Below are 70,288 nucleotides of genomic sequence, written 5' to 3' on the forward strand. Positions count from 1 at the left end.
TTCAATTTGTCATATACAACTTCAACTTGTCACCATCATATATATTTTTACAATAACTTTTACTCGTATTTTTTAACTATCAAGTGCAACATTACTGTAAAGTGAAATGAAGTGACACATTTAGATTGATATAATATATCTCCACAGGGATATAATATATCTCCAACATTTAGATTGATAACAGATAATTGTTTCGATATATAAATAAATGATATTAAGACGTCATGAGAATCAGAATCCAAAAATATTTGCACTCGATATGTCAAAATGAGTGGTTCTCATGTATTCTCATAAAAATTTATTAACATCTTTGATTTTATCGAGTATCATAAAATATAAGATAATAAATATACAATGATGCGCTGAACAACAATTATATGGTGTGTATATATGAATGATCATATGGGTATATAATATATTAGGGTTATATGTCAGTATATGTCCAACGGAGGAAAACACTGAATATAAAAAATTTCAATTTTATGCTAGACGAAAATGTAGCACTCTTGCATATACACGAAAATTTGAAGTTCAATTGTTAAACATCTTTTTCAGTTGAATGTATGCTACTAACATAATTGAACTCGTAAAATTTAATTATATATACATGTGTAATGTGAGTAATAAATAAGGGTGATGCATGAGAGGAATCAACAGCTACATCTTTTCATTGCAACTTGACAATCTTTTTTATCACCAACTGGCTAGCTGTTGCAGCTGTTTGTTGATAATTACCAATACTACGAGTCTTTAATTGGCAACTTGCGATGCAACTTGCTTGGTCTCTTGCATATACATATACATAGACAGATAGATACGAACATACCACTATATTTATATGCTCTTGCTGCTCTGTAATATGCATAGTGTACATATTTAATATAGCAACGTACACATCCATTGTACGTATAAAGTTCTATTATAAAAGAAGTTAAGTGGGCAAAAAATGCAAGTTGAAGCAGAGCCTCCTGCTGCTTTCTTGTTTTTCTTCTTCTGATAAGATTGGCCAACTACACGCGACCATTCTGAAATTATTTCTGACTGAGTTATCTTGGGTGTTTGGCAAAGGAACTTCTAGGTTTTTTTGAGATAGAAGTCCATAATATTTTGCTAATTTTGAGAAGCATTTATATTGAAGCTTAAAATCTAAAAAAAAACCAGGAAATCTAGTTTATTTTGGAGTTTTAGCTTCTTCTAACACTTATAATCAATTTATATCCAAACACTTTTAATAACTTATAAGTCCAAACCAACTTTTCACTTTTAATCTGTTTCTTTATTTTAAGTAATAAATCACTTATTTTAAAACCAGTCAAACAGCCCCATCTTTTACTGCCAGGTTTTATGATTGATTATAAAAATATTTCAGATTGATTGGGACGAATATAATCCGTTTTGCTTGTTAAAAACAATTAATTTTCTTTCAGTAACTTTTTATTCGGATAAAATTTTCATTCAGTGTATTCATCAACAAAGTTAATGACTCAATATTTTTTATTGAGATTTATCAAAGAAAACCCTTAGTCAAGATGCATGAAAATTGAAAAGTGTATGCTTGCCAGCTTGTTAGATTAGCATTAATTATGCAGATTAGTTTTCGTCCTAATCTGATCATCAACTGCATAACTTGGAAAGAACTGCAAATCACACTGAAAACAACTGGCAAATTAAAATTTTTGAAGAGATGACGCCACACTTTCTTAACTTGCTTTTTTAAAATTCAGCCTGACTTCTGGTTTGAAGGTCTCAGACTCACAGGTCCTGCATGCACTTATTAACCAGCCCGAATAAGCTTTTCTGCAAGGTTCTGTCAGTAGTAAAAATCTGACATAAAACTCAAACAACTTGATCTTGTACAGTTGTACATACAATAATTTAAAATAGTTACTGACATATTTAAGAGCATGTCCCATAAATAAATCTAGCTGTGACAATCTTTTGTGTCGACGGGGGCTGATTTTGAGTAAGTTAAAATCATTTAAAATTGAAAATATAAAATTGCACGCAAAAAGACATGTCAATTAAGGTGAGATCTAATTAACACTATTTACGTGAATATGGAACTCATTCCAATCAAAATTTAACGCATGTCATTAGTACCGAATTTTGCGCATGACTGCATTTTTCTTTAAATATGTCATTTTTTTAATTATTAATTTAACTAACTTTTAAGCTTCCCACACTTTGGGATATACTATTTTCCCATTTCTTATTAGGGATAACAGAATTATCTCAATCGACGAATATCCGACTGAAACGAGCCGAATGATTTTTAGCGAACTCGATTTTTATGGGTTGTTTACGGGCTTGATTTTTATTTTTAAAAACTGATTGAATTTATTACAGATTTAACTTTTAGTCCAATTAACCGAACCAAAACCGATTTGAATCTAATCAAACTAAAACTCGACCGAATTCGATATTATAAATTTATATACTATGATAATTATACATATAATATTTATATTAACCGACTTTATCCAAAGATGACAAGTCACATATAACAAATCAATGAAATGCATATATTTTCAATTAGTATTACAAAGTTTTTATTTTATATTAGACTAAATCAAAATTCTATATTTCAAAAGATTTTTTTAATTAAATTCTATAATTTACATGTAATTTGTAAATAAAACAAAAAAAATGATAGTTTGAAATTATTAATCTTTTTCAAAATACAAACTATTAATCTTTTTATTGTAAAATAAGAAGTAATCTAATGTTAAATAACATTTCTAAAAAGAAAAGGCATCATCAAAATTTTGTTTAGTCAAATAAATAACACAAAATACATACAATTTTATATTGATTACTTTATTTTCCTGTGCATAAAAATAAAATCAACATTTTCTTTTTAATAAGATAAGTTAGTAAAACATTTTTGAAAAATTGAATTAATAATACTTACCTAATACTTTAAAAAAATTATATCAAACACTAGCACTACTAACGTTGTTTTTTGTATTTTTTTATATAATTTTTGATTTTCGGTTCAAATTAGTGTGTAGACGGTTTGGTTGGGCGGGTTGACGAAATTTATCGACCCAACCCAATTGAATCAAATTTTCAAAATTTCAACCCAACCCGAACCATATATATTTGTAACCCAAACCAATTTGTAGTTATTCAGTTTGGATCCGTTTGGTTGGGTTATTAAATTTTTGAATTGGATCGGACCAAATATGGTCGGATTGGATCTGGTTGGTCAGTTTTACCGACCCATGTACACCCCTAGTTAAAACCGGCCAGAACAAAGTTCTATGATTCAAGTTTGGTTACTAAACTTCAGGTTTCAATTCGGTTCGAATCGGATTTGATTTTAAAAAGCATTATTCAGTTCGGGTTTCATTTTTATTAAAACCGAATGATACTAACTAATTTTCTTTTGACATTTTAGCTTAATTTATATTTTGTTCTAAATATAACACTTTTGTTCCAACATACACCATATTGAATATCATTTTTTCACGATAGAAGTTAGAACAGCATGAAGACCGGCCATGCCACCGCTCCCCCTTAGATTTGTTTTAATAATTTAAACTTATATATATTTTATAAATAAGTATACGTTCTAATATTTTTCAAGATAAATCAGAGTCTAACCCGGATGTCGGGACAACAGATGATAAACTCATAATTTGGGTCATCCGATCATGCTCACTCATTTTAGATCTCAACTAATTGAGAAAACGCGCTTCGCAACGGTTTTTTAAAAATGTCTTTAAAATATATTAACAATTAAAAGAGAATATTTATAAAATAAAATTAAATTGTATCTTGTAAACGTTTCAATTTTTGCTAATATTAAGATTAAAAATTGAAAAATTGGATTATAACTCATGATTAAAAAATATTGAAATATATTTCTCCATAATTTTAAATCTTGTAGATTTTTTTCGATTTCATAATAAAAGGTAATTTATATTTTTTATATTTATAATTCAAAAATTCCATAAAATTAGAAAACAGAACGGAGCTATAAGAGAGTCGCCAACTAAACAGTCATCGTTTCTCCTTATGTAAGTATTTTGATTTTGTAACGAAACTCGTTTTTATTGATTAAATTAGAGTATTTTTAACCATGAAAAACGCTTAGCTAAAAAGTGAATTGACATGTCAAAAATTAAAAATATGAATAATCTTATGAAAATGTCACACTCGAATCATACTCGACTCTTGTATATAATTCTAGCCATGTTTTTATGAATGACTATATATATCGAACCAGTAGCAAATGTATTCAGCAGGGGGGACGTGTGTTAGGACACCCGTCGGGGATACCCAGTATTTTCCAGTTGAGGTGGGTCTTCATCAAGGTTCGGTATTAAGCCCTTTGCTTTTTATAATTGTTTTGGATGGGATCTTGGTTATGCTTTTTGCTGATGATATTGTGTTAATCGCCGAGTCTCGAAGTGAGGTTAATGAGAAATTAGAACAATGGCGTATAGCGTTGGAAGGTTATGGATTGCGTCTGAGCCGTTCTAAAACTGAGTATCTCTGGGCCAATTTTAGTGAGGAGATTCATGAGGCGGATGTTGCTGTATGTATTGCGGAGGCCCGTGTACCACAAACTAATACCTTTAAATACTTGGGTTCTATCATTCAGAGTAATGGCGATATTTCTGCGGATGTTACACATCGTATTTCGACAGGATGGCTTCGTTGGCGGGCTTCAACAGGTGTGTTGTGTGATAAGAGTGTACCTTTGAAGTTGAAGGGTAAATTCTATCGTGTAGCAATCAGACCGTCATTATTATATGGTTCTGAGTGTTGGCCATTGAGAAAGGCTCAGGAACGTAGGATAGAGACAGCAGAAATGCGTATGTTGCGTTGGATTTGTGGTAACACCATGATAGATCATATACCGAATGATACTTTTCGACGTCTTTTAGGTGTTGAGTCTATCTCTAAGAAAATAAGGGAGGGACGTTTACGTTGGTATGGACATGTTCGGCGTAAATGTAACTCCGCACTGGTTCGGAGAGTAGAACACATATCGGTTCGGGGCAAGAGAAAGAGGGGTCGGCCTCGTCGGACATGGGCTGATCAATTAAGTTTGGACATGGGAGCCTTAAATCTCACGGGTGATATGACATTAGATAAGAATGATTGGAGACGGCGTATTAGAGTGGTTGAGACTAGGTCTCGTGGCTCACGGAGGTTATGAGGGTTATGGTGTTATGTTTTAAGGGAAGGGTTCAGCTCAGTCATTACCAGATGCATTCGTGCAAATCAAAACCGTTTGGGTAAGTCCTATGTGAAGAAGGCCATGTGCTAAGGTATTATATTATTATTATAGCACACACGGTTTTATTTGTTGTGCACTAAGCCGGGGGTCTTCACGGAAACAGCCTCTCTACTTTAAGGGTAGGGGCATGGTTGCGTACATCTTACCCTCCTCAGAACCTGCTCTAAGCGGGATATACTGAGTATGTTTGGTTTGGTTTGGTTTGGTTTATAATTTATAACTAAACCGAAGATATTTTTGCCAGATTTTCAGTCAACCTAATTGTTATGGCCAAATATCAACTCGGCGGATGATTGCGTAGACCTCGCCTCAATTCACGGAAGGAGCCAATCTCTGAGATTGTCCTCGCCCATTATATAGTCCTCGCCATCTATGAAGCCCAGGAAGTGAGGACCCAGTAGCATATGGACCCAGGTCTAAGGGACGGTCCTCGCCCAGTTAGTGTCCTCGCCTAGTATGGACCCTCGTCCTAGGCATGTATCAGGCTACGCGGCCCATTGACTAGCGGCTCAAGTCTTCAAGAGGGTCCTCGCCCATTGTCGATGGACCTCGCCCAATGCTTACCTTCCTCGCCCAATACTGAAAAGGGCCGAATACGCCTGGCTCTCAGGCCTAGTTATTATTATTTTATCCAGGGCCCAGGCCCACCATCAGCCTCGCCCTATGGGAGGACGGAGGGCTGGCCCAAACAGCTGAGTCTGAGGAGGTCCACGTGGGCTAGTGCTGGTCAGCCCACCTAGTTCCATGCTCCTCGGAGGAGGCTGGGCTCCAGAAGCCCATATCCGTCTGATCTGAGGCGGTGGCCCATAGCTGGAACCAGGGAATGAGAAACCTATTCTGATTAGGTTACTTGTTCCCCAAGAACTACGTATGGCTTGATCCCTATAAATAGGGTACGTAGGCACATCGTTTGGGATAAGTCACAACCCTTGCAAGAACGAATACTCCTTCGCTCTTGTGAGAAAACCCTGATTCCCTGAACGATCTCAGCCAAACCTAAAATCACCACCCATACTCCGTCGTCCGCCGTCATCGTCCACCACAAGTTCCAGCAACCCTCCCCGAATCTTGTTATCACCAGATTCCTCCGTTAACAATTGGCGCTAGAAGGAGGGGCTTTTTGACATCTATTGGAGGAAGGATGTCTCAGGATATGAAGAACGACGCTACGGATCAGAACCAGAAGGCTCCGGTGGACCCAACTGTCATCGAGATTACTGATGCGCCACCACCACCACCGTCCGACAATCAGCAATCCCTACTCAACACTCCTTTGACGACCATTCAAGCACCCATCATGATGTCCAATACCCAGATCTTCGACACCTTCGCCGCCTTCACCAATACCATGAAAGCTGTCTCCACTCGCCTGGACTCCATGGAAGACGTGGTACGGTCGCTGTCAAAAGACACCGGGAAGCCACAAGAGCAGAATCGTCGTCACCACACTGGAGGAGATAAGAGCAAGGGAAGGTCCTCCCATGGGACACATCGTCAGGGAAAAGAACCCGTAACAGAACCACCAGAATCACACAAGAAGGCTGATGATAGGTTTCGCACTATAACACCCCGGAGCTTGCACTACGATACTCCCGGGACGCAACGTCCCCTTGAAGACCAAAGACAAGCAAAAATCGTGATCTCCCAATACATCGACAAATCCTTAATTGAAGAGCAACGACGGGAGGCCAATAGAAAGCACGAAGAAGAACTTGCCCGGGATATCCGCAGTATCAGACAACAACATCGACTCGCAACCGTCAAAAGTGAGTTCAAGGGCCATCCCCCACCACCAGTCAGAGGCAATAAGAAAGTTCTTGAACCATCTTCGGAAGGGAAACGTTCTTCTGGGAACGAGAAAGCTAACGAGGAGAAACAACTGGTAGTATATGAAGGGAAGAGGAAGCCAGCCTATCCGGAAAAGACATATGCAGGAGGTTACTATAGAGAGAATCGCCCTTCGTCACTTCCCAAGCGTCAAGACTACCAACAGAACCCCTCTCAGAACCATCGCTTGAGCTATCACCGAAATTCATCTCAGGACTACCACGGGAACTACCGACGTACCTCGCCTCACTACTATCGCCGCCCGAGAACACCTCCGATGTACCGTAGCTCAGCATCACAGTCTGACGGGCGCGTAACACCCTCCAGCAGCCGAGGCCCAACTCCACAAGGAAACCTTCCTCCTCCACAAGGAAACTTTCCTCAAGGAAACCTTCCTCCTCCACAAGGAAACCTTCCACCTCCTCCGCATGGAAACTTTCCTCAAGGAAACCTCCCACCTCTTCCACAAGGAAACCTTCCACCTCCTCCGCATGGAAACTTTCCTCAAGGAAACCTCCCACCTCCTCCGCAAGGAAACCTTCCTCCTCCACAAGGAAACCTTCCTCCTCCACAAGGAAACCTTCCTCCACAAGATAACCCGGTAATGATTCAGGGATTAGATGGCGTGTCTGTGGATGCTCTGAAAGGATTGCTGGTACAGTTTGGTGTACAAGGACAGATGGTTCCAGAGGAGGCCGCCTCCCCTTTCTCAACCGCGGTTCGACAATCTCCCCTACCGGCAACCTTCCGAGGCACGGGAGATCTAAGGTATAATGGAACAACGGATCCGGCGGAGTACATTGGGCGCTTTACGACGGAGATGGAGTTACACCAGGTATCTGATCTGACCAAGTGTCGACTTTTAGCTTCAACTTTGAGGGGAAATGCCCACCAATGGTTTCAGAAGATCGGACCAGGTAGCATTGGGTCATGGGAGCAGATGCGTAGAATGTTCCTCACTCAGTTTCAATCATCAATCCACTATGCCCCACCTGTTACCACTTTAGCCAATATCAGACAGAAGGAAGGAGAGACTCTTCAAGCCTATTTCCGGAGGTTCAACGCTGAAGTCCCACAGGTGAGAGGAGCAACCGACGAGACCGTTAAGAATTTCTTGATAGCAGGAGTAAGAGTAGGCACGGACTTTTGGAAGGCGCTTCAGAGGAAAGAGCCACCTACACTAGCAGCCCTGTATCTCTTGGCAGAACCATATAAGAGGGAGGAAGAGGCTCTTGCAAGTATTACTAGACATGACGCCAGTTCATCAAGGACATCTAGGCAAAGGAAGAGAGATAGGACACCAAGTCCCAGGAAGGAGAAAAAGAATACGGTCAACGCCCTTGATATCAGACCTGTCTCGGAAGAACGGAACAGCCCGCCACGCCAACCTAGCCCTATAAGAAGAAGGTCAGATATCGATCATTACACTCCCTTGGTTGCATCTATTGAACATATATTCGAGGTAAACAAGAAATCAGGGATCTTTAAAAAACCAAATCCACTGACCTCTACTCAAGTCAGAGATAAGAAGAAGTTTTGTGCCTACCACGAATCACATGGTCATGATACCCACGAGTGTCGCCAACTTAAGGAAGAGATTGAACAGTTGATCAGGAATGGTAAGCTGACGGATTGGGTTGTCAGAGAGGTGAGAAAGCATAAGGATACTCCCATCATCACTTTAATACCCGAAGCCGAGTCTGAAGCACCTGCATCTACTGAACCCCCAAGAACAGCCAGAGAAGGTAGCATTCATACGATTTTTGGAGGTCCACATGTGGGAGGAGACAGCAGGAGTGCCATGGATAGGTATGCCAGAGAAGCAAAACAACCCCCTCTCACTAATGTCTTTCGTCTTTCGGAGAGACCACCTAAGTTGTTCAAGGGAGAGGATACTCAGATCATATTCTCAGAGGAAGATGCTCGATGGGTCCATCACCCCCACGCCGATGCTCTGGTCGTAAATGTAAGGATTGGATCGAGGAACGTTCACAGGGTGTTTGTGGACAATGGCAGCTCTGTAAACTTATTGTACTACTCCACTTTCCAGAAGATGGGTTTACTAGACAAGGACATGACTCGAAAGACAACCTACCTATACGGTTTCACGGGGGATGCAATCAGAGTTAAAGGGACTATAAGGCTACCGGTAACGCTCGGAGAGGACCCGGTCTCCGCCACCCAAGTGGCTGAATTTATGATCGTAGAAGCCCCAGCCTACTATAATGCTCTAATCGGGAGACCTATTTTGAAGGACATGAGAGTTGTAACCTCCATATATCATCTGTCTATGAAGTTCCCAACTCCCAGGGGGGTAGGTTGTATCAAAGGTTGTCAATATGACTCTAGGGATTGTTATAACCGTACCATAAAGACAGCCTCGAAGTTCAAAGCTGACATTGATCCTGACGAAGAGATGCTCGACTTCAAGGAAGAGAATGCGGAGGAGACAAAAAGATCCTTTAGACCACTCAGGTTCACCAAAGGCTCCACCAACATGATTTATACGGTACAGTTCCCCGAAGAAGAGAACCCACAGCAAATTGGATGGGAAGAAGAAAAGCAGAAGAGGTTAGAATGGAAAGAGACGATAACCGCATTCCCCAACCAAACCATATTGCAAATCGAAGGACCTCCGCCTATGCCGTCCGACACATCCGTCGAAGGGATAGTCGAAGAAGCCAGCGAAGATGAAACAGAAGAGCAGAAGCTGATGCGGGCGAGAAAGGGAAAGATGGTTATTGACGATCCAGCATTACACCCATCAGGTTACCCGAGGCTCCCCCCGTTTGAAGGAGAAAGTTCAAAGTCTGCTGACACTGTTCATCCGAAGGATAATGATGACGATCTAAGAGATGTCGATCTTGACCCCAGACTACCAGAAACACTGCAGAAGGTAGGACCAGCCGAGGACACAGTTGGGATCCTGGTTGATGAGAATGATGCAACGAAAGTCTTATTCATTGGTACTCGTCTTGACAATCTGATGAGAAAGAAGATGGTGGATTTTTTGAAAAGCAATCTTGATGTATTCGCCTGGAGCCATGCTGATATGACAGGAATTGATCCGAACATTATGTGTCACCACTTGAACATTGATCCAAGGAAGAAAGGTATCAGACAAAAACGCAGACCCATCAGCGGTGAACGAGCAGAAGCACTAAAAGCGGAGGTCGATAGACTTCAGAAGGTTGGTTTGGTTAAAGAAGCTTATTACCTGGAATGGCTGGCGAACCCAGTGCTGGTGAAGAAGGCCAATGGAAAATGGAGGGTATGTATCGATTTCACAGATCTGAATAAGGCATGTCCAAAAGACAGTTTTCCCCTTCCAAGGATAGATCAACTAGTTGACGCTACTGCTGGCCACGCCCTGTTAAGCTTTATGGATGCCTACTCCGGCTACAATCAGATCCCAATGTATGAGCCAGACCAGGAACACACCTCTTTCATCACGGACCGTAGTCTCTACTGCTACATTGGAATGCCTTTTGGACTTTTGAACGCTGGTGCTACTTATCAAAGACTAGTGAATATGATGTTTAAGGACTTGATAGGGAAGACGATGGAGGTCTACGTTGATGATATGCTTGTGAAGTCTAAGAAGGCCCCAGACCACATCAAACACCTTTCTGAGATGTTTTCGATACTCAGGAAGTTTAACATGAAACTCAACCCACAGAAGTGCGTCTTTGGCGTGGAGTCGGGAAAGTTTTTGGGATTTATGGTAAATCACAGAGGTATAGAGGCTAACCCAGCAAAGATACAAGCCTTGCTTGACATGAGATCGCCCAGCACTGTGAAGGAGGTCCAAAGTCTTACAGGAAGGATAGCCGCCCTCAACAGGTTCGTCTCTAAGTCAACTGATAGATGCCAAGAATTCTTCAAAGTCATCAAAGGAGTTGGGAAAGATTTCAGGTGGACGGCCGAATGCGAAGCAGCTTTCCAGAGTTTGAAGAACCATCTTGCCACACCTCCCATGCTTGCCAAACCTCTCGAAGGTGAAACACTTATCCTTTATTTGGCTGTCTCTGATTATGCTATTAGTGCTGTTCTTGTTAGAGAAGAGGGGAACTTGCAGCTGCCTGTGTATTATGTGAGCAAAAGGTTGCTCGATGCTGAGACTAGATACACGAATATGGAAAGGCTGGTTTTCGCCTTACTCCTGGCAGCGAGGAAACTTAGACCATACTTCCAGGCTCATAAAATCGAGGTACGAACCTCCTACCCGTTGCGCCAAGTTCTGTACAAACCTGAGGCTTCAGGAAGGATGTTGAAGTGGGCAGTTGAGTTAGGACAATTCGATATCGAGTACAAGCCCAGAAGTTCCATCAAAGGCCAGGCGTTGGCCGACTTCATATTAGAGTTTCCGAACGACCCTGTGTTGGTGGATGAGGTATCATGTAGCGAGGTAGAAGTTAAGACCGGAGAAGAAGAAGAGGCTTCCTATCCATGGTGGGTGATGAACGTTGATGGGGCAGTTAATCAGGATGGTGCCGGTGCAGGCATCTTACTTACCAGCCCCGAGGGAAGGAGGTTTAAAAGCGCCATACATCTTGGCTTCCCTGCCACCAATAACGACGCTGAATATGAAGCCTTAATTGCTGGGTTGAGATTAGCAAAAGAGTTGGGCGTGCAGAGAATCGCAATCCACAGTGACTCGATGCTGGTAGTCTACCAGGTCAATGGGGGGTACCAGGTAAAGGCATACAGAACAGAACTTTACATGAACCTAGTCCGAAGGCTGATTGAAAATTTCAAGACGGTTAGACTCGAACAAATCCCAAGAGAAAGTAACGCCGAAGCTGACTCCCTGGCCAAGGCCGCATCCCAGAAAGATCCTGGAGTTTTAGGAATGATCTCTCTTGAGCTACTTGATCACCCTAGCGTGCCCGAAGCTGAGATACACCAGATCGAAGCGGAAGAGGCTGTCGACACATGGATGACCCCAATCTGGTCTTACATCAAGAATGGTACCCTTCCAGAAGACAAGATGGAGGCAAGAAAACTACGCTATAAGGCAGCCAGGTACGTTGATTATGAGGGGTCACTCTACAAGCGAGGCTTTAACCAACCTCTACTGAAGTGCATCGGAGGCGATGAATGTAACTACATCCTGAGAGAGGTACACGAGGGAATATGCGGTAACCACTCGGGGGGTAGCTCGTTGGCCCAAAAGATACTTCGGCAAGGGTACTACTGGCCTACACTAAAAGAGGATGCACTGAAATTTGCTAAGACTTGCGATAAGTGTCAGAGGTTCGCCAACTACGTCAACAGTCCTGCAGCTCCGCTTACATCATTGACGAGTCCATGGCCCTTTGCTGTGTGGGGAATAGACCTGATTGGCGAGCTACCTAAAGGCAAAGGAGGTGTCAAATATGCAGTGGTAGCGGTTGATTATTTCACGAAGTGGACAGAAGCAGAGCCATTAGCAACTATCACGGCGAAGAAGTTGGTTGAGTTTGTGTATAGAGCTATAGTGTGCCGTTTCGGCATTCCGTATAAATTGATCTCCGACAACGGGAAACAGTTCGACTGCAAAGAGATGAGGGAGTTATGTGACAACCTAGGAATTAAGAAAGGTTTCTCGGCTGTCAGCCACCCACAGTCGAATGGCCAGACGGAAGCAGTTAACAAGATCATAAAGCATACTCTGAAGGCGAAGCTTGAAGACAAGAAGGGCAATTGGCCTGAAGAGCTGCCCAATGTGCTTTGGTCCTACAACACGACTCCTAGAACAACAACCGAGGAATCACCTTTCAACCTTACTTATGGATGTGAAGCTATGATACCTGTGGAGCTAGGAGCCGGATCATTCAGAAGAGATAATTTCAACCCAGAAGTGAACGAGGTCAACCATCGTCTACACCTGGATATGCTCGAAGAAACCAGATCAGGAGCTCAGCTAAGGATTGCATCATACCAGCAAAGAGTGGCGAGGCATTATAACACCAAAGTCAAGGCTAGGCCATTCCAGGTAGGCGATCTAGTTCTGCGAAGAGTCATGCCAAATACCAAGGTGGCAAGCCATGGAGTCTTCGGAGCTAATTGGGAAGGACCGTACAAGGTAAGAGTGGTGCTGTTTTCTGGAACATATTACTTGGCAGACCTAGAAGGGAGAGACATCCCCCGAGCATGGAATGCCGAGCACCTCAAAAAGTATTATCAGTAGACCAGAAGACCCCTCGTCATCCGACTCGTGTACTCTTTTTCCTTACTAGGGTTTTTCCCACGGGTTTTACCTAGGAAGGTTTTAACGAGGCATGATGAAGGATCGACGCGCAAGAGGGGAAGTTGCTGTTTATGTTTCTTTTCTTTTTAAGTTCCTGTTTAGAGTATTCAAGCATGAGCCTTGGAACTAATAAAATTACTCCCAAGCCTCGGGGGGTAGGGGTTGTACGTGCCCTTCGGCAAAAGCATCATGTAAGCGTACTACTATCAATAAATTTTCAATTTTTTCATATTTGTGTATCTTTGTATTGCTTGGAACATGAAGACCAGGGACGATCTCCCTGCTGCTTTGGAACCTGTCTGCATGTGTAATCGAGACATATGTATGACACCCTCGGGATGAACGGAGAACCGTCTCCACGAGACGGTTCGAAGGAATTCCTATGCCCTGATGGCCCGTACTTCCGGTAAACCATCAGGAAGACCCCCAGGGGTGCAGCTTTGGAGAACCCTCCGGGGTTGGAGTTTTAGTTAAAATTGTTTTATTATTACTTTTTTCTGTTTTCCCCAAGTATGGTGGAGGGCGATGACCCACATACTTGGATGCCTGGGATCTAAGTGGATGACTTCCCTACTGTCCCAGAGGGTGAAGTTCCCCAAGTATGGTGGAGGGCGACGACCCACATACTTGGATGCCTGGGATCTAAGTGGATGATTTCCCTACTGTCCCAGAGGTTGAAGTTCCCCAAGTATGGTGGAGGGCGACGACCCACATACTTGGATGCCTGGGATCTAAGTGGATGATTTCCCTACTGTCCCAGAGGTTGAAGTTCCCCAAGTATGGTGGAGGGCGACGACCCACATACTTGGATGCCTGGGATCTAAGTGGATGATTTCCCTACTGTCCCAGAGGTTGAAGTTCCCCAAGTATGGTGGAGGGCGACGACCCACATACTTGGATGCCTGGGATCTAAGTGGATGATTTCCCTACTGTCCCAGAGGTTGAAGTTCCCCAAGTATGGTGGAGGGCGACGACCCACATACTTGGATGCCTGGGATCTAAGTGGATGATTTCCCTACTGTCCCAGAGGTTGAAGTTCCCCAAGTATGGTGGAGGGCGACGACCCACATACTTGGATGCCTGGGATCTAAGTGGATGATTTCCCTACTGTCCCAGAGGTTGAAGTTCCCCAAGTATGGTGGAGGGCGACGACCCACATACTTGGATGCCTGGGATCTAAGTGGATGACTTCCCTACTGTCCCAGAGGGTGAAGTTCCCCAAGTATGGTGGAGGGCGACGACCCACATACTTGGATGCCTGGGATCTAAGTGGATGATTTCCCTACTGTCCCAGAGGTTGAAGTTCCCCAAGTATGGTGGAGGGCGACGACCCACATACTTGGATGCCTGGGATCTAAGTGGATGATTTCCCTACTGTCCCAGAGGTTGAAGTTCCCCAAGTATGGTGGAGGGCGACGACCCACATACTTGGATGCCTGGGATCTAAGTGGATGATTTCCCTACTGTCCCAGAGGTTGAAGTTCCCCAAGTATGGTGGAGGGCGACGACCCACATACTTGGATGCCTGGGATCTAAGTGGATGATTTCCCTACTGTCCCAGAGGTTGAAGTTCCCCAAGTATGGTGGAGGGCGACGACCCACATACTTGGATGCCTGGGATCTAAGTGGATGATTTCCCTACTGTCCCAGAGGTTGAAGTTCCCCAAGTATGGTGGAGGGCGACGACCCACATACTTGGATGCCTGGGATCTAAGTGGATGACTTCCCTACTGTCCCAGAGGGTGAAGTTCCCCAAGTATCGTGGAGGGCGACGACCCACATACTTGGATGCCTGGGATCTAAGTGGATGACTTCCCTACTGTCCCAGAGGTTGCTAGATTTCGCCCAGGAGGGATAGTGGGCGACGATATGCTCGAAATAGCGAAGATTCTTAAGTTAGTATGTATTCAGTTAAATGTAGTTGCAAGCGACGACTGTTCAAAATATCATGGCGAGGTATGATCATCAATTGCTATGAAGATAAAAGTCGAAGGCAAAAGAGATAAAGATTACATAAAATATTTTCATTAATATAAACCCACGATGGGGCGAAGAGTACATAAGAATGACTTAGTAGTCATTGTCTGTCTTGTCCCTAAGGTAAGAATTCTCCACCTTAAGGTCCCGGACGACCTCCCTGAGCTCGTCAATCTTATCCTCAAGGCGATCATTCCGCCTCTCCAGTATCCTGATCCTCGCCTGAAGCTCGGTGATCAGGACCTGCAGCTCGCCTAGTGTCGGGCGAGGAGGAGGTGGAGGAGCGACGTTCGGGTCTGGCATCAATGGTGGAGCCTCGCTCTCCACAGCACGGTCGAACTCAGCAAAAAGATCTTCGGCAGACATAGTCGACGATCGTGAGAAGAAGAGATGGTGATGAAGAAGTGAGAAAAGTAAACGGAGATGAAACTCTATTTATAGAAAACAGGCGACTCTTTGAATTCTAACCTCGTTTTCAGTGAAGAGTCGCGACTCTTCACCGAACCACGACGGTTGGACAACCTTGGGAAGATTAAAAGTCTGGAGGAAGGAACCTCGCCTCTTATTAAAGGCGAGGACGAAAGCATCTGAATCGAGAATCCTTATCCTGGTTTAATTTGTGGAAGAATGCCAGGTGAGTACGCTTAAATACGACAGAGAATGCCCTTAGAGAGCTGAAGGTCCTCACCTGAGGTTAGATCCTCGCCCTGTGCAGCTGTCTAAACTAAGACGAGTGGTCAAGGGAGAGGGGAGTCCTCGCCCTCTAATAAGGGGGTGAAAGCATATAACAAGGAAGCCGGATAAAGATGAGAAATCTCAAGATCTCGCCCAAAGTGGAGTTCTCGCCTGATGTATCTATTTCATTAGAAAGCTTGACTTCTAAACATGAAAGGCGGGTTAAAGATAAGAGGTTGAGGTCCTCGCCCGATCCTACACCCTCGCCCTTTGCAGCTGTCTGAAAAGATAGGCGGTCAAGGGTAGGATGGACCCTCAAGGTGTAAACAGATTTACAATGATGGCAATAAGAAACAGAAGTATACGAAGAAACAATTACATCACATGCGGAGGATTAAGAACCTCGCCCGGGGTTAGAACCTCGCCCAAAATATCTATCTACCATAGACTGTTATGTAGTAGATGATAGAGAGTCCCCGCCTATTGCGGGTCCTCACTAAATTTGTCTGCTTTAGACATAGTATGGTAACAAAAGGACGAGAATGTTCCTCGCCCAATACTAGAGCGTCGCCCTATGTGGCAAGATGTACGTGAACAGATATGAGACATGAAAAGATATGCGAAGAAAAATAGAGCATGTTAAATTAAGAAAAGTACAAATCAAGAGCTCGGAACAGTGATAAGTTAGATTCAAATACAACTGCGAAGCCAATTACGGAGGGCTCGCACTCCAAATGTACTTGGGACAGATCAAAATAAATAAAAAGTTTATTCTTTCTGCTGGTCAGTAGTAGTTGCCTCGCCATCACCTTTTTCCCCGCCCTCAGCCGGCTGGACCTCGCCTCCTTTCTTAGAAAGGGCCTCCTTCTCGGACAGAATCTTTGCCTCAAGTTCCTTCCTCGCCTTTTCTATGTCTGCAGCGTTGGACTCCTTGAAACCCGCCATATAGGCCGGGGTTGAAGGAGCAAAGAACTTAGACCAGTCATAATTAGGATCGGCGGCGAGGAAGTTGACAAGGTAACCAAGGAAGCCAAGACTGTAGGCGTCGCTCAATTCCTTGGACTTTGAGGCCCTCTCCTTCTCAAGCTCTGCTTGAAGACCGGTGATAGTAGAATTGGCGAGGTTGGCAGCAGCAGTCGAGGACTCGGTAATATCGTTGAGCGCCTTCTGGCATTGCTTGAATTGGGAATCCCTCGTCTTCATATCGTCCTTGTACTTTTGCTGAAGGTCTTTCAGCCTGTCAGAGGAGGAGGTAGCTTCCCTCTTCAGGTCAGCGTTTGCTCTCGTCAACTCGCTAATGTGGGAATTCTTAGCAGAGAGGACGTTCAACCCCTGAAAGAAGGCCTCGCCCAAGCCCAACTTAAAGCCATGCTCAGCTTCCTTGGCCTTTTTGGATGACCAAACCTTGACGTCCTCGGCGTCAAAGTGGTCTTCTGCCAAGACCCCAAAGGCCACAGATACGGAGCTGGGAGTAGAATCCTCGCCCGTTTTTGGCTTCTTCTTCGAAGCAGCAACTTCCTCTTCATTTCCCCGCTTGCCTCTGTTCCTCGCCCTTTGGTCTTTCTCCAGAGGAGGGGTTTGCTTTTGGCGAGGAGTGGTAGTGGCGTTAACAGAGATAGTGGTGCGAGCCTGGGGAACAGGAACTCGCCCGCTTTGAGCAAAAGGGTTGCTGCCAAAAGGAAGTTCAGCCATTTTTCCTGAAAAGAAACCGAGTGCACTATTAGGCGACGAATATGTAGTTGGCGAGAAACATGCTAAAGAAGATAACGTAGTAAAAATAAACAAATAAATGGCGACGATTGAATAAAAGGGGCGACGCCTTTACCTTTACCCGTCAGCGACTCTAAGGACCTTCTAAGGCATTCTAAAGCTTTTTTCGACTTATTCCTCTTATCGAATTTTATGAAAGGGACTTGGCCGAAGCCTTTGTTGTAAAAACCGTATTTGCGAAGCGATTCAGGCGTGACAATCTTGTCAAGATCCTTTTGGGCGACGCTGAGGTTATCAACGGCCTGGGCACGGGTCAGAAGCTCGCCCTCTAGGTCGGTCTGCAGGGGCTTGTCTGGAAAAATGATATCTGTGAGAAGATGTAATAGGCGAGAAAAGTGTAAGAGAGCGAGAAAGAAGACGCTTACAAGGATTAAGATTAAAGGAGACCCTATGGCGAGGAACGTCATAAAGGTAAAAATAGTCTGGCTTCCAGAACTTCATGTTGCTGGGATTCCCGACTGAAAAACCCTTCTTGTGGTGACAAGGGTGGAGGGTAAGATAGAAAAAGCCATAGTCCTCGCCCGTCTTCCTCAGAGAAAGGAAGTGGTCCATCTCGAGCATAGAAGGCTCTGGGTATCCAAGGCCGCGATACATCATATAAATCCCAATGGCGAGCCTCCAACTGTTGGGACCAATCTGGATGGGGGCGACGTCATAGTGTTTCACCAATTTTTCTAACCAAGGGTGCATGGGCCATCCGAACCCAAGTTCGACTAACTTGTTAGTAAGTACCATGCGAGGACATGGAAGACCGTCAAAATTAAAGCGATGCATCCTCATAAAACGGCGAGGCCTATACCATTTACCCTGGAGATTATAGTATTCGATCATCCACATAATCTCGTCCGAGGAGATTTGAGAGGAAAGGCCTGCACAGGTAACAGTGTTGTTGATATGGCGATGCTTGTTCCTCTCCTTCTCTGGGATACCTTCTTCAAAGTCGAAGTCAAGATCATGGTTGAAGGTCTGAGGAATGTAAGGATTGTTTGGGGGAGAAGGATATTCCATTGCATAACGAATGGGCGAGGCAGATATTGTGGTCTCATCGTCCTCGCCCTCAGATGATGATCCCCGGTTGTCAGATCCTTGTTCTTCTTCGCCCTGGTTCTCATCCCCACCTTCATCGTCATCTTCACCTTCGTCTTCCTCGCCCTCAGGAAGGTCGTGGTAGATATTTCGGCAAATCCGCAGTTGCTTGCCCTTTCCAACTCCTAGCACTGGGCGAGAAGACTCAGGGTGGTCTAAACCCTCGAAGAGCTCCTCCAGAGAATCATCGGGTTTATGGGGTTTGTGAACGCTTTCTGCGTCGCTCGAAGAAATGCTGACCACTTGTTGTTGGTCAGGACGACGAGACGGACCTTCCTCGCCTTGGTGAGCCCTCAGCCACGCTGGGTCAAGGTCCTCGCCGGCTTTTGAGTCAACCTTGAGGGATGACCATGAATCAAACGGTGCATCGGCCTTAGGGGGAGATCTTTGGGAGTTCGTCATCTGAAAGAGAGATGGCGAGAACAGAATCAATGGTGGTAATTGGTAAAAGAAGATAAGGAAGAAGTCAAGATGAGGAATAAAGAAACAAAGGGCGACGACTCTTATTCAAGGTCTTCGCCCTAAGCAGGTATGTTGGTCTTGATTTAACGAGGTCCTCGCCCTCAATCATTTTGGTGCTTATGTTAGTACTCCTAATCAGTACTCGGGAATCTAAGATGCCTAGGTTGTAATTAAATGCAAAGCAAGAAAATACGAAGGAAATTGAACTATAAGAAACCGATGAACGTACCTGTGATTTCGGAAAGAAGAATCAGGTGCGAGGCTTTAATAAGAGCGTCGCCTAATACGGGTCTTTCAAGAGAGAAATCCAGCAGCACTTCGTGGGAGTGAGATGAAGAAATGGAAGAAAAGAAGCCGCCTTTATATAGAGGTGAGAAGAGGCGGGAAATCTACAACTGTCAGAGCCACGTGGCGTGCCCCGATTGGACAGATTTCTCGTGCTTCGAGGCACGACTCTTAAACCAGAATGGCGACTTATGGAAGATCGATCCGATTTTTTGGAGATTTTCCTAGAAATCTATAAGTTGATACGAAGATTTTTATATATGTTGAGCTGGAGGAGGCGAGAACGAATCATATTCCTCGCCTATTGCTTCTTCAAAACCCTTTCGCACCAGTGCTTCAAGGGCTTGGGGGGTAGTTGTTATGGCCAAATATCAACTCGGCGGATGATTGCGTAGACCTCGCCTCAATTCACGGAAGGAGCCAATCTCTGAGATTGTCCTCGCCCATTATATAGTCCTCGCCATCTATGAAGCCCAGGAAGTGAGGACCCAGTAGCATATGGACCCAGGTCTAAGGGACGGTCCTCGCCCAGTTAGTGTCCTCGCCTAGTATGGACCCTCGTCCTAGGCATGTATCAGGCTACGCGGCCCATTGACTAGCGGCTCAAGTCTTCAAGAGGGTCCTCGCCCATTGTCGATGGACCTCGCCCAATGCTTACCTTCCTCGCCCAATACTGAAAAGGGCCGAATACGCCTGGCTCTCAGGCCTAGTTATTATTATTTTATCCAGGGCCCAGGCCCACCATCAGCCTCGCCCTATGGGAGGACGGAGGGCTGGCCCAAACAGCTGAGTCTGAGGAGGTCCACGTGGGCTAGTGCTGGTCAGCCCACCTAGTTCCATGCTCCTCGGAGGAGGCTGGGCTCCAGAAGCCCATATCCGTCTGATCTGAGGCGGTGGCCCATAGCTGGAACCAGGGAATGAGAAACCTATTCTGATTAGGTTACTTGTTCCCCAAGAACTACGTATGGCTTGATCCCTATAAATAGGGTACGTAGGCACATCGTTTGGGATAAGTCACAACCCTTGCAAGAACGAATACTCCTTCGCTCTTGTGAGAAAACCCTGATTCCCTGAACGATCTCAGCCAAACCTAAAATCACCACCCATACTCCGTCGTCCGCCGTCATCGTCCACCACAAGTTCCAGCAACCCTCCCCGAATCTTGTTATCACCAGATTCCTCCGTTAACACTAATTTTAAGTTATAACTATAAAATTCTACGGTGAATCTGTCAAAATATTTATTACTGTCTTCTGCTGTCATCTTTTCCGCCATACCAGTTCTCTTAAAAAACATGATGCTGCTATAAAATCTGGCACTACATGATGAAGACGCGAGAAAGAATATTGGGCTTGTACATACTATACTTTATCAGTTTTTCCGAAACTCAATCAAAGCCCACGTTTTCAAAAGATTTATCCTTCTAATCCAAAATTTTGTTCTTGTTTTTAGTGTTTCCAGTTAATTTTACTATCTTTATTGAAAATCACTTTCTTAAGGGAATTTCACATTTTTTTAAATTATCTTAAGAATTTAAAATATATATTTAATTTATATTACATGTATTTCAAAACATATTGTATATGCTTCGACGTGGTTTGCAACTCTTCACCCCATATTAGGGCAAAATAAGTCTGTACAAATTGATAACCTTATAAATAATACATATTAGTATGAACTCATTTGGCAAGATTTATAAATATGAGATAGTTACGGATCCGGTTGAACTGACTTAAGATTGTGATTTATATTTTATAATGATTTAATATGATAAATATATAATTTAAATTATTTGTTTGGAAAATTTAATATTGTATAAGACTTACGAATTATTCAAATAATAATTGGTAGGAATATTTCAATTTTTATAAAAAGTTAGCACAACTAATATAGATTAACTTTTATTTAGATGTAAACCATCAATGGATGACATACAATCCGTTATATTCGTTTATCAGATAATCAATCGATGGATGACAAGGTATTGTAACAAGAATAGTACTTTTTGATCTTAGCAGTTGAAGGAATAGGTTGATCAGCTTAAGATTTTGATCTATCAACAAATGTATAGTAAATATATCAAATTATGAATATATACTTTAAGTCATATAATTGTAAATATTCAAGTTATGCAAACAATACAAATGAAATGAAGATCAACGGTTAAATCAAATTATTAATAAGTGAGGAATAAAATTCATCAATTGATATAGAACCAATCAACTAATAGTAAAAAATTACTATCAACTGATAACTCATGAACTCAGGTAATCATCAATAGCTAATCAATAACATTATCATCGGCTACTTGTTGATTAAACAAATGTTATATTTGAAGACTATAATCGATTATAAAAAATCTTAGTCAACTGTTGAAAATTTTGAAGCCTACCAATTCAAGTTACAGACTAAGAAAACATTCGACAAATTAAGCTATTCTGTGTCAAGAGGAAAATTTATTCAATATGTGTAAGAAAAGAAGTAGGGATTGACTATCTTGTAGATTAGTGATTTTATATTTCTAGAATAGAAAATTAAATTTACCTTGAACATATATAATTCATCATTTTATTTAATGTTTAAATAACATGGATTAAATCTCTTTATACAAACACATATAATTATATATTATTCAAATATGAGCATTTATAATATTTATGCGATCTACTCCCTTCGTCCTCGTCCTATTAAGTTGTTTACGTTCATTATTTACACGTATTTTAAGACTTCTATAAAGTATAGTTTCATAATGTTATTTTAAATTATTTTTTTTAATAAAAGTTTAAACGTCAAACTTTTATTCAGGAGAGATTTTTTTCAAAAACTATTATAAAACTATAACTTCACAATACAACCAAAAAGTAATGTAAATAACCGAGACAACACTAGGTCAGGCGCACTGCTGCTGCTGCTACTGCTGCTGCAATCATTATCGTCGACCGACGTCATATTTGCGACCGCCTTGAGTGACCGACACGGGCGCTAATCCGAGTCAGCATCATTTTTGGAATCGACCGACACGAGCGCTAATCCGAGTCAGCATCATTTTTTGCCAATCTTCGTGTCCGCGACCACATTTGCGACCGACCGACGTCGCTAAATTTAGCGACCATTATTTGTGACTGCCCTAAATTTGTAACTAAATTTAGCGACCATTATTTGTGACTGCCCTAAATTTGTAATTAAATTCATCAGCCGCTAAATTTGCGATCTTAATTTGTTGCTATTTTTTGTTATGACATTTTAAATCTTTCGACGGATGTCGGTCCCTAATACTAAATTTTATATTATTGTTTTTTATTATTTTAAAGAATTACCAAATTTTTTACACCTGTTTTGTACCTGTATTTTCCAACATAATACAAACAAACATCTATTTTTACACACAAATACATAAACATTTTGTTCACTCTATACAATGAAAATAATAAATGTAAAATCCACATATTACTATTAATAGTTATATCCACTAGAAAATCGTATGATCAAATATCACCAAAACCGTAATTAGTGGCACATAAAAATATAAATATGATAACACTACATTAAGATCCGACATATAAATTCACATAACAGTGTAAGTAGTTATACCGATTAGACAACCATGTAATTGTGCATCACCAAATCCAAAAGATAAGATATGTCACAGGTATAATTTAAATAATAATAATAATAATATAATAACAATAGTGATAAATGAATAAATAAATGAATAAATAAATGAGAAAAAAGGAAAAGGGAAAAGTGTTGTATAATGGACGCTGTGGATACTATTGCCACTCTTCTACTTCAAGCAATGTTTAGTTGAGAAAGAGATCACTTTTTTTGATAAGCTAGTTGGGAGATATGATTGGTCTAAACTTGAAATCAACGACTAATTGATTTTGATGTTTTAACTACTCTCAGCGGCTTCAACCTTACGCTATTGTACAGCTCAGGTTGCCAACTCCACTCAGATATATCACAAGCCTTAAACAACTTGTGCCCTTGTTGTTTTACCATGCTATCCCTCTATTTTTTTTTCTTTCGGTTTAAATAGAGAATGTATTCCAAAAGGAGTCCCCAGTAGTTTTGCTTTGGTGTAGTCTGGGGTTTTAGTACTTGAATCTGGTCATCTGCATGTCTGTTGTATCCCCTCATTTTCCAAGTGAGGGTTTCCCCCTTATATATAATATGAATGGCTTATCAAAAAAAAAAAAGAGGTACAAAACAAAATAAATTTCTAGAACACATTTTTTATATATACAAAAGGAGTAATAAAATTTTGAAAATTTTGTAAGCACAAATTTTTTAGAAACACACATTGTTAATATTTATTTTAAGAGAGTATCAAACTTGCAATTAAATTTTTTTAATAGAATATTTATTTAATAGGTCTCATAACGCTATAATCAATGTCATTTCTTATCTTTTTTTCTCTCAGAACACAATTTCTTTTCTGATCTGGGATTTTAAATATCTCAGGACGGTCTTGGTTATAATAAGCTTCATATATTACTGTAGAAAAGAAAACAGTCATAAAACCAACAAGTTGGCTCTCAGTTTTGCGACAACAAACTGAGAATAGATTTTTAGTTGAAGTGAAGGTTATTATTACACGGAAGCAGCAATCGGACCACAGAGGTTCTGATCCTAAAAAACCATGCGCTATATGTTATCCTCTTTGTCACACAATAAGTGTTACTTTAACTTTTTACACATAATTTAAAGTGTAAAAAATAATATCTAGAAGTATGATTTATTTACATCTCAAATTACGTGAAAAAAATCAAAGCGACACTTATTTTGGGATAGGGGAGTAATGTTTGATAGTTCAGTTTGCATTTATTGGGCGTGTTTGGGACGAAGAAGCTTCTTCTGGCTTCTGCTTTTTTTATCCGTTTGTGTAAAAAAGTAGAAGCATTTTTAAGAAGATGAGAATGCTAGTTTCTGTCTCACAACTTCTACTTCTTTTCCAAACACTTTATTAACTTATTTATTTCTCACTTTAAGTCACTTCTTTTAAGCTAACTCAAACGGTCCCATTGTTTACCATGATTCTGCGAACTCTTTTTTGCTAACTCCTAACTCGTATGAAATATAGGTCTATATTATTTTTTTAACCTTTTTCCTAAATAAAAATTTAATGTTTAAATTTTTATTTAGAAAAATATAAAAAATTATGAAATTATATTTTATGATCTTTTGAAAATACGTCCACGTAAACAACCTGGGACGAAAGAAGTATAACACATGTATCTATTAACAACCTGGGATGGAGGGAGTATAACACATGTATGTCTTTTCAGTTGCATAACTCATGCTAAAGGATCGGCTTGATAATAATATTAACATTTTTTATATTTAATCATATTTTTTTTTAAAATTAGTATATTTTTATTGCAGCCCAAACTAATATTAAATAACTAATAGAAAAAATTATTTCATATTAGATCCCCAACAAATTTTAATTTATAATACAGACATTATGTGTTGTGCATTTTGGGTCAGTCTAAGCCCTCCGGATTGCACAAGAGTCTTGTTGATGAGCCTTCTGTATTGCACAAGAGTCTTGTCTGACTTATCTTATAAAATTATGTAATTTCTGAAAATAAGTGATTTATTTTATGAATAATAAATATTAAACATGTAGTAAATATTTTATACTAAAAATATATTACATAAATAAAAAATATTTTCCGGAATAAGTCATTGCTTTGAATAATTAGACAAACAGCCAGGTGACTTCATGACATGAGCTTATGTTTAAAGTATATTGTGATATTAAAGTCAACACATTATATTATTAGCTTACAATTAGCAAACTAATAATTAACAACCATTTTCTTTAAAGTAAATGTTTGAAGCTAGTGCAATGTATATCTGTCAGGGGAGGTTATTATGGTCAAATGATAGCACAGGCTGGTAGCCAACAACTGAAGTAACAATGTTTCATTTCATTGAATATTTCCATAAACAACTAGAATCAACCCATGCCAATTCATGTAAAGACATGATGAAGAAGAAAGAAAAGATATAAAAACTACTTTTTTACCAACCACTGTAAACTTGAAACAAAGACTCATATTTAAGTTTGCCAAAAACACAACTAGCTTGGAGGAAAATTTAAAGAAAACATAGTATATGGCAAAAATATACCATATTGTTCCTTCAACACTGGCAACCAGGTGCAGTTTCCAGTCCTCAATAGCATTCTTGATTACCATTTGTGTCATTGCTGTCATCTATTTCGCGGGCGAAAATGGAGGGCTCTATGATCAGAAGGAAGAACTGTTGACTAATAATAGCACTAGTAATTGTAGCAGTGATCAAAATCACTCATCAGAAAGCTGTGATTTATTTTCAGGAAAATGGGTTTTTGACAATGAGTCTTACCCTCTTTACCAAGAAGATGAATGCACATTCATGTCTGATCAATTGGCCTGCCAAAAATTTGGTAGAAAGGATTTGAATTATCAGCATTGGAGGTGGCAACCTCATCAATGTAACCTCCCAAGGTCTCTTCCTCTCTAAAGCCTTTATTCTTATTTGAAACACATTCTTTGCTCATTTGCATGACTATATTAATATCAGGTGATAACATGAGGTTTTATTTATGGTCTTGGCATTTAAGTATAGTGGAATCTGTTTCCATCTTAATAAGCTAGGTTCAATGCCACAGTATTGCTGGAGAGGCTGAGGAACAAAAGGATGGTTTTTGTGGGAGATTCATTGAACAGGGGTCAATGGGTCTCAATGGTGTGCCTCGTCGACAAATCTATTCCTCCAGGTCTCAAATCTATGCACTTCAGCTTCAATAACTCCTTGATCACACTAAAAGCTAAAGTGAGTATTTCTTTTTTCTTGAGTCCATGGAATCCTAAGGGCTAAACATGTCCAGCTTGCTAGAGACATATGTATAATTTCACACTTTCATATCTTAGGACTGGAACTATTATTAATTTAGGTCTTGGTAAACATTTTCCAAAATACAATTATATGGAATACATAAATTTAGGTACTATTTGATAAATATGATGAAGGAATATAATGCCTCGATCGAGTTCTATTGGGCACCCTTGCTAGTGGAATCAAATTCAGATGATCCGGTGAACCATCGTTTACCAGACCGGATTGTAAGAGCACAAGCCATTGACAAGCATGCCAGGCACTGGACTGATGCAGATATCCTCATCTTCAATACCTATCTTTGGTGGAAAAGGCCTTTTATGAACACATTGTATGTACATCAATGAATTGAATTATTAGTTTTCATCAGTTACCATAAAGATAAATTTTAAAATTTGGTAACTGAAATTATCAGGTGGGGTACATTCGGAAGTACAGATGGTATATTTAAAAGAGTAGAGATGTTGCGCAGCTATGAAATGGCGCTGAGGACATGGTCAGATTGGTTGGAATTCCATATTGACCGCAACAAGTCACAGTTATATTTCATGAGCATGTCTCCGACTCATGAATGGTAATGAAATTAAAAAGTTATTATTTTGCTTAATTATTTCCGACTGTTGATGCCATTCTTGTAATAATTCAGGGGCGAGGAATGGGGTAGGACTACCAATGACACTTGCTACAATGAGCAAGAAATGATCGAACAAGAAGGATACAGAGGAAGCGGAACAGACCCTAGAATGATGAGAATTGTGGAGGATACCATAGATGACTTGAGGAAAAGAGGTCTGCAAGTGAAATTGATGAACATAACTCAACTTTCAGAGTACAGAAAAGACGGTCACCCATCAATTTACAGGAAGCAATGGGAGGCTTTAAGTGAAGAACAATTGGCAAATCCAACTAGTTATTCAGATTGTATACATTGGTGTCTTCCAGGGGTTCCTGATGTTTGGAATGAACTCCTATATGCTCACATTTTCACATGATTTATCAAGAGAAGTAACTCTGATCAAATTTGACAAAAGTATCGTATTTGTTTGATACTTCATTGTTCTAATTTCTTATGTTCTTACAATTAAGAAATTAACCTCTTAAAATTTAATTTTTTGAATCACAAACTGGCACAATCTTTGTAGGCAGCTATTTCCGGAGAATCAGGCATGACAGTCTACATCGTTTTATATGTGTAATATGCTTGTGTTATAGACTATACTCATGTGCAATGGACGTCTTCTATACTACTGCTACACTTTCCAGGCTAACTTCAAATAATTTTTCTATCACTAGCTTAGCCTCTATTCATTCGGCCATGTGCAAACTTCAAGTCATTCACTAACAGATTTGGATGCTTTTACTACTTTCAACTGATTTAACCAAACATTAATGAGGAGACTGGCGTTAATTTATGTTCCAGGTAACTTCCAGAGCTGCCAAAATAACTCCAGTTTATACCATTTTCAAAACAAGTTGTCGTAATTCAGTTGATGTACTAACTAACTATATAGCCATCTATGAGATGAGGAAGTAACCACATGTATTCAAGTTGAACAACAGCTGCTACTCCCGCCAAACATAGGATGGGAACAAATTTGCCTAGGGAACAGCACCAGGACAACTCCAAGATGACCAGCCTGATATTGATAGATGGTTCGGGGTAAGAAATAGCTTCTGATATAGGGTTTGGTTTGGTTAGAGCAACTTCAACGGTCTGTTTCTGTTAGCTATACTAGCCCATGTGGCAACTAAAATGGTTACAGTATCTTGTAAAAAAGAAGGCACTCCAGCGCAGGCTGCGCAGCTCAATTCATAGCCAAATTTATACCTAACAGCTTGTGGTCCTCTGTATCTATCAGTCTGCTAGCCCCTAGCTAAAGCTCATCCACCTCATCTTTCCCTGTTCTCTCCCTGTTCTCTCTTTCTCTCCTACACTCTGGTCTCTGGCTCGTACAAGGTATGAAATATTTTCTCAAGAAACACCTGAATCCCAGTCCCAAGCAAAGGTTCCGAAACAGAAAAAAGGCAAGAGGTCAAAAAGAAATTAATTGAAGAAGAAATTATATAAGAAAAAGTTTGCGGAAGAAATTTTTATAACTAGTCTTTCATTGAAAGACCTCGGTAAATTTGTAAATTATTAAATTAATCATTTATAATAGTCATTAGAATTTGAAGTCATTAGAATTTCCTAAAAAAAACTGTTTTGAAACATAGTTAACACTATTGAATTACACACACACCTTGCAAGTTCAGCAAATTTTAGCTAATCATTACTTTATATTATTTTAGAGCATGTTCAATGGTATAAACCTGTTAGCTATATCATCTATGTGTCTTCTAAGTGGCATGTATAGACGATTTGTAAAATTTGAAACACTCCAACCATTCACCCATCACCAAAAAAATAGAGAAAATCATATTTGATAAGCTATATTTATTAAACCAATGTATTTTTTATGTATAATTTTACCTAATCACAATTATAAATTTATACATAACTCCATCCTCTTAGCAAAAATTTACATTATGAGCATAGCTAATGATTATAGCTAACTATTTCACAAATCTTCTTTGGAAATGCTCTAATCATTTTGACTATCTCCCTTGGCCTTGGAGATGCTCTCAGCCGACTTTATTTTTAGTGCACGTATACTGCAGCGACATTATTCTTTTTGAAATTTATAATACTATCAATGCTTTATGCGCCTCTTAATTCAGGAAGGTACTTGTCTATGAGCCTTTTTGAGGCAGTTTTTAGCTGGGGATCTGTTTTCAATTTTAAACTGAAAAAATGTTTGTTTGTTTTGTGTAATAAGTCAGAAGCTGGCTTAAAGTCAGAAATAAACGAGAAGCTGACTTAAAGCCAGAAGTTAGTTTGAGGTACTTTTTTCGGTGACTTAATTATTTTGAACCTTTTTTTTTGATATTAACTATCTATAAATTATAAGTTACTCATAATAGGGGTGAACAAAACCAACCCAAACCGCAAAACCCGACCCAAACCAACCCCTTTTTTCACCCGATTAAACCGAACCGTTTGAAACCGATTATTAAATGGGTTGATTTTCAAAAAACCCGAATAAATTGGGGTGGGTTAGGGTTTAACACATTTTAACCCTTAACCAACCCAACCCAACCCGTTTATATAAAAATAATTAAATAAACATATTATTCACATGTCCAATATTTCCAGGCCCAATAACAAATTAATTTGATGCTTAATTAATCTCTGTTGGATAATAATGCTTGTTGTTATTCCATTTAAGTGTGTATAATAGATCATAATGACCTGGCAAATATGCTAGTAGTTCCTTACATTAAACTTTGAGAGGGGTGTATTGGATTGAGATTTTAAAGCATTTTTTTGCATTCATGAAATCTGAGGGTATTCGATTGGGATTGTTTGTAATGCATAGGTATTCAATTGGGATTTTGAATTATGATACAAAATTTGGTGGTATTCAATTGGGATTTTAAATTATGTTTTAAAATCCGGTCGTATTCAATTGAGATTGTTTAAAATCCATTAAAATCTGATGGTATTCAAATGCTGACGGATTTTTTTTCATTTCATAAAATGGTGGATTTTGTGGCATTCTTCAGTGTATTTTAAGTTTTATGAAATCCCACCAAAATCAATGGGATTTTGAAGCATTGTACTTAAATCCTATCAACTCTGCGACATTTCTCAAGAATCCGCACAAAATCAAAATTACATGCAATCCATTAAAATCCATAGACTAAAAACAATCTATTAAAATCGCAATCGAATACACCCCCGTGAATATGGAATAGAATGTGGAATAGATTTCTGTCATAGCATAGGTTCTGCTCAGCTTCATTTGATTAGATAGAAGTTGAGTCTGTATATGAATAATTAGATGTCCTGCATATTTTCGTACCGCATAGTTTTCTGTTTTTTTAAATCCTCACTTAACAGACTGTTGAATGACAGATCAACTTGTAAATTAATTTACAATTCACCGATGCTAAAACTAGAACTGCCCTTGTATAACTTTTAAGCAGACAGTATATTTAGTTTGAATTCTTCTTTTTGCTTGTAAAACCCGACCCAAACCGAACCAACCCAACCCAGATTTTAATTAGCAAGGTTGGGTTATGTATATTTTTTTTGATGAATGGGTTGATTTTTTATAAACCGAACTAATTGGGTTGGATCATTTTATTGCCCCTAACCCGACCGACCCAACCCGTATTCACCCCTAACTCATAAAACACTTTATTTTTATTATTATATTTTTAATAACCCATAAGCCGTTAATAAATCAAAATTATCCAAATATACATTTTAAATTTCCAACTTCTCAAGATAAGCCACATTAAATCATAAGTCATAAGTTCAGCTAAACGGCCTCTATATTAGCAGGTTTTATCTGCAATCCCTCCTTCATCGGAATAGTGCTCCATTCCCTTTCAAAAACCTCACTGATTCTATCCTCAGCCCAGGGGTGAATTAAACATAGAATTTTTTCTATAAATAATGTGAATTGGTGCCCCTTAAATTTTTTTCTTGGTTCCTCATATAATAAAATCCTTCTGATTCTGCCCGGGTATCATCCTAAGATATTGGATCTGTTCGGACATAAATCTTGATATCAGTTATAATGTTGAATTGAACTTTGAACTATATTATGTATAGATCTTCAGAGATTCCATCTTTTACTCCATTCGATACTATCATCCTAGACTAAAAATCAAACTCTTAACTTCAGAAGAGATGCTCAATTTTCTCAAATCTTATCATGATGAATTTGCACTCATTAATTTTCCAAAACATCTTTCCTTAACTAATTTATTTTTATTCATTCCATTTTCTCCGACCAAACACGCATACATAACTAGTAACCCAAATTGGTTGGCGGATTGATAGCATGCATTGCTGACACTGCCATAACTTGCTGCCATGATCCAGAATTCCAGATTGACACATTAATGTAGGGTGACATCAAAGATTCGAATCATTTCAAAATATTAAAATTTAAATCTTAAACTATCATCCTCAAGCACCTGCTAAAATTCTATGCTTGATAGTTCCAGAAACTTTTTAGGTTGGAGCACAGATCTATAATTTTTTTTTTTTTGTCAGTTAGTCCTCCCTCTCAATTCTTTTACTTATCCACTTTCGACAATAATGTATTGCATTTGTATTTATACTTGTCATTACACAGGCCACATTAAAAATATTGAAATGCTACTTTTTCCAATTAACCACTCAACTAAGTATGAACTTGAGATGAAGACTCACACTTGAATTTGCCAAAGAAATAACTAGGTAGGTTGGAGGCAGAATTTAAGAAAGTATAATCAATGGCAATGTTTTACTACCATATAGTTCCTTTAACAATAGGATCAATCAGGTGCAGTTTAAGATCCTCAGTAGCAGTCTTGATTACTTTATTTGTCATTGGTGTCATCTACTTCCCCCGTGAAAATGGAAGGCTGTATGATCAGAAAGAAGATCTGTTGACTGATGATCATACTAGTAAATTTAGTCCTGATCAAAATCACTCATCAGATAGCTGTGATTTATTTTCAGGGAAATGGGTTTTTGACAACAAGTCTTACCCTCTCTACAAAGAAGAAGAATGCACATTCATTTCTAATGAAAATGCTTGCCAAAAGTATGGCAGAAAGGATATCAATTATCGGCACTGGAGATGGCAGCCTCATCAATGTAACCTCCCAAGGTCTTTCTCTCTGACCTCTCTAGAGTCTCCACATTGTGCTATTTTACAATACTTTGATATTTATATTGCATAACTCTGTTATATTTGTTTCCATCTTAATTTACTAGGTTCAATGGCACAGTTTTGCTTGAGAGACTGAGGGACAAAAGGATGGTGTTCGTGGGAGATTCGTTGATTAGGGGGCAATGGGTCTCTATTGCATGCCTTGTAAACAAATTTGTACCTCGAGCCCTCGAATCCATGCACTTCAGCTTCAATCACTCCCTGATCACACTAAAAGCTGAAGTAAGTATGAAATTTTTCTAAAGTACAATATATGGAGCACATAAAGTTGAATGCTTGTTTGATAAATATGAAGGAATATAATGCTTCAATTGAGTTCTATTGGTCGCCATTGCTAGTGGAATCAAACTCAGACGATCAATGGAACCATCATTTTCCAGACCCAATTGTAAGAGCACAGGCAATTTACAAGCACGCTAGGCACTGGACTGATGCAGATATACTAATCTTCAATACCTATCTTTGGTGGAGAAGGCCTTCTATGAACACGCTGTATGTACAACAATCAATTAACTATTCGTTCTGAATGATTTACTTTCTAAATATATAGCATGAATTTTTTTATAAAAAATGTGTGATTATAATGAAATCATCAGATGGGGTTCATTAGGAAGTGCAGATGGAATACTTAAAAGAGTAGAGATGTTACGCAGCTATGAAATGGCACTGAAGACATGGTCAGATTGGCTAGAAATCCATATTGACCGTAACAAGTCGCAATTATATTTCATGAGCATGTCTCCGACTCATAGATGGTATATAACATAATTAAATTTTATTTCTTACTTATTTATCTTCATATTTTTTGATGTAATTCTTTTGTAATATCAGGGCTGAAGAATGGAGTAAGAGTACCAAGGGAAATTGCTACAATGAGCAAGAAATGATCGAACAAGAAGGATATAGAGGAAGTGAAACAGACCCCAGAATGATGAGAATTGTGGAGGATACCATAAATGACTTGAAGAGAAGAGGCTTGCAAGTAAGATTGATGAACATAACACAACTTTCGGAGTACAGAAAAGACGGTCACCCATCAATTTACAGGAAGCAATGGGTGGCCTTAAGTGAAGAACAGTTGGCGAAGCCAACTAGTTATTCAGATTGTACACATTGGTGTCTTCCCGGGGTTCCTGATGTTTGGAATGAACTCCTATATGCTCACATTCTCACATGATTTATTAAGAGAAGTAACTCTGATCAAATTTGACAAAAAAATCGTACTTGTTTGATACTTCATTGTTCTAATTTCTTCTGTTCTTATAATTAAGAAATTAACCTCTTAATATTTAATTTTTGAATCACAAACTGGCACAATCTTCGTAGGCAGCTATTTGCGGAGAATCAGGCATGACAGCCTACATTGTTTTTATATATGTAATATGCTTGTGTTATGGACTTTACTCATGTGCAATGGACGTCTTCTATACTACTGCTACGCTTTCCAGGCTGGTTAAAACTTCAAATAATTTTTCTATCGCTAGCTTAGCCTCTCTCTTCATTCGGCCATGTGCAAACTTCAAGTCATTCACTAACAGATTCAGATGTTTTACTACTTTCAACTGATTTAACCAAACGTTAATGACGAGACTGGCATTAATTCATGTTCCAAGTAACTTGCAGAGCTGCCAAAATAACTCCAGTTTACACCACTTTCAAAACAAGTTGTAGTAATTCATTTGATGTACTAACTAACTATATAGCCATCTATGAAATCAGGAAGTTACCACATGTATTCAAGTTGAACAACAGCTGCTACTCCGGCCAAACATAGGATGGGAACAAATTTGCCAGGGAAGCATCAGGGCAACACAATCCGGCTCCCTTGCTATGCAAGGGAGTGAAATGAGTTTGCAGAACTGTTGAGAACCAGTCCATCACTCGAAATCTCATTTTTGGGTTGAAGAGTGGAAGTAGAACTTGAGACCTCCGTCAAACCAGAATTATGAGAACCGGTCCATCCAAAATCTTAAGATGTTAGAGAAAGACTTCAAATGGATCTTATACTATATTTCAACCAGAACTAACATGCCTTAACGTATCATTGCAAAAGTAGGAGGTTGAATAGCCTCGAGTGGTGAAGAGAGTAGACTTCCCATAAAATTACATGTGCACTTTGCCGGATGAAATCTTAAAGTGTACCCTAAAACCTGGACAATGCACTTAACAGAACAAATGGTGAAGTGTTAATATATTAGTGATGTTCAATTGTAATTTAAGATTAATACTAATAATATAAAATTAACAATATTAAGCTGAATTTGTTAAAATCCGGTTAATATATTATGTATAGTCGTAATGTTAGAGTACTGATCTGTATTTCTTTGTCAATTAGTAGTACTTTGGCTTTTACTTGCAGCTACCATTTTTAAGTTAAAAGCCACTGGAATTCTTTTACATTTTCCACAATAATGTATTGATTTTATATTTATACTTTGTTAGTTACATATTAGAACTAATGGTAACATAAAACCAAGTAATTTGGACTCTTCACATATGTACACAGGCACATATTAAAAATATTGAAATGCTATTTTTTCATCAACCACTCAACTAAGTATGAACTTGAGTTGAGATGAACGGGCTGTTTCAGTGATTTGCATTTTACTATGAAGTTTTTAAACTTACAAACAAGTTATCAAAACACTTTTAATAATTTAACTCAAGTTCACTTATCACTTATAATCATCTTCTTTATTTTTAAATATTAAGTCACTTCTTTTAAGTGAAGTCCAATGGCCCCGATGACTCACACTTAAATTTGCCAGAGACAAACCTAGTTTGGAGGCAGATTTTATGAAAGTACGATAAATGGCAAAGGTTTACTACCATATAGTTCCTTCAACAATAGGATCGATGAGGTGCAGTTTAAGATCCTCAGTAGCATTCTTGATTACTATATTTGTCATTTGTGTCATCTACTTTCCCCGCGAAAATGGAAGGCTGTATGATCAGAAAAAAGATCTGTTGACCGATGATCACACTAGTAAACGTAGTCCTGATCAAAATCACTCATCAGATAGCTGTGATTTATTTTCAGGGAAATGGGTTTTTGACAATGAGTCTTACCCTCTTTACAAAGAAGATGAATGCCCATTCATGTCTGATCTATTAGCCTGCAAAAAATTTGGTAGAAAGGATTTTAATTATCAGCACTGGAGGTGGCAACCTCATCAATGTAACCTCCGAAGGTCTTTTCTCTCTGACCTCTCTGAGCCTTCACATTGTGCTATTTTACAATACTTTGATATTTATATTGCATAACTATGTTATATCGAGTGGCAACAAGAAGTTTTATTTGTGATCATGGTATTCAAGTATCTTGGAATCTTTTTCCATCTTAATGAACTAGGTTCAATGGCACAGTTTTGCTTGAGAGGCTGAGGAACAAAAGGATGGTGTTTGTGGGAGATTCGGTGATGAGGGGCCAATGGGTCTCTTTTGCATGCCTTGTAAACAAATTTGTACCTCGAGCTCTCGAATCCATGCACTTCAGCTTCAATCACTCCCTGATCACACTAAGAGCTGAAGTAAGTATGACAATGTAACTTACTATACATTGTCCTGAAATTTTGTTCTTAAGTACAATATATGGAGAACATGAAGTTGAATACTATTTTGATAAATATGAAGGAATATAATGCTTCAATCGAGTTCTACTGGTCGCCATTGCTAGTGGAATCAACCTCAGACCATCAATGGAACCATCGTTTTCACAGCACAATTGTAAGAGCACAAGCGATTTACAAGCACGCTAAGCACTGGACTGATGCAGATATACTCATCTTCGGTACCTATCTTTGGTGGAGAAGGCCTTTTATGAACACATTGTAAGTACAACAATCAACTAAACTATTCGTTCTGAATGATTTTCTTTCTAAATATATAGCATGAATTTTTAAACAAAAATCTGTCATTATAATGAAACCATTAGGTGGGGTTCATTAGGAAGTGCAGATGGAATACTCAAAAGAGTAGAGATGTTACGCAGCTATGAAATGGGACTGAAGACATGGTCAGATTGGTTAGAAATCCATATTGACCGTAACAAGTCACAATTATATTTCATGAGCATGCCTCCGACTCATAGAAGGTATATTACATAGTTAAATTTGATTTCTTACTTATTTATTTTGATATTTTTGATGTAATTCTTTTGTTATATCAGGGCCGAAGAATGGGGTAAGAGTACCAACGGAACTTGCTACAATGAACAAGAAATGATAAAAGAAGAAGGATACAGAGGAAATGGAACAGACCTCAGAATGATGAGAATTGTGGAAGATACCATAGATGAGTTGAAGAGGAGAGGTCTGCAAGTAAAATTGATGAACATAACGCAACTTTCAGAGTACAGGAAAGACGGTCACCCATCAATTTACAGGAAGCAATGGCTGGCCTTAAGTGAAGAACAGTTAGCGAAGCCAACTAGTTATTCGGATTGTACACATTGGTGTCTTCCCGGGGTTCCTGATGTTTGGAATGAGCTCCTGTATGCTCACATTTCCACATGATATTACAAGATTAATTTTAGTCAGATTTGACGAAAGTATTGTATTTTTTGATACTTCATTGTCTAAGAGTTTTCGGTTCTTATGATTGAAATTTCAGTTTGAAGTCGAATCCTCTACATTATAAATGACATTGTCACTTTATAGTTCAACTCACCTGGGTGTTGGCCCTCATTACCAATTTTTTCGGGGAAAAGACCTCAAATATCACTGTAGGAAAAAATGTCTCCAACCTATCAATGCAATATGAAACGTCAGATCGTATAGTATTATCCTTCTTTTAGCATTTTGTAACCCTAAACATTATTTTATCTCCTGTTTCAACCCTAAAATGCCATATCGTCTAGCCTTTTGCAGTGATTTTTATACCTAAATGCAGCACGATATAGCTTTTTTTTTCAAAAATCAAAACGGTCGATTATCTAACATTAATAAGTGGTATTTTGGGTCATTTTTCACAACTCGGGTATTTTGGACATGTAGTGACAAAAATTGTGACATATGGGGTCTTTTCACAACTACCACGACTCATCTGCAATCCTCATCTAGAATAGAGGAGATGAATATGAAATAGCACATAAAAGTTCAAAATATAACTGAATCATCGCTTACCAAAAAAAATTGAATCGTCATTCGCGAGAGCTCAAAGTGGCAGAACAAGTTGATGTGAGATGAGTTATAAAAGGTTCTCTGTCCTGTTTTTCTTGTGTGGGCGCAGGCCACATGCTAAAAATTACAAGTCTGATACATCCAAAAAATTCAATCATCACTTGCAAAAGAGTAATGAGAGGCTACATTTTCACCACCAGCTTAACTACTAGTATGTACTTGAGATAACATAACTAGAGTGGACAGAATTTTAAAGAGTAAATATAACTTATGGCAAAACTAGTTCCTTCAACAATCAGGCACAGTTTACAGTCCTCAGTAGCATTCTTGATTGCAGTATTTGTCATTGCTGTCATCTATTTCGCCTGGAAAAATGGAGGCCTATATGATACTAGTACTAGTAAATGGAGTGCTGATCAAAATTACTCGTCAGAAAGCTGCAATTTGTTTTCCGGGAAATGGGTATTTGACAACGAGTCCTACCCTCTATACAGAGAAGAAGAATGCACGTTTGTGTACGATGAAAATGCTTGCCAAATGTTTGGAAGAAAGGATTTGAATTATCAACACTGGAGATGGCAGCCTCATCGATGTAACCTCAAAAGGTCTCTCCCACATTGTGCTCTTAAAAGATTTTTCAATCAAGTTAAAAGTACAAATGCTTATATTTGTTATCTTTATAATCTAGGTTCAATGCCACAGTATTGCTAGAGAGACTGAGGAACAAAAGGATGGTGTTTGTCGGAGATTCATTGATTCGGGGCCAATGGCTCTCGATGGTGTGCCTAGTCAACAACTTTATACCTCCAGCCCTCAAATCCATGCACTACAGCTTCAATAACTCCTTGATCACACTGAAAGCTCAAGTGAGTATATGAAATCATGACTACTACAAATTTGCATTCTCTCCATGAATATTTTTTTCCCCTGAAACATGTTGTAGGTATATAAGGTTTCTTACTTTCAGATGGTATATATGCAACTAGACTTTTGGTTCAGTTCCTGGTAAATTTTTTGCTTATTATGATGAAGGAATATAATGTTTCGATTGAGTTCTATTGGTCGCCATTGCTAGTGGAATCAAACTCAGACGATCCATGGAACCATCGCTTTCCAGACCCGATTGTAAGAGCACAAACCATTTACAAGCATGCTAGGCACTGGACTGATGCAGATATACTCATCTTCGGTACCTATCTCTGGTGGATAGGGCCTTCAAAATCTATGAACACATTGTATGTACAACCACTCAGACTATTCATTCTATCAGTTTCATTCTAATAATATGGCATAGATTATATAGAAGTTGTTATTAAAATGAAATCATCAGGTGGGGTTCATTCGAAAGTGGGAATGGAATATTCAAAAGAGTAGGGATGTTACGCAGTTATGAGATGGCCTTGAAGACATGGTCAGACTGGCTAGAAATCCATATCGACCGTAACAAGTCACAGTTATTTTTCATGAGCATGTCTCCAACTCATAAATGGTATACTACCTATTTTAATTTGATTTCTTGCTCATTTATTTTAATCTGTTCATGCAATATGAGTATTGAATCAGGGCCGAAGAATGGGGAAAGAGTAACAATGGAAATTGCTACGATGAACAAGAAATGATTGAAGAAGAAGGATACAGAGGAAATGGAACAGACCCCAGAATGATGAGAATTGTGGAAGATACCATAGATGAGTTGAAGAGGAGAGGTTTGCAAGTGAAATTGATGAACATAACTCAACTTTCAGAGTACAGAAAAGACGGTCACCCATCGATTTACAGGAAGCAATTGCGGGCTTTAACTGAGGAACAACTCGCAAAGCCAACTAGTTATTCAGACTGTATACATTGGTGGCTTCCCGGGGTTCCTGATGTTTGGAATGAACTCCTATATGCTCACATTTTCTCATGACATTCAATACAAGTAATTCTAATCGAATTGGACGAAAGGATCGTGTTTGTTTGATGTTTCATTGTTTAGATTAGTCTTTAAGCGGGAGTGCATGCTTTTATGCATCTTAAATTACGTGTAAAAAGTCAAAGTGACATGTAAAAGGGGATTATGATACTATACTCCAGACTGTGAAAGAGTGATGTGCAATGAACGTCTTTAGACTAGTTAGATTGTGTAGTGTTATCTCTCTTTTAGCGTTTTGTAACCCTAAATGCTATTTTATGTCGTGTTTCAACCCTAAAATGCCAGATTGTCTAACGTTTTGTAGTAATTTGTAGACCTAAACGGAACACGATATAACGTTTTTTTTTCAAAAATCAAAACGCTGGATTATCTTAATAAGTGACATTTTGGGTCGTTTTTCACAACTCCGATATTTTGGGCATTACTTACGAAAATGGTGGCATATGGGACCTTTTCTCAACTGAACTCGACTCATTTGCAATCCTTGTCGTGAAAAGAGGAGATGAATATGAAGTAGCACATAAAAGTTCAAAATATAACTGAATCATCGCTTAGCAAAAAAAATTGAATCATCTTTCGCGAGAAATCAAAGTGGCAGAACAATTTCACGTGAGATGAGCTATACAAGGTTCTCTGTCCTGTTTTTCTTGTGTGGGCGCAGGGCACATGCTAAAAATTCCAAGTCTGATACATCCAAAAACTAGCAAACGAGTAATGAGAGGCTACATTTTCACCACCAGCTTAACTAGTACTCTACTTGAGATAACATAACTAGTGTGGACAGAATTTTAAAGAGTAAATATAACTAATGGCAAAAATAGTTCCTTCAACAATCAGGCACAATTTACAGTCCTCGGTAGCATTCTTGGTTACAGTATTTGTCATTGCTGTCATCTATTTCGCCTGCAGAAATGGATATGATACTAGTACTAGTAAATGGAGTGCTGATCAAAATTACTCGTCAGAAAGCTGTGATTTGTTTTCTGGGAAATGGGTATTTGACAATGAGTCCTACCCTCTATACAGCTTCAATAACTCCTTGATCACACTGAAAGCTGAAGTGAGTACGAAATCGTGACTCCTACAAACTTGCATTCTCTTCATGAATTTTTTTAAGGTTTCTTACTTTCGGATATTATGTAGGCAACTAGAATTTTGGTTCAGGTCCTGCTAAATTTTCCTCAGTACTAATGTGGAGCACATAAATTTATATACTTTTTGATTAATATGATGAAGGAATATAATGCTTCTATTGAGTTCTATTGGTCACCATTGCTAGTGGAATCAAACTCTGACGATCCCTGGAACCATCGCTTTCCAGACCCGATTGTAAGAGCACAAGCCATTTACAAGCATGGTAGGCACTGGACTGATGGAGATATCCTCGTCTTCAATACCTATCTCTGGTGGATAAGGCCTTCTAGTTCTATGAACACGTTGTATGTCCAAGCACTCACACTATTCATTCTGAATAAATTCCGTTCTAATAATATGGTATAGACTATAGACTATAAGAAAGTTGTTATCAAACTGAAATCATCAGGTGGGGTTCATTCGAAAGTGGGAATGGAATATTCAAAAGAGTAGGGATGTTACGCAGCTATGAGATGGCCTTGAAGACATGGTCAGATTGGCTAGAAATCCATATTGACCGTAACAAGTCACAGTTATTTTTCATGAGCATGTCTCCAACTCATAAATGGTATACGACCTATTTCAATTTGATTTCTTGCTATTTTAATGTGTTCATGCAATTTTATTGTTAAATCAGGGCCGAAGAATGGGGAAAGAGTAGCAATGGAAATTGCTATAATGAACAAGAAATGATTGAAGAAGAAGGATACAGAGGAAATGGAACAGACCCCAGAATGATGAGAATTGTGGAAGATACCATAGATGAGTTGAAGAGGAGAGGTCTGCAAGTGAAATTGATGAACATAACTCAACTTTCAGAGTACAGAAAAGATGGTCACCCATCAATTTACAGGAAGCAATGGCTGGCTTTAAGTGAAGAAAAGTTGGCGAAGCCAACTAGTTATTCGGATTGTACACATTGGTGTCTTCCAGGGGTTCCAGATGTTTGGAATGAACTCCTATTTGCTCACATTTTCTCATGACATTCGAGACAAGTAATTCTAATTAAATTTGACAAAAGGATCGTGTTTTTTGTAATACTTGATTGTTTACATTAGTTTTTAAGCAGGAGTGCATTCTTTAATGCATCTTAAATTACGTATAAAAAGTCAAAATGACATGTAAAAGGGGACGGAGAGAGTATAATATATTTAACTTCTTACAATTTAAGTTTTTAAGTAAATTTTTTGCACGAGATCGTTCGAAGCTACGTACTTTTGGTGAATCAAGGATTACAGTTAACTTCAGATTGTTTTATATCTTTGTAATATACATGTGTGAAAATAATACTATACTCTAGACTATGAAAGAGTGATGTGCAATGAACGTCTTGGACACTATTGCTACTCTTTTACTTCAAGCCATGTTTGCTGGTGAAAAAAACTAAGAAAGGATGGAAACGATCTGTCCAAACCACTGGCAGAACCAATCGGTGACTATTTTAAAAGAAATCGGTATCTTTTCCAGGCATATTGGGACTTCAAATAAGTTTTCTGTTGCTATCTGCTAGGATTGCGCCGCAGGTCCATAAAATCATTGAGTGACAGATTCGGATGAGCCAACCAATTTCAGTTTCTTAAACCTAACGTCTGTACAGCTGAAGTTGCTGACCTACCACACAAAGGTGTTTTATTTTATTTGTAATAATTTTCAAACATGTATTATAAACCCCTACTGCTAAACAATGAGTGATCCCTTCTATTTTAACAATGCTATCCCTCCATTGTATTATTCCTCTTAATGTACATAAAGACTGACCTCTGAAACTGCGGAAAACGTTACTGGAGTGAGGCAAGCTCAATGTACAGTACATGGCCAAATTATACCATATAGTTCCTCTGACATTTGGCTCTATCAGGGGAAGTTTACAGTCCACAGTAGCATTCTTGATCACCATATTTGTCATTGCTTTCATCTATTTCGCCCGCGGAAATGGAGGGCTATTTGATCAGAAAGAACTGTTGACTGATAATAGTACTAGTCAGCGTAGTACTGATCCAAATCAGTCATCAGAGAGCTGTGATTTATCTTCAGGGAAATGGGTATTTGACAACAAGTCTTACCCTCTTTACAAAGAAGAAGAATGCAAATTCATGTTAGGTGAGAATGCTTGCAAAGAGTATGGCAGAAAGGATATGAATTATCTACACTGGAGATGGCAACCTCATCACTGTAACCTCCTCAGGTCTATCTCTCTGACCTCTCTACAGCCTCACATAATCGCCACACACACGTTGTGATCAACGATCCTTAAATTCATAATTCTGTTATTTAAGTATACTGGAATCTGTTTTCATCTTAATAAGCTAGGTTCAATGCCACAGTACTGCTAGAGAGACTGAGGAACAAAAGGATGGTGTTTGTCGGAGACTCATTGAACAGGGGCCAATGGCTCTCAATGGTGTGCCTTGTCGACAAAGTTATACCTCCAGGCCTCAAATCCTTGCACTACCATTTTAACCACTCCTTGACCACAATGAGAGCTGAAGTGAGTATGAATCACAAATACTCCAAACAGTACATTTTCTTGTTACAAGTTCTCTCCATGCTTTCAAATTTTATTTGTATAACAAAATTATTCTTTAGGTTCTAGTAAACTTCTTCCAAAATACAGTATATGGATTCTGGAACACAAAAATTTGAATACTCTATGATTAATATGATGAAGGAATATAATGCCTCGATCGAGTTCTATTGGTCACCAATGCTAGTGGAATCAAACTCAGATGATCCATGGCACCATCTCGTTCCAGATCCGACTGTGAGAATAAAATCAATCTACAAGCATGCTAGGCACTGGACTAATGCAGATATACTCATCTTCAATGCCTATAATTGGTGGAACAGGCCTTTTGTTAACACATTGTATGTACAAGTACAACAATCAACTGAACTATTAATTCTGAATCTTAACTTTGTTCATATATAGAATAATTATTTTAAAAAATTGTTATTAATATGAAATCATCAGGTGGGGTACATTCGAAAGTGGAATAGTCAAAAGAGTAGAGATGCTGCGCAGCTATGAAATGGGACTGAAGACATGGTCAGATTGGTTAGAAATCCATATCGACCATAACAAGTCACAATTATTTTTCATGAGCATGTCTCCAAGCCATAAATGGTATATTTGCATAATTTGATTTCTATATTTTGCTTAATTGTTTCAGATTCTTCATGCAATACTATTATCATACAGGGGCGAAGAATGGGGCAAGAGTGCTCGTGAAAATTGTTACAACGAACAAGAAATGATCAAAACAGAAGGGTACAGAGGAAATGAAACAGACCCTAGAATGATGAGAATTGTGGAGGATGCAATTAGTGATCTGGGGAAGAGAGGTTTGCCAGTGAAACTAGTGAACATAACTCAACTTTCCGAGTACAGAAAAGACGGTCACCCATCAATTTACAGGAAGCACTGGGGGGCCTTAAGTGAAGAACAGTTGTCAAAGCCAACTAGTTATTCAGATTGTACACATTGGTGTCTTCCCGGGGTTCCTGATGTTTGGAACGAGCTCCTGTATACTCACATTTTTTCATAATCTTACAGGACGAGTAATTCTAATAAAATTTCACAAATCAATCGTGTTTGTTAATAGTTTGTTGCTTTAGATTTATGTCTATTAAAAACAAAATTATGAACTTGTCACATATGAAGTCATAAACCACAAGAGTTGGCAAGCCTAGTTAGTTATTCAGATCGTATTCATCAGTGTCTCAACGAGTGCCTAATGTTTCGAATGGAAATTCAGTTAGATATTCAGATTGTGTAATTCAGTGTCGTCCATGAGTGCCCAATGTACGCGCTAGCAGATCACTGATATGTTAAATTTGGATCAAACACTTGTGGCTTTACGAGTTAAGACTGCGATGTAACAGTTGCACCCGTTGTCCTGTGTTTACCAAGTAAATGTACAAAAGCATACTACATTACAAAGACAATGCTACAAATTCCAGGCCCTGTTTTGGTACTATTCTCAGAGAACTTTTGTACTTGTACTAGTATATTTAGTTGATTCATCTTTCTAGCAAGTGGAAGAAACTAAACAATCTTATGATGCAAAAGCCGGAAACATGCAGATGATTGTGTTCATTCACGTTGCAATAACAAGTCGTGGCTTGTTTAATACGGTTGAGTTTCATGGAGACCACTATTAGAACACTATGTAAAACATGTTCCGCTTAGAGTAAATATATGGTGTTCGAGGTCTTCAATAATATAGTGGTCTCCATATAACTTTTCACCGTTTTATAATCAAATGATATGCCTCCCAACACGGTGCCTTATTCCAACTTTCAGGACTGAGTGCGCGAGAGTCGGCTGGTACAGCGATACTGCTAGCTGTTATATTCTTTAGTTTTGTGCATATTCTAATTTTTGGCGGAATCGTTTTTTATCACTATTGCAGAGAGAGATATAACTAATGGCGTTAAATTTAGCCACCGCTCTTGTTCTGTCGACGCGCTAGAAGGACAAATGGGGGCTATTCGCTGATATGAATTCGACGACACAGCCAAAACGATAACAAATACTCGACATTGTTCCTAACAAAAATGTATTCCACTCTATGGACAAATCGGGTCTTACTAGTCTTTAAATTTTAACATTTAAGTAGCTGCGGACTTGAGGCCTGTTGGTAACCAACTCATCTAAAACCTTAAAACGTTAAACAACGGATCTTATATTATCCAACTGTGGTTGGTTGTAATCATAAACACTTATTACATCTGATAATATGATACTAATGAGAATCTTAAGCAGACAATTAGCTTGTCTAAACTCACTTCTTTATTGGTGGCAGATAGTTAAATTCTAACATATGTTAAACAGGAAGTCCTGAGTCAAACTTTGTTTCATAGCAGGCAGAAGGCACCAGACAGCAGCTATAAATAGTGATCTCTTCCCTCTTTAAATTCCACTTCTTCATCCACCATTTTGTCCTCCATTCTTTCATTTAACTTCTTTCGGTTTACAAAAAAATTCGATCAAATGTATGGGAAAGTCTGGTAAGCTCAGGAGGGATAGCGCCATGGAGACATGAAAGATTCTGAGTCTCTCTGTTTGTGCCTCTATGTACCTAATAAACACATAGATATGTTCTGTGAAAGATATATTGCAACGTTCTCTTGCGCTATCTATCCCGAGTTTCCTGGAATTTTTCATACTCTGTTGAAGTCCAGCAGATCCACATTCTGGTAAGTGTAAAATCAGCTTCTTCATCATTTATCTACTTCATATTTTGCTAAACAATGTAACTTCTGCACTTACGGGGTACGTTAAATAGAGGTTTCACTCCAAATTTCATTCAAGTCCACTCTAGTTACAATTGGCTAGGATAACAGGATTCACAAACAATAACCAACAAGTCTAATTTCGCAAAATTTGTTACCCAAATGGCACCTCCAAGGTCCTCATCAGATGTCTCTAGAAAAACTAGTTAATAATCAGTGATAATTTTAAATGAATGAAATTAGGCAAGGATCATGATTGATTGAGAGGGATAGCTAATGGTACTATTATTACAGCTCACGATTTTATTTTACTGTCCAAAAAAGCTAGTAAGATTACTACTCAGAGAATATACAAGGTGATCATTCCAAGGTACAAGACAATGGGGAGAAGATCAGAAGGTAAACAGACAGGTATGTGTGTCCAAAAATGTAAAATCCAATGTTATATTATAAGTTATCAGTCTACAAATGCAATCTTCTTTCTATGATTGTTATGTGGATTTACTTGTGAATTGACTAAAAGGTACAGCCATTGAGAGATGCCTTTTGTTTTTGGTATATGGAGTATAGGCTTGGACTCTTTCTTAGTTATCTTGAAATCTGAATCAGTAAAGGAGTGGAAGTACAATTAGGGAATCTCTGTTAGATTTTTATAGGATAATAGCTCCTTAAGACTGAATCAGTGAGGATTGATTGTGTACAAGGTAACGGCTTTTTTGTACAGATGTATCGTATTCCATGAGGGCATTGTAAACTATGTTTTGACAAACGAATGGGACACTTGATTGAGGATTTCCTAGGAAACAAGTGAATCCTAAACTTCCTTCATCGGAACATGTCAATGTCTTGTATGTTATAATTTCAGTTTCTGTTATGAGAATGTTGACATCTTCTTAGGCCGAATGAAGTGCAGGCCGTCTCATTGTTTACCACTCATTCAGGTCATCATTCTGTTTCCTGTTCTGATTTCGGTTACTCTGTAACTCCATCCAAAATGTAAAAGTTTGCTTTCTATAATTACAGAGTCTAGATGATTATAGTTCTGTAAATTAGATTGCCTCATAGCAATTTTAATTAGTTGAAACAAAAGTAAGCTTAGAAAGTGGCTGATTAAGGTTAAAGGACTGAGCATATGTTCATCGACATCAAAAGTTGGTGAGAATTGGTAAAAGTTTCAAACAGCAGTACATGAATGTAAACTTATATGCAGTGATCACATTAACTTCAGGATGTAAGTCGGCTACTCCTTAACCATCGCTAGACTAAGATCAACATTTTCTACTTCTCTCAAATCAGAATGGCATGCACAAAATTCCATCTTAAGCTCTTAAATTATGAGGGTCACCTATACTGACCCTGCCAGTTTCCTTTGTTTTCTGGTAAAGAGGAGATAGCCTTCTGCAAATCTTCACAATTTGATAGTCCAGTATTTTTGTTTTATTTTGTTTGGATATCACTTAGTCATTGACATACAACATTGTCAGAGGCGCTATTTTCAGATATACATTGTCTAAAAGCTCTTTTAAGCCATTATAGTCCAGGTTATGTTAATCATCCCAGAGCTCTAAAGGCCTAGAATGAAAATTCCATTCTGTTAATGTACCATTAAAAATATTCCATTCAGTATCTATCAATTGTTTTTTAGATACATTGAGGATTCAAATGCTGGTAATCTTCTGTCACTATCGAGATCCACACTAAGTTATAATAACACTACAATGTAGTAGCTAGCACAAGGATTATTTTACAGACTGCAATATTATTGGCGTCGAGAATGGTTTCGACTAAGAACATGAGGTTTGAATATACCAGTACTTTAGCATTGTACAGAATGCTATGTTTTCAGCAGCAGTGGCATCGTGCAACAGAAATGTGGATTTTCAATAAAATCTCTGTAAAGCATTTAGTAAAGTAGACAAATTCATAGATAATAACAAATCCATAACTAAACTTCTGTTATATATGAATTGCCAGTACATGACTCTTTCAGTATACAAGTTAGATTAGTTTACAATCGGTTGTACATTGAACCAAAAGTATCCCACCCCAAAAATATTTGAACGAATTAAGCTGATGCTTCAATTAAAACTGAAAATTGCTGGGAATACGTGATTATTCACTCCATAAACTAGCAATGTAAATCTCTGGGTCATCATCGGAACTACTGCAATATGGATATCCCAATGGCCTTTCAATATACTTCAGAGGATCATCATCATTCCAATCCAGATGACTCGGAGCAATATTACCATCTTGTTGCTCCTTGCATTCATTGGTACAATCTACGTTCTTAGGCTCCTTTACAAAAGAGTTTTATATCAAATTGGCCACCTATTTCATCAAAAAATCTCGCTTTATCCACCCAAAAATTTTCGAACTCATTTAAGTCACTATAAACCAAATATATATCATTTTACCCACTTCATTATTCATACCATTTTACTTAATTATTTATAAAAAAATTAACCGTTTATTTTTTTACTACAAAACCACTTCGAGTACTTTCATAATAGTCCCTAGTATTTATTAAAATAATTTGGAAATTTCTAAAGCAACATAGCCATGTTGTTAAAAAAAATATATAGTTATAGATATAGTTATATGATCATCCTAGCTATGTTGCTTTAGAAATTCCCAAATTATTTTGATAAATACTAGGGACTATTATCAAAGTACTCGAAGTGGTTTTGTAGTAAAAAAATAAACGGTTGATTTTTTTATAAATGTTTAAGTAAAGAGCTATGAATAGTGATGATATATATTTTGTTTATAGTTGCTTACATTAGTCCGAAATTTTTTGGGTGGGTCACGTGAGATTTTTTGACGAAATGGGTGGCCAGTTTGATATAAAACCCCTTTACAAAACCTGTATCCCCTGTTAGCAAATTTTGACTTTCATCAGTTTCATTGGGACAAAGAACTTTCTCAGGCTCACATATATAATCATCATCCTCTGCCAGCAATATCCGACTCTCATCAGTTTCATCCGCACAAATAGGCTTCTTAAACTCCTTGTAATCTGGATCCCCATCCATCAGCAAATTATGAATTTCATTACTTCCGTCAGTAAAATTAAGCTTCTTAAAATCCTCTATATTATCTGTGTCCCCTTCCAGCGAACCCTGACTTCCATCAGCGCAAACAAGCTTCTTAAGCCAATGTATATACTCTGCATACCATGTCAGAAAACCCTGACATTCATCAGTTTCATCACTACTAACAACATTCTTAACCTCACCAACACAATTACTGTCCCCCCTCAGCAAATTCTGACTTCCATCAGATACCTCCATCGTTCCATTGTGATCAGATACTCTCTCTTGGTACAAATCTCTACAATTCCAAAAATCCTCATTTGTAAAATCCTCCAAATCTTGACATCCATCAGCACCAACAAGGTTCCCAAGCCTCTGTATATACTCTGCATACCATGTCTGAAAACCCTGACATTCATCGGTTTCATCACTACTATCAACATTCTTAACCTCACTTACACAACTACTGTCCCCCCTCAGCAAATTCTGACTTCCATCAGAGACCTCCATCGTTCCATTGTGATCAGACACCCTCTCTTGCTGCAAATCTCCACAATTCCCAAAATCCCAATTTGTAAAATCCTCGAAATCTTGACTTCCATAAGCACCAACAAGGTTCCTAGGCCCCTGTATATACTCTGCATACCATGTCAGAAAACCCTGACATTCATCAGTTTCATCACTACTAACAACATTCTTAACCTCTCCTACATAATTAACGTCCCCCCCTCAGCAAATTCTGACTTCCATCAGATACCTTCATCGTTCCATTGTGATCAGATAACCTCTCCTGCTGCAAATCTTCACAATTCTCAAAATCCCCATTTGTAAAATCCTCCGAATCTTGACTACCATCAAAATCTTGCATCAAAAACTTTCGTAAATAACCCACATCAAGATTCTTGGCATCCTCAACACCCTTCACATCTATCAAAATTTCTCCCCTCGAATCCTCCTCTCCAGCCCGAAAATCCCTAAACCTCACATCATCTTTTTCATCAAGCCCATCAACTTTTCCCTCCTTCACACATTCCTCATCACCACCATCCAAACCAAAATCAAGATTTTTGGTACCCTCAGCCTCAACACCCTTCACATTCATCAAAACCTCTTCCCTCAAATCCTCCACACCAGCCCTAAAACCCCTAAACCTCATACAATCTTTCTCATTAATCCCATCAAATTTCTCCTCCTTAACACATCCATCTCCCTTTAAACCCTCATAAACCTCCCTAAAACCCCCCACATTACCCCCACTCCCCTGAAAACAATCCTGATCACCCTCCGGAAAATTAAGAACCGCAGAATTCCCATAAATGGACTTGGCAGCCTGATCATAAGCCCTTGCAGCATCAATATCATTGCTAGAAGTCCCCAACCAAAGCTTCTTAGGCACATAATCCTCTACCTCACTACACTTAGGTTCTCGAATCTCGGCTACTCATTTGCCGCAAAGCCTTTGCCTAACACCTCGAAATCGATGACTCAAATTTCTAGGCCCTCCCTTACCCTTCAAGCAGCCTTTCTTGCTAGTCCCTAATGACCACTTAATGTTCTTCTTAATTTTTTTTCTTTAAATTCAATTTCTCCCACTTGAATTTTGTTTCTTGAAGAATATCAGCATTATCTTTTCTTCTCTATGATTTCTTAATCATTTCCTATTAAGGTTTGAATTTTTGACATGTGCATGTATTTATAGGTGATAATGATGTTACTTGGGGACCAAGCAACGTTCGAATTTAAGTAACGTTTTTGGAAATTGGTAATAGTTGCTTGGTGGCGACGGACCTTCCCGAACGGGTTATATAATTTTTAAAAGTTTAAATTGGTATTAATGCTATTTTAATGAAATTAAAAGTGAACTTTTTTTTTTTGAAAGCAAATTAAAAGTGAACTTAATTTTGTTTTGTAAATTGTTGTTTGAAGTTATTATTATCAAATTTATAAATTAGGTGTGAACAAGACCTTCATAATTTTAGATAATCTGATATGTTTTGGATTCAGTCAAATCTATTTATGATTATAGTATATTTTAATACAACCGGTTCAGATCCGATTTGGTTTCAGTTTGACATAATTCGAATTAAATATTTGATCAGGATTGGGTCAATTTCAATTCAGATCAAATTTATATAAAAAACGGATATTTTTAGATTAAGATTAAATCAAATCTAATTCGAATCTTCTACATATTTTTCTTATCTAACTATATAGATAAAATTAATTTTTTTGAACTTAATATTGCAAGAATCCTAATTTATCATAGTAATATAATAAAGGAGGTGAAGTATTTTTTATTGAAATAAAGCTTAAACTTAAAATTAAAACTAAGTAAACAATATAATTTCCAGTTTTCGCTGTATAATTTCTAATCTCACCATCTACTGGAACCACCAGTCCAAATTTCTGTGGAACCAGCTGTAATTACCTTCCCACTAGCCACCACAAGTTGCTAAGAATACAAGGCTACATGACCAAACACCTCCACTTATTCATAAATTATTTAGTATTCGGATAATTTTATTTAAAATATTTTTTAGTTTGAATAATAGAACGTTACTGAAAGAAAAAATATAAGAGAAATAGGAGTTTTAACAAAAAATAGTTTTCTCACCTTCCAATAAAAAGGAAGACAAGCTTCAATATTAATGTTTACTACGATCAAAACAATCACAACCATTGATCTCCCCTCAATAATTAAACCTGAAGCTAACTAATTTTATTGTTCTTCAGATCCAATACAATAACTGAAATAGTGCATGCAATATTTTCTTAAATAAATATTGGTTCCGAAGTGTATTTATCTAGAGTTTGGAAACAATAATATCATCACCACTTGGTCGCATCAACGTAGTATCGAACACTTTAAGGAAGAACCTTGCAGGGGGAATTGACAAATTTTGTTGCAGAATAGTGCCTAGAGTTGAAATGAGTTCCCTCTTGACTTTTCTTGTGATGCCTCCCATGGAAATCAACTCAGCATATGCAGCTGCCTCTTTGTTCCCTCCAAATGATATTCCCACCGATCCTTTTAGCAGCACCATTACAAGCTGCATCCATGTAATTTAACCATGCAACAATTAATACATGTATGTGCCATCCTAATAAACCTAATTAGAGCATCCTCTTAATTTAAATATTTTCGACTAGCTTAAATTCAACTGTTAATTTTCTGGTCGAAAATGACTATTCCCGACCGTATACGATTCCGATCATACATGATTGAAATAAGTCATGTTCGACCAGAATTTGACGGTCGAAAATGACCGTTTTTCCTGTAGTGCAGCTAGCTACAGAGTCATACTCATTTTTATATGTTTAACATTACCTTTTCATGGAGCATCTAGCACGGTCCTAGTAAGATTACCCAAATATATAATAAACAATTCAAATTCTGAAAAATAAAGATTTTATATTGAATGACAAATTCAACAATAATTCTTATTTCAGTTCAATATTTTTATTTTAATATTAAACTCAAAATCTATTAACAAAAAGATAATAAGAAAAGTGAGAAAGAGTGTGCAAAAGATGAGAAGTGAATATTTTTAGTGATTAAAGATAGATGAGGAATAAGTTAGATCATTATCTATTTATCAGAAATGAAAAGTGGATCATTTATATTTAGGAAAAGATTAAAACTCCGCTAGATCGAATTGAATTTTCATAATTTATTTCTCAAAATTATAATTTAAAATATCGTATAGCTTAACTGTAGCTGATATTTTGGAGATGCTCCTTAGTCCTTCCTAATTTTATTTTTAATGACTAAATATTCAATTCAAATCTTTGGTACAATCTTTTAATATAGAATCCTCACTTTTCAGAAAAAGAAATCTTGTGAACCTCATCTCTGAATCTGCTCATCACTCATCAAGCATGCAGTTTTTTCTCTTTGGCTGTCATGTTCTAAACATATATCCCAAATCATATATTCCTAAAATATATGATACTATCACGTACGGTCGATCCATCTCTGAAAAATTTTGGAGGGGCTGAAATTAATGTGAAAATTCGGTCAAATGTTGAGATTTTCTCGAAATCAATCGAAGCCCCGGTTCTAAATTTGCAAGTTCAACAAAAGCTTTCAAAAGATCATAAGTTGCACTCGATATCTTATAATCATAATTTATTGGTGTATTCGGCGGTAGCAAATAATTATAAATATAACAACAAATTCGATGTGATGTGAGATTGAAGTGTTACAATTCAGCAACAAAATACATAAAAAAAATATCCATTCTCGATTCAAAAATGGACTTTCGAGTTAAGCCAGAACACACGTACCTTTTCGGGTCTTCCGATGATACGAGCAACAGCTTTAGTCGCCTCGGAGAAGACAGAATCTGTATCAACTCCATCCAGCTTCAAGTTTGTAGATATATACAGGCAAGGCATTATCAAAACTCTCTCTCTAATCTCTCCCTGGAAAAGAATATTGTGGACACTGAAGTTACAAAAGAATGTTGCCTGGAGCTAATGATGTAGCGCACAAAGAGATATGGGTAATGGAGAAAATAAAAACGCACATTCTTGTCTGCTCAGTTGGTCCCCTATTTATAGCATTCGCCAAACCAAACGTCAACTTTGGTTTTATTTGAAAGCTGCTCTACCTAGCTAGAGTCTTCCGCTAATCCGCTTAATTGTGGGCGTCAAATTTGATAATCAAGGTCTTTTTTTCTACAGTTTTTCTTCGTTTTTATTTCCATTTAGACGGTTTGGTTTTATAGCTAGCTCTTTTCCTGGTAATCATCTAAATTGTTACTCCCTCCTTGTAATGGACGTATTTCTAGGCCGGCTCTAATAAAGTATAGTTGTAATATGTTTTGTTTAAATATTTTTTTTAAAATAAAATTTAAACATCAAATTTTTATTTATATTAAGAAAATTCTAAAAAAATGTTGTGGAGCTCTACTTTAATGAAATATTAAAAAATGTGCTAAAAATCGGCATATAAAATTTATTGGGACGGAGCAAGTATATACTCCCGTGTACCTTTTTGTAAAGTAAAGCATATATGCGAGAAAATGTTAGTTCAATATATCTTAAATTAAGTTGTGCTTATATATAGTAGAAATTATTGAAAATTATATTCCAAAAATATTTTATAAAAGACATTCAGAAAAAATTAATTCGAAAAGAGAAAGAGTCAAATAATTTTAAATATTTTTTTTCAAAAGAGAAATGTAAAAAAGACGAAAAGAGTGTATGTAGAATTATGCAAAGGTTGGATAATATATTTTTAATTCACTTTTATGTAATCTTAATTGAAAATTATCACTTTTTCGCTTCACATAATCATAAGTTCTGATTTCAATTAAAGTTTATGGAATCTCTTATGACTAATACTAAATTCTTAAGAATAATTTAAAATTTTGACTGATAATCGTTAAAATTTTAAAAGTAATTCGAAATTTTGTTCAAATATTCATAATTATAATATATTTTTCAAATTCAAATTGAATGGATTTCATTTAGAATTCTAAACTTGAACAAATAATTGTTTTGGAATGATTTGGATTTCATGTGAAATTTAGGACATTAAAATATTAGTATAAGTCTGAAAATTTGAAATGATAATTTTTGGTCATTTTTTTTAAAACAAGAAAAAAGATAAAATTTAAGTTATCAGCATTTGTTGAATAGAATAATCGAATAACCCTCTTTCCACATGGTTAATCCTTAAAAAAAAAAAAAAAAAAAATTGAACCCTCGGTTTAAATTGTGTATGCGCCCCTAAACGTCTTACAAAGGGATTTATAGTTTCAACTTTCAACCACCAGTGCAATGCTCAGGCCAAAAGGCATAATAGATTGAGTGTTAGGAACGTAAGTCGAATTAATTATATATCATACATTTGAATTTATCACTTCAAATAAATTATTATAGTATACTATAAAAAGTTGCAGACAGTCGAAAATGTCGTCGGAAGGTAGTGGTCAGCGTCGAAGAATGTATCATAATCACAAAATAAGAGAGACAGCGTAATATGCAGCCGTTCACGAAATTCTTTTTCATCTTTTCGTCGTCAAAATCTCGCTATTCAGTTACAAAAAAATATACAAATATATATATGTTCAACATAATGCTAATTAAATAACCAATGATTTACTAATTTAAAATCGGTTTGGTTTGATGGAGGGTGGCGTAAAATATTCATTATTTGATTATATATTTTAATATTTGGTTTTACTTCAAAAATATGGATAATATTATAGTAAAATGTGATTATGAATTAAATGTGCTTCTTAAATAATTAATAAATATGTTAAACAAGTATTTTTATTGGGCATATTAAATAATTTTATATCAGTTTATAAATCATTTTTAATGTTATAATTTTTATGATTGTTCATCATCATATTATATATGTAATTTGTAGTCAAAGTTCGGTCAATTTGACCATAAAAAGTCAAACAAGCCAAGAATTATGGGATTCATGTTAAACAAGCTGCAGCTGAAATAGAGTCTGTTAAGTATATTTTAATACGCGGAAATCTTATGATAAAAAACATGCTAGAATAGAGTCGGTTGTTTGGGTATGTGAAAATCTTGCTGGAAAAAAAAAAAGTTCGGTTGTATTAATATTAGTCTGCATGAGCGCTGGTGGATATCTTTTGTGACGTAGGTATTGTCTGGGATTGCCGTTGAGCAATAGTAGTTTTTTGGTCAAAAGTAAATTGTAAAGCAGTTTTTCCGAACAGAACGGATTTCAACCGAAAAGCTACATGTTTTTGAAAAAAAACTGTTTTTCACCTTTTGCAGGAAGCTGTTACAGATTTCACTATTAACTCTCAATAAAAATATTATTTTTCTATATTATAACTTAAAATAACCCATATCAAAAAAATTATCAAACAATTATCTAATTTTATGTATCAGCATTTTTCTCGACAGGGCAGCAATCTGTAACTGCGCTCCCAAACAACCCTTAATACAATGCTATTTCGAATTTACTACTGACCAGATCATATGAGAAAGCATCAGGTACTTTGACGTGCCCAAACCTTGGACTCCCATGATTTGACTTAAGCTGTGCATTGATACATATGCTTGTCATAACGTGGATTATAGGCTGCCAACAGGAAAAAGATGCATGCTTTTGACTAGTGATCTGCGGCAAGGACTGTATGTTTTGTGTCGCAGGAGCTGCTTTTCACATGTCCTTTCACTCAGTTGAATCGAAGGCTTTTAGGGTCGTTGCTCTCTTGATTTTACAGTCATTTATCTGGTGGAACATGATTGCTCAACTTCATGATTAGGAGATGGGTGGTTCATTCAAGTACCAGAAAGAAACAAGTCATGCAAGATATTTTGAGAATACAACTTCCACCTCAACTTGGTTGCAGGAAGGATTCAACTAAATTTAGCTCTGCATCTACCAACAACAATCTACAGACTTGGCTAATGGGTTGTACTGTATATTTTTAGACAGTCTCCTCATGTCTTGGAGCAGTGGATTTGTAAGCCTGTCAATTCTTTTATTAGCTACTCCAGTATGAAAAGAGGATATGAGAACAACAGCACTAATTTAGTTAAAACAAGTTTTAAGAGCTTGTTTTTACAAGTTTCTTACCTCATCCGTTTTTCTTAATCTCGACTATCAGGTATTTAACACAAGAAATCAAAATGAAATCCATATTTTCAAACTGCACCTTAGTTTAGTGAATCATATTAATTATTTTACATGCCTTTGTAACTGCCGCCTGTATAGTTTTTGATTTGTCCGTTTGTTTCTTCCACCGGACTTCGCCACCTGATAATAGGGAATGTTTAGGTAAATTCCATGTGAATAAGGCCATGAGCTAAGATATTATAATCATATTGTATATCACACATTATTTTATTTATGGTACACTAACCCGGGGGTCTTCACGGAAATAGTCTCCCTACTCTAAGGATAGCGAGTACGTATGATATGGTACGGTACAAATAACTTCAATCTGAAAGTGTTCACACGACTTCAGAAATCCAAGTTACTACCATATATATATACAACATATACTTCTCATTTTTAATCCAATTCTTTATCTTAAGCCAGAAATTATTTTTTTTTAATATGGCCAAACCGTCCTATAAAACGATGCATTGGATTAGAGATGTCAAAAAAATCTGAAATCTGAAATCCGATCCATTTCGATTTGGAAAAAAATCTAAAAACCCCGATCTAAAAAAACCCGATCTGACCCGGTCTGGATCCGGACTGAACAGACTTTTGTGTATCTCCACGTTGGACATGCATTATGGACTATTGTTGATTAATAAATAAACCAGTTCAGAAAAAGCAGATGCAGTGTTTGATCTTCGCTATATAAATAAACACACACGGGCCTAATTATGATCACCTTTGATATGATCGAGACACGATTGCCACCCGGCCCAACCCCACCTCCCCATTTGATTACACGGCGTGTCCGCACTCCGCATACGCACGCTTATATGAGTTACATGCACGTGTGACTTGGCGGATTAAAAATTAAGACTACATGTTTTAAATGATACTCCCTCTCTCCCTTTAGTTCCTTACATTATTTTTTTGACACAATTTTTAAAACTCATTTAAAATTCTCAAAAAAAAAACTCATTTAAAATATAATTTCATAATATATTTTTTAAAACAAAAATTTCGCAAATAATAATTTGATGTTAAACTTTTATTTAAAAATATAAAATTTTTAAAAAAAGTTGTAGAATTATATTTTATAGGAGGCTCAAATACGTGCAAATAGTAAACGTAATCAACCTAGGGAGTAATATAATATGGATTTGTCTGGTGTGTGCCATGGGCAAATGCTAATCATGAGCACACACTAGAAAAATCGATATAATATTTGTTGATTATTATAAATATGACATGTTTCATATATAAAATTGGATATATTTTAGAAAATTCTAGATATCTGGAAAATGTTCTCATTAATCCACTCACATTGGATAAATTTTAGTAAATCATCCAAATATTCGAAAAAATGTTTTGGTTGATTCCATTCGCGTCCATAATAATGAGATCCTCTTCTAATCTGTCATCTTATTTGAAAAAAATGGAAACTGAATCTGTAAAAAAATTTATAAAATTTTTGATATTTATATAATTTGAGTTATAATATCAAAAATAATATTTTTGTAAGAGTCGAAAAACTTTTCGCGAAAATCAAAAAACAGTTTTATTCAAAAATAAGTTGATCTGTTTTTTTTTCTTCTAAAAATAGCTTTTAAATCAAAATTTAATATTTCAAAAAAAACTATTAAATAATTTTTCACCGATTTTTAACAAAATAACTACTATTTACTTTCTATAACAATTATACCAAATAAAACCCGTATTGTTCATCTATTATATAGCCTCTACTAGTCTCAAAACTCTACCCTAGACCTAGATCTATTATGCCCTTAATCCCACTAAGATTATTGAATTTAAGATATCTGCCAAATTATAGGATACACTCATTGTAACATCCCGACTTTTCGGAATATTAAAAACTAATTTCACAACATAAATAATACAATTATTTAAATCAAAATCCTCAAATAATATATAAGTCAAAGCAGCGGTCAAACCCAATAATCAAAAATCATAAACTTGGAGACGCAGCTCCATAAATCCAAACCAATAACTAATAAATTCATCAAATTATTCTTAATAAATACTAAGTCTTTATTCTCTAAAACAAATAATCACGAAGCATAAAATCCAAAAGTCCTCAATCTTATTCTCAAAATTCTTCCACATGATAGAACCTGAAATATAGAAAAACGGATGAGCTACACAGCTCAGCAAGTAACAATTTGACTGTACATAAATCTCAAATCAATGGGTGGTTTTATAAAACATAGTTTCTGAAAAACAATAATAATTTGTAAAATATTTGTAAAAACAATTCCAACCCAAAGTTTATGTTTTAAAAAAACAATTTCAGAATTTAAACAGAACAGAGCATAACAAAATAAAACGAAATGAAAATCTTTTAAATATCACAGTCTTGCTCTACGGTCACACTTACCCAGTGACCGGGATCTTATTCTTATTCTTTTGCCACACTTACCCAGTGACCGATATCTAAAGTTCAATAATCACGCGCCCTTAGCAGGTATCTAAAGTTGCACATTTGTGCGCCTACTAAGGGTATCTAAGGCTAGTTCCGGAACTATAGCGTAGACTACGAACGGGTTCGAAACGTAGAGACTGTGTTCTAAAATTCACAAATACTTATATCTTATAAATTCGAAATCAAAACTCTTATATCTTATACGAATTAAAAACAGAATCGAAATATCTTTTCAAAATTTAAAAGCGAGTCAAAAGTACTTACCTCAAAGTCGACACTTAAAATCCAAAATTAATTACACGATCAAAGCCTCTACATTTAATTAATAAACAAACATAATTAACATGTAGTACTCCTTAAACAACCAAGAGCAAGGCACATAACAAATCTTAACAAAATTTAAATTTTAACAACTAATAACAATTAACACAATTCAATCACTGAATAAGACAAATGACAATGCATGCTGTTACAAATCTCGAATTTAACCAAATATAGCTGCTGAATATGAGAGAATAGTCAACTGGAGAAATAAAGTACATTCAACAAGGATTTCAAAATGACCAGATTCATAATAAACGGACAGATAACGAATTAGTTATGAATTTTAGAAGTTCAAGTAACAGAGCAGAATTTTACTCAGGAGCAGTTTACATTCAAAGCAGATTTTGATGAAGAAAACAAACTGATCTCAATTAGACTATAACTAAACACTTAAAGATCATTCTCAGAGGTTTCAGAATTGGTAAATATCACAATTTTATGGCAAATAACGAGGGAGATATGAATTTTTAGACACGGAACAACTCAGCAGAAAAGTATAAACAGCCCTGAATCTTTGTAAGTCAGTTTAGACAATTAAATAAATTTAAACAACAAATGGGTATGACTGATAACTAAAGATTATGTCTCAAGCTTTTCAGATTGGTATCACGAGTAAATTTTCGACATACGATCAATTTATAGCGAATTTTTGAACATGGGAAAAAGTTTCGCGACTAAGAACTAAAGGGTAACAAAGAATGTGATTTTAAAAATAGATACACTGCTAATTTCGAAATAAGTCCTGAGACAAAAGTTGTAGGTATCGAAGAGAGCTTTTCAGAATGTCCAGAATCAACAACATCCGATCAATTTTCAATTTACTACGATTTTTACAACCCAACTGATTCACAGAAAATACTATATACGAATTTCAGCATAAACAATTAAGCAAACAAGATATATTTACATCAAATACACATGACAAGGAGCAATAAATCAATAACTCAAGTCAACATATACGTGCAAAGATCGAAGAGAAAGAAAACATACTCGTCCACGTAAATTGCTGTACAACTTATTCGGTATCTAAAGGGATTCTTATATATAGCACATAAAACCTAAGGGAATTTCCAAACTTGGGTCAAAATTTTCTCCACCTCATAAACCAATTTCCAAATATAAGGTTTTCTCACAAAGATTTTGATTTTCGAAAGTATTTCTACGCTTCTTTCCATTAATAAAGAATTCTCTCTAATTTATTATTCAAAATAACTAACCCAAAATAAATTCTAGAAATTTCCAATTAATACTAATATCTAAATATATAAATACAAACATTCTAAATCTAATATCTGACTCATAATAACAATACTAATTAAATAAAAATATTTAAATAAATAAATAAAATCACAGGATTTTACACTCATACACATAGGACGGAGGCCCTATCGACCATCATGATCAGAGTTTTGTATATATGCACATTTTATTATAGAAGAACCGGGTCAAGAATGGAAGTAATGATTCATATCGGAGGCAAGAAAAAATGGCAACTCTCTCCTGCTCCACCCAAAAACAAGATTTGGATCTGCATGTGGAGGCCATCATATGATGTAGATATTATAAAATATTTATCCAACTATCTGATAAAATGACCGGATCGGATATTAAAAATTCAAATCATTGCATTAATTTATACAATTATATTGCTGTTAAGTGCTGACCTCTTCTTGGACAAGGACATACTTATGTATACCACGTTTAGTTGAGCGCCACAATATGCCTGATACAGAGCAAAATAGTCGCATACAAAAAAACAACAGTATACTTCACGTGTTTAGCCCGTTTTTCTTGATTTTACAAACATAATTATATGTAGGCCAATATTTATTGTTTAAATTATTATAGTTTATTAATTCATTACAAATTCTATCATTATATATATACAGAAAAGTTATACGAAGACCGCTATCTCATCAGAGACCTGACCACTTAAGTTCTGCGATCAAAACACTATAAAATACATTATTTTATTAAGTATGTTTTATAAATAGCATGTTTTCATTAAAATTGTTGAAAATCATATATGTTCGATAAATAGATGATGTATATTCTGCAAGTTAGAACAAATGTTCTCCAAAGTAAACATATTTAGTAGAATAAAACATTTTGTAATGTTCTACATGTAAAACTTATATGATATTCAAGAATTTGAATGAAATAATGATTTTGTATAACATGATATGCAAAACTATACGTTTTGCAATATTTTTATGTAATATTTTATTTGCTGAACATAAGTGATTTTCACGGTCCAAAAAAATTGGTTTCCATAGAACTAAACTCGTTTTCAGTAGTTTTGTATGAAGAAGCTTCTTAATCCATATCCAGATTTTCCACTTGAAAAATTCGATCATTTAATTACTGAGTTATTAAAAAAAAAATGAGAGTTACACGAGTTGTAAGCAGCGAGACTCGCAAATAGAACAAAACGAGTAGAAAGATATTGTCAACATCCAAATTAATACTGCCTCCTAGATATTTTAGACTTGCGGGGGACTAAGACGAGTTTGGATATTGATTTGGTTCGGGAATCATGGACTCGGATAACATTTACCGATCCCGAAGTGACACGAAACGCATTCCTACTTCTATGTGGGTTTTGATTTTTTTTTATATACAACTCAAAAGAGATTAAAAAAATGTTTGATTACTATGGGGAAATTATTATAGCACGAATCATCCTAATTGTATTGACACTCAGTTGTTCGAGTCGTACATGTCGGCTGAATCTGTCAAAGTCGCGCACAAGAAGAGCCGAGACACAGAGACTGCCAATTGAGGAGTCTCATTATCATTCTTAGGGGTGAACACGGGTCGGGTTGGCCGGGTTAGTGGCGAAAATTCAACCCAACCCAGTCGGTTTATAAAAATTCGAACCCGTTAACCCTGCAAAATATTTTCAACCTAACCCTATTATTCATACGTCGGGTAGGGTAGGGTAGAGTCGGGTTTATCGGGTTTTATCCCGTGAAATTAGAACTCAAGAACATATGTACAAATTTTCAATAGTGCACCTTAAATATTACAATTAACTAATAATTAATTAAGTATGCGAAAAGCTTAAATTTAAACCAGCAGACGTTTGGCAACAACATAATCCTCACTTCTGTGGTCTACATATGTGACCTAATAACCAAGAAAACTAAGCAAAAACTACTTAAATACTGAAAACAGAAGCCATGTCGGTGAATGCACATTTATATAGTTTAACAATTAACATTGACACTAAACACAATTCAAGTTTCAAGCCCTAGTCACACTATCCAGTAATATCAAATTCTAAGAGGTCATTTGTTAAATCTGAATCATATTTTCTGAATGAATGAAAATTCTGGATGAATAGTGTTCTGAACGATTGAATTATGGTTCATTTGTTAAATTTAAAATTGATTTTCTGAATAACTATTTTAATTTTAATATTATAATTAAAAATACAATAATAATTTTTTTTAATTTAAAACAAACTAATATTATATAATATAATAAATCACAAGTTTAATATTAAAGTTTAAAACTTAAAATTAAAGAAGATATCACATACAGTATGTAATTAGTTGGATCACAGAGGCTGTATGATCCATTCAGATAGAATTTTAAGCTGCTGTCGTCCAGAGCTTTTTTGCTCTCGTCCAGACTTTCAAAATGTGAAACAAACGGCATGAACGCGCAAAAAGAATTGGTTCATTCCATATCCTCTCATTCACCCGTTAACAAATGAGGTCTAAGTCTTCTGAATCAAGTTTTGTGTCGTCATGTAAAGCAACAAAAAACTTCTATTCGGGTTGGTCGGGTTGGGTCGGGGTTAATAATTTAAGAACCCTGACCCAACCCAATCTATTCGGGTTGATTAAAAATGAACCCAATTATTTTTTCGGTTTGAAACGGTTCGATTTGTTCGGCCGAAATAAAGGAGTGGGTTGGGTCGGTTTTGCGGGTTGCACGGTCTTTTGTTCACCCCAGATCATTCCTATGTATCCACTTGGAGTTGGTGGTCTCATGCCTACCTCTAGCATTGTACACTAAGCAAGGCAAAGCCCACGAGGATGGGTTTGGTCGGATAAGAACTTATTTTTAAAAAACATGTTTTTGAGATCCAAAATTTAATTTTGTTAATTAGTATTTTATTGTTTCATAGTCTTAGAAACTAAATTTTAAATTAACAAATATTTTTTAAATATTAATAGATAATTTACTTTAATTTAACTCAAATTTATGATTTATTGTCAATTATGAGGTTTTATTAAAATTATGTCAAAATATATAAAAGGCAATCACACAAAGTAATATCGACAGGACATTTAGATATAATGTATAAACCCCAGTAGTGGGTGGGCTTGTTCTGCAGGGTTCATAGAATCTGGTTTCTGTAGCAAAATAAATAATTGTGAATAAATAATTAGTGTCATGTTTTGGACATGATCGTCCGTCAGCTTCTTGGGCTTATATATATGATTGTTAATTTATATGGCCCATATTGTATGCTTAACCTCTTTTTTATTTTTATCATTGTTTGGCCAAATGTTTAACCCCCTTTACTAATTAACAAAAAAAATATTTAATAAAATTATTCCAAGAACAATCTTTTCATCAATTTTTTTTTAAGATATGCCATAAAAGAATTATGTATAAATCTTCCCTCCGTTGCCTTCAATGGTTTATATAATTATATTGGGGATGGACTCTGCACATATTTTTATACTGTTATAAAATATAGTTTGATAAATAGTGTTAAATTTCTTCTTTTTTAAAAATAAAAATTTAATATTTAAATTTTATATAAACAAATTGAAAAATAAATTATGAAACTATATTTGATATATATTTTAAAATATGAAATCACTAGTATAAAAGAATTTTTTTAAAAAAAAATAAGAGACAGAAAGAAGCAGACAGTCCGATCACAACAATTTATAAAAGGAAAATTACAATTATTTGCATACTTGGGGGATTATCAAAAATCACAGGCCATAAAAAATTCTAAAAATAAAATCACAAAGACAGGAATTTTTTTTATTGACAAGTAAAAACAAAAAAGAAAAGGAAACGATAGCAGCGTGGCACTTGCGGCGGTCCACACGCTCTTCTTACCATAGCAGCACACATTTTTGTTTGGTAACACTCTTCTTGTTCATTAGACATGTAGACACAATCACTCACGATAAACATCATTCGAACAATGGCCGGAAATAATTCACGACACATGATAATACTAGTAACGCTGGTCCTAGCTGCGTTTTCAGGGTTCGGATATTCATTTAATTTTCATCACCCTTCGTTGTTTTCTACTAGCACAAACGTAACGTCTCCTTTTTTGCACTTCCCGAGGCTTCCACGTGGTCGGCGTCTTGCGGCGGCGCCACCCTCTTCGCCGGTATGATCACTCCGCCGGTTATGTGTATGTTTGATTGTTTGGATCTTTATTAATTTCTGATATTATTATGATCAGCTGTAGTGCATCGATTCTTTTAGATTGTTGTTGTCTTAAAATTTTATAATTGAGGGTTGTATTTATAATTGTTAATATGACAAATTTTGAAGAATTAGCTTGGATTAATGGAAAGAGTAGTTGATGCATCACTCTAGGGTGGTAATAGAGGAACGTCCATGGCTCGAAATTTGAATACTAATAGGGTTTTTGTATATAATTGCAGAATCATGTACATATTATTACGACAAAAACCATGGATAGACATAATAATTTTACTGTGGAACTGAGGGAGTAGTTTATACATGACTTTCGGGTGCTAGAATCTGATTTCAATTGTATGGAATGGATAGTTTTTTTAGGGGTTATTTTGCTTATTTTTCGGTGCTTTAGATATTTAAGTACAAAGTACAGGGTGGTGATGATTCAACTTCGGGGCCTTTCAAATTCTTTTTTTTTCAACTGGGTGCAATTTAGGATATTTGTGTTTTTATTTTGTGATATTATTATTAGCTGTAATGCATCAGTTCTGTATGCATTTGTTTTAATTTTTGTTCTTGCCTTGTATTTTGTAATCTGGAATTGGCTATAGTTGCACATACATGTATGTATATATAGTTATGCTGATAAGATATTCAAGAATTAGCATGTGCTAATGGAATGAGTAGTTGATGCATGACTTTTGGGTTCTAGAATATGGTTTCAACTTCCAATTATATGTGTAGAATAACAGATATTTGTATTTGCTCGGTGAAATTTAGGATAATATGGAATGAAAACTTTATAATTTGATAGGTAGGAATTGAGGAACATCGCCTGGATACTAGTGGCTAGTGGGGGTTTGCAAAATAGTCCATAACTCTATATACAGTTTTTTATGATTTATTATAAATGAACTAGCATAAATTAAATGATGAGTAATTTTATACATAACCTTTTGGGTTAAATATGGTTTCAATTTTCAAATATATGAACAGTAGAATGAATACGTTTTTTGTTTGTTCACTGCATAAGAATTTTAAGTATAAAGGGAGGAGTTGAAGATTCAAGTTAATAGAAAGATTTGAAAACAACTCTTATGTATCGACATACTGCAGAGGAGGATATAGAATGGTGAGTTATTAATATGATAGGTAGAAAAGGAAGGACCAGGCCCGTCTCAACAATATTGGAGGTACTGTATGTTAAACAAAAATAAAAAATTGGGGCCCTTTGTGTGGTAAAACACATACATACAAAAAATTTATATATGAGGGAATATATACAAAATTGGATATAAAAATAAATTTAACATGAGGCTACACATGGATGTATGTAGAGGTGCTGTTGCATGGGTTTTGTTAGATTAATGGATTTCAAAATTGACTATATACAGATACCTATATTACGAGTCTGGAAATTTTGGGGGGACTTCTAATTTAGGGGTCTTGTGCGGTTGAGCTTGTTGCATACCCTAATCTACGGGTCGGACGCACCTCCTGAATAGTAGTATATAGTTTGAATTATATAAATTTAAATTTTACAGTCTGTTTGCTTTTCAGAGTATTTTACTGATTTTTACTGCTTTAGATTTTTAATATCAAAGGAGGGGTGATAATTCAAACTCATGACCTTTTCGACAAAAGCTTTTTGTAACAACTGGGTGCAATTTTAAATATTTGATTATGACTTAATATTTGATAGGGAGCAATGGAGGGAGTTGCAAATCTTAAATACTAATGGGTTTTGCACAAGGTATATTAATGATTTTATGTCAAAAAAACTCAAACAAGACTAATTGCTACAGTCTTACAGATTGTAAAATGAATTAGTATATCTTTCAGTAGTTGACACATTCTATGATGCATTAGATATTTCAGTACAAAAGGGAGGGGAGTGAGGATTTTAATTCAAGATCTTTACGACTTTTTGTATTAATTGGGTGTCATATATGATAATTGGCTAGATGACTTAATTTTTGATAGGAAGGAAGGGAGAAACATAGCTTCAACACCAGTAACGTGTGGCAGAGAAGGAACAAAAACTTCGAGAAGATTGAAGCACAGTTAGGAAAAGCCAGGGCTGCAATTAGGGAAGCTAAGAATCGAGATGACGAGCCAGACCCTGATTATGTGCCAAGTGGTCCAATGTATTGGAATTCAAAAGCCTTTCATAGGTACATAATGTAAAATGTGTCTCATTTTGGCCCCTTAATTGAAGAAATTAGTTCTTTCTTTCATATTTACTAAATAAAGTGGTATTGTCTGTAACAGAAGTTATCTGGAAATGGAAAAACAATTCAAAGTGTTTATCTATGAAGAAGGAGATCCCCCAATATTTCACACTGCGCCAAGCCATGGGGTACTTGGATTAGAAGGGATTTTTATTAATGAAATGGAACAGAGCCAGTTTCGTACCAGGGATCCTGACAAAGCTCAAGTTTATTTCTTGCCGTTTAGCATTATATCAATAGTTCACTTTGTTTACGTGGTTGATTCCCATGATTGGAGTCTTATGGAAAATACTGTTGCAGACTATGTCAATGTGATTGCCCAGAAATACCCATACTGGAACCGAAGCCTGGGAGCTGATCACTTCATGCTAGCTTGCCATGATTGGGTAAGTCGATTTTTTATAATGAATTGGCTATTAAAATTATCTTTTATTAAGAACTGGCTTAAAATCCTTGTAATGACACATTATACACATGTATCCTCTTTTTTTGTGTGTCAATTTTAATTGTTGTATTGTCTTTAAAGAGATCATTTGTACTCTGTGTTTAGGCTTTAGAGCATAATACCATTATCACTCTACAACAATATTATTGGTTGATGTATTTTATGAAAATGGCCAAAGGCAGCAGTATAAAAAATGAATTTTGTTAGATCATTTGAATAATTGTTGATAAGATGTATGAATGTGTGTTGTTTAGGGGCCTAAAATCTCCTTTGCTGTTCCTAATCTGTACAACAGCTCAATCCGAGCTCTATGTAATGCAAATACATCCGAAAGATTCAACCCTAACAGAGATGTGTCAATTCCGGAAGTAGATCTCCCAGGTGGTACGACCGATGGCTTGTTAGGTGGTCCGTCACCATCACGTCGTACAATTTTTGTTTTCTTTGCTGGAGGGATTCATGGCTACATTCGGACAGTGCTCTTCGAGCATTGGGAAAACAAGGATACTGAAGTGCAGATTCGCCAATACCTTCCAAAAGGCGTCAAGTACTATGATATGTTGAGAAAGAGCAAGTACTGCATTTGTCCAAGTGGGTATGAAGTAGCCGATGCTAGAATATTTGAGGCACTGTACACCGGATGTGTTCCCGTTATCATTAAAGACCATTATGTGGCACCTTTTAGTGATGTCCTGAACTGGGAATCATTCTCTGTCATTATTCCGGTAAAAGACATTCCAAACCTGAAGAAAATTGTGAAGAGTATATCTTCGAGGCAATACATAAAGATGCAAATGAGGGGGCTTAAAGTAAGGAAGCATTTCGAGGTTAACTTTCCTCCTAAGCGGTATGATGTCTTTCACATGATTCTTCATTCTATCTGGCTAAGAAGGCTTAACCTTCAAATTCGAGACTAGGAGGCATTGCAACCTTTTAGATCATACAAGCAGGATCATTCACTTGTTTAAATTAGTTGTGCTGTATAGGAAACAAACATCTTCAATAGTTAACCAAGTGATTTCAACTTCAATTGTATTAAATTTTTCATTGCTGTGTTTGTTTATAGTCATTGTGGAACTTGACAAGCTCGTCAAGCCCTTACAATTGCAATTATTTTGTTTTAATGTTATCGAAATATTTTTTTTTTATTAAAACTTCAATTAAACTAAGAATTTAACATATTACAATTTTTGAAAAATAATATAAGATTTCGAAGATATTTACATCATCATGTGTTTACTTCTCTTCCTTCTGGATCCAGATGCATTGTAAAATGAATGCTAGTTTATGTTAAAATTATTACAAAACTAGCGGGAGCACAAATCAAGGACTATAAAACTGATTGCTTTCGGTGCCCAAAAGAGGCAAAGACTCCTTACAAGATGGATATTGAAAAACTAGCCATTTCAAGCCGTGCTTTCTTTTATATATAAATTTTAAATTTTTGAAATGTATTATTATATATTTTTCGTGAACAAATATATTTTAAATATTTAATTCATATAAAAATAATTACAAATGATAAGTCTTTCTAAAAATCAAAGCGACATAATAAATATGTTTTATAATAGAAAGATTAGTTTTATCGTCAAAATTATAAAGATTAGTTTGTTAGTCAAAAAACTTTTTTATTGATCCATGTGAATACGTGATCATGTCATGCTAATGATTAATTAGATCCGCACACTAGAAACTACTACTCCTGTGATCTAGCTTTGGCTTTTGTAAATCTTTATTTAAACGTTTTTGCTTTTACGTTTATCTATTGGTGATGCGGATACGAATAAAGGTGGTCCATTTTATTTAATAATTATATATTTATAAAAGTAATATTATGATGTAGTTTTAAGAAAAAAAACTTTGAATATAAAATATTTTTCATATAAATATTTACTTGTTTGTGAAAATATAGTTAACTATTACTCCCTCCGTCCCCCTCAATCGTTTACATTGGAGGGAGACACGGAGACCAAGACAATGTATGAAAAATGAGTAAAGTTAGATGAAAAGTTGGTAAAGTGGTGGGATCTACCAATATTTAATAGTAGATTTGATATAGTGGAGGAAAGTAGTGGGTGTAATAGTAGTTTTTATTGTTAAATATGAGATAGTAGAGGAAGATAGTGGGTGTAATGATTGGAAAAACTTACTATTTATAGTAATGTAAAGAAATGAGAGGGACATCCCAAAATAGTAACTGTAAAGAAATGAGAGGAACAGAGGGAGTATGATTTACATAATTACATTTGGTAATTACGGTTTATTCTTTGAAAGCTATATTTATAACTAACAGACCGGTGAGGATGATTATAGCATCTCCAACGGGGTTGGCTATAATGGTTCGTTAAAAAATTCAATCTATAAAATATTATGTAAAATTTGATGAAGGTGACAACATTTTGTTTTGATGATGTTGACTATATTTTGTTATCAATAATTTAAAAATAGTATGTTATTAATATTTCAGATTATTATAAATAGAATATATCACTTTTGTATGATAATAAGTGATGTGTAAATATAATCATAAGAGGTTGGCTATAATATAGATAGACGAGAGGTGTATATGATTGGAGTTTGTACTTTTGAAAATTTAAATGACATTTTTTACTCCTCATTTCTCAACTAAGTTTCCAACTAAAGAGGACGGAGATTCCTTACAGAGCAGTTAGCTCTAGGGGTGTAATTCGGGTCGAGTTTCGATCCGGTCGTAATTTGAACCGAAGTTAATCGAGCCGAGCCGACTCGTTTAACTAATTGAGCCTAAATCCCTGTCCGAACTTGACTCGTTTAATTTCACGATTCGAGTCGGGCCGGCTCGTTTAGCTAAATGAGCCGGTTTTAGCAAGTCGGGCGAGCGGCTCGTTTAAGTTTACATTTAATCGAGTCTAAACCTCTACCCAAACTCGGCTCGTTTAATTTCACGAGTCGAGTCGAGCCGGCTCGTTTAATTAAATGAGCCGAAACCTTTGCCCGAGCTCGGCTCGTTTAACTAAATGAGCCGAGTCGAGCCTACTTAAACGAGTTCGAGTCGGGCGAGCTCGCTAGCCGCCCGACTCGAATTACAGCTCCAGTTAGCTCTATTCCACAGTGTATAATGTAACCTGGACTGTATTATAACGGGTGAAGGGCACTGGAGTTGCTCCTATACCATCAAACACAAAATTTAA

The 70,288-nt window shown here is 36.7% G+C and overlaps 9 protein-coding genes across 9 annotated transcripts; 8 read left to right on the forward strand and 1 right to left on the reverse strand.

Moving 5' to 3' along the window:
* Positions 1-4,237: 4,237 nt before the first annotated feature.
* Positions 4,238-5,170, forward strand: LOC108217154 (uncharacterized). The gene has a single exon (XM_064092157.1). It carries the CDS (start codon positions 4,238-4,240, stop codon positions 5,168-5,170), a length of 933 nt encoding a protein of 310 aa, XP_063948227.1.
* Positions 5,171-25,535: 20,365 nt separating this feature from the next.
* On the forward strand, positions 25,536-27,502 carry LOC108216773 (protein trichome birefringence-like 34). Its single transcript, XM_017389612.2, has 5 exons — positions 25,536-26,062; positions 26,213-26,390; positions 26,588-26,784; positions 26,869-27,027; positions 27,100-27,502. The coding sequence occupies exons 1-5, from the start codon at positions 25,689-25,691 to the stop codon at positions 27,443-27,445; spliced, it is 1,254 nt and encodes a 417-aa protein (XP_017245101.1). The 5' UTR covers positions 25,536-25,688; the 3' UTR covers positions 27,446-27,502.
* A 4,172-nt stretch (positions 27,503-31,674) lies between these two features.
* LOC108217155 (protein trichome birefringence-like 34) lies at positions 31,675-33,613 on the forward strand. Its single transcript, XM_017389999.2, has 5 exons — positions 31,675-32,161; positions 32,269-32,446; positions 32,520-32,716; positions 32,821-32,979; positions 33,056-33,613. Exons 1-5 carry the CDS (start codon positions 31,782-31,784, stop codon positions 33,399-33,401), a joined length of 1,260 nt encoding a protein of 419 aa, XP_017245488.1. The 5' UTR covers positions 31,675-31,781; the 3' UTR covers positions 33,402-33,613.
* Positions 33,614-35,009: 1,396 nt separating this feature from the next.
* Positions 35,010-36,879, forward strand: LOC108217157 (protein trichome birefringence-like 34). Its single transcript, XM_017390000.2, has 5 exons — positions 35,010-35,415; positions 35,577-35,754; positions 35,858-36,054; positions 36,159-36,317; positions 36,393-36,879. Exons 1-5 carry the CDS (start codon positions 35,036-35,038, stop codon positions 36,736-36,738), a joined length of 1,260 nt encoding a protein of 419 aa, XP_017245489.1. The 5' UTR covers positions 35,010-35,035; the 3' UTR covers positions 36,739-36,879.
* Positions 36,880-37,518: 639 nt separating this feature from the next.
* On the forward strand, positions 37,519-39,472 carry LOC108217158 (protein trichome birefringence-like 34). The gene is made up of 5 exons (XM_064091295.1): positions 37,519-37,949; positions 38,033-38,210; positions 38,377-38,579; positions 38,675-38,833; positions 38,908-39,472. Exons 1-5 carry the CDS (start codon positions 37,615-37,617, stop codon positions 39,251-39,253), a joined length of 1,221 nt encoding a protein of 406 aa, XP_063947365.1. The 5' UTR covers positions 37,519-37,614; the 3' UTR covers positions 39,254-39,472.
* A 575-nt stretch (positions 39,473-40,047) lies between these two features.
* On the forward strand, positions 40,048-41,548 carry LOC108216808 (protein trichome birefringence-like 34). The gene is made up of 4 exons (XM_017389649.2): positions 40,048-40,319; positions 40,496-40,698; positions 40,803-40,961; positions 41,031-41,548. Exons 1-4 carry the CDS (start codon positions 40,068-40,070, stop codon positions 41,374-41,376), a joined length of 960 nt encoding a protein of 319 aa, XP_017245138.2. The 5' UTR covers positions 40,048-40,067; the 3' UTR covers positions 41,377-41,548.
* Positions 41,549-42,090: 542 nt separating this feature from the next.
* On the forward strand, positions 42,091-44,019 carry LOC108217801 (protein trichome birefringence-like 34). Its single transcript, XM_017390691.2, has 5 exons — positions 42,091-42,578; positions 42,704-42,881; positions 43,062-43,258; positions 43,365-43,517; positions 43,593-44,019. Exons 1-5 carry the CDS (start codon positions 42,205-42,207, stop codon positions 43,936-43,938), a joined length of 1,248 nt encoding a protein of 415 aa, XP_017246180.1. The 5' UTR covers positions 42,091-42,204; the 3' UTR covers positions 43,939-44,019.
* A 7,233-nt stretch (positions 44,020-51,252) lies between these two features.
* On the reverse strand, positions 51,253-53,185 carry LOC108217932 (uncharacterized). The gene is made up of 2 exons (XM_017390842.2): positions 52,951-53,185; positions 51,253-51,713 (listed from the first exon to the last, which is right to left on the reverse strand). The coding sequence occupies exons 1-2, from the start codon at positions 53,059-53,061 to the stop codon at positions 51,468-51,470; spliced, it is 357 nt and encodes a 118-aa protein (XP_017246331.1). The 5' UTR covers positions 53,062-53,185; the 3' UTR covers positions 51,253-51,467.
* Positions 53,186-64,090: 10,905 nt separating this feature from the next.
* Positions 64,091-68,183, forward strand: LOC108216236 (probable glycosyltransferase At5g03795). Its single transcript, XM_017388939.2, has 4 exons — positions 64,091-64,407; positions 66,426-66,616; positions 66,714-67,059; positions 67,373-68,183. Exons 1-4 carry the CDS (start codon positions 64,213-64,215, stop codon positions 68,033-68,035), a joined length of 1,395 nt encoding a protein of 464 aa, XP_017244428.1. The 5' UTR covers positions 64,091-64,212; the 3' UTR covers positions 68,036-68,183.
* Positions 68,184-70,288: the final 2,105 nt, after the last annotated feature.

Source organism: Daucus carota, chromosome 4, assembly GCF_001625215.2.
Source record: "Daucus carota subsp. sativus chromosome 4, DH1 v3.0, whole genome shotgun sequence".
NCBI lineage: Eukaryota > Viridiplantae > Streptophyta > Magnoliopsida > Apiales > Apiaceae > Daucus > Daucus carota.

What these genes read in the sequence shown, in the direction of transcription:
- LOC108217158 (XM_064091295.1), top strand. Translation starts at nt 37,615, where the DNA reads ATGGCAAAACTAGTTCCTTCAACAATCAGGCACAGTTTACAGTCCTCA. An exon ending in CATCGATGTAACCTCAAAAG is followed by an intron (nt 37,950 to 38,032) that starts GTCTCTCCCACA and finishes TTTATAATCTAG; the next exon opens with GTTCAATGCCACAGTATTGC. An exon ending in TGATCACACTGAAAGCTCAA is followed by an intron (nt 38,211 to 38,376) that starts GTGAGTATATGA and finishes ATTATGATGAAG; the next exon opens with GAATATAATGTTTCGATTGA.
- LOC108216236 (XM_017388939.2), top strand. Translation starts at nt 64,213, where the DNA reads ATGGCCGGAAATAATTCACGACACATGATAATACTAGTAACGCTGGTC. An exon ending in CGGCGCCACCCTCTTCGCCG is followed by an intron (nt 64,408 to 66,425) that starts GTATGATCACTC and finishes AATTTTTGATAG; the next exon opens with GAAGGAAGGGAGAAACATAG. An exon ending in TGCTAGCTTGCCATGATTGG is followed by an intron (nt 67,060 to 67,372) that starts GTAAGTCGATTT and finishes TGTGTTGTTTAG; the next exon opens with GGGCCTAAAATCTCCTTTGC.
- LOC108217155 (XM_017389999.2), top strand. Translation starts at nt 31,782, where the DNA reads ATGGCAATGTTTTACTACCATATAGTTCCTTTAACAATAGGATCAATC. An exon ending in AGGCCTTCTATGAACACGCT is followed by an intron (nt 32,717 to 32,820) that starts GTATGTACAACA and finishes TGAAATCATCAG; the next exon opens with ATGGGGTTCATTAGGAAGTG. An exon ending in ATGTCTCCGACTCATAGATG is followed by an intron (nt 32,980 to 33,055) that starts GTATATAACATA and finishes TTGTAATATCAG; the next exon opens with GGCTGAAGAATGGAGTAAGA.
- LOC108216808 (XM_017389649.2), top strand. Translation starts at nt 40,068, where the DNA reads ATGGCAAAAATAGTTCCTTCAACAATCAGGCACAATTTACAGTCCTCG. An exon ending in TGATCACACTGAAAGCTGAA is followed by an intron (nt 40,320 to 40,495) that starts GTGAGTACGAAA and finishes AATATGATGAAG; the next exon opens with GAATATAATGCTTCTATTGA. An exon ending in TCTAGTTCTATGAACACGTT is followed by an intron (nt 40,699 to 40,802) that starts GTATGTCCAAGC and finishes TGAAATCATCAG; the next exon opens with GTGGGGTTCATTCGAAAGTG.
- LOC108217154 (XM_064092157.1), top strand. Translation starts at nt 4,238, where the DNA reads ATGTATTCAGCAGGGGGGACGTGTGTTAGGACACCCGTCGGGGATACC.
- LOC108217932 (XM_017390842.2), bottom strand. Translation starts at nt 53,061, where the DNA reads ATGCCTTGCCTGTATATATCTACAAACTTGAAGCTGGATGGAGTTGAT. An exon ending in TCATCGGAAGACCCGAAAAG is followed by an intron (nt 51,714 to 52,950) that starts GTACGTGTGTTC and finishes ACATGGATGCAG; the next exon opens with CTTGTAATGGTGCTGCTAAA.
- LOC108217801 (XM_017390691.2), top strand. Translation starts at nt 42,205, where the DNA reads ATGGCCAAATTATACCATATAGTTCCTCTGACATTTGGCTCTATCAGG. An exon ending in CATCACTGTAACCTCCTCAG is followed by an intron (nt 42,579 to 42,703) that starts GTCTATCTCTCT and finishes TTAATAAGCTAG; the next exon opens with GTTCAATGCCACAGTACTGC. An exon ending in ATGTCTCCAAGCCATAAATG is followed by an intron (nt 43,518 to 43,592) that starts GTATATTTGCAT and finishes ATTATCATACAG; the next exon opens with GGGCGAAGAATGGGGCAAGA.
- LOC108216773 (XM_017389612.2), top strand. Translation starts at nt 25,689, where the DNA reads ATGGCAAAAATATACCATATTGTTCCTTCAACACTGGCAACCAGGTGC. An exon ending in CATCAATGTAACCTCCCAAG is followed by an intron (nt 26,063 to 26,212) that starts GTCTCTTCCTCT and finishes TTAATAAGCTAG; the next exon opens with GTTCAATGCCACAGTATTGC. An exon ending in TGATCACACTAAAAGCTAAA is followed by an intron (nt 26,391 to 26,587) that starts GTGAGTATTTCT and finishes AATATGATGAAG; the next exon opens with GAATATAATGCCTCGATCGA.
- LOC108217157 (XM_017390000.2), top strand. Translation starts at nt 35,036, where the DNA reads ATGGCAAAGGTTTACTACCATATAGTTCCTTCAACAATAGGATCGATG. An exon ending in TGATCACACTAAGAGCTGAA is followed by an intron (nt 35,755 to 35,857) that starts GTAAGTATGACA and finishes ATAAATATGAAG; the next exon opens with GAATATAATGCTTCAATCGA. An exon ending in AGGCCTTTTATGAACACATT is followed by an intron (nt 36,055 to 36,158) that starts GTAAGTACAACA and finishes TGAAACCATTAG; the next exon opens with GTGGGGTTCATTAGGAAGTG.